A 72089-nucleotide genomic window follows, 5' to 3' on the forward strand; every position below is an offset into this window, starting at 1 on the left:
TTATTTTCATTTGTCAACATATTATTCAATAGAATTTCAGCTTCATCTGGTGTTCTTTCCCTGAAAATAGAACCATCACAACTATCCAGGTAATCTCTGGAGGCATCGGTTAGTCCATTATAAAAGATATCAAGTATTTCATTTTTCTTAAGAGGATGATGAGGCAAAGCATTAAGTAATTGGAGAAGCCTCCCCAAAGCTTGTGGGAGACTCTCTTCTTCAATTTGCACAAAATTATATATCCCTTAAAGTAGCTTGTTTCTTATGAGCAGGGAACTATTTAGCAGAGAAGTAATAAATCATATCCTGGGGACTACGCACACAACCAGGATCAAGAGAATTAAACCATATCTTAGCATCACCCTTTAATGAGAACGGAAATATTTTAAGGATATAAAAGTAACGAGTTCTCTCATCAGTAGTGAACAGGGTGGCTATATCATTTAATTTAGTAAGATGTGCCACAACAGTTTCAGATTCATAGCCATGAAAAGGATCAGATTCAACTAAATTAATTATATCAGGATCAATAGAGAACCCATAATCCTTATCAGTAACACATATAGGTGAAGTAGCAAAAGTAGGGTCAGGTTTCATTCTAGCATTTAGAGATTGCTTATTCCATTTAGCTAATAACCTCTTGAGTTCATATCTATCTTTGCATGCTAAAATATCTAAAGAAGCTTCTTTATCAAAAACATAAAACTTAGGAATAACAGGCAAGTCTTCATCATCAATTTCATCAGTATTATCAGATTCAATATTTTCAATCTGTCTAGACCTAGCAAGTTGTTCGTCAAGAAATTCACCAAGTGGTACAGTAGTATCAAGCATAGAAGTAGTTTCATCATAAGTATCATGTATAGCAGAAGTGGCATCATCAATAACATGCGACATATCAGAACGAATAGCAGAAGCAGGTTTAGGTGTCGCAACCTTACTCAAAACAGAAGGTGAATCAAGTGCAGAGCTAGATGACAGTTCCTTACCTCCCCTCATAATTGAGGGATAAATCTTGGTTCTTGGACCTTTCAAGTTCTTCATAATGATAAGCAGATATAAATCCCAAGTGACTCAAAGAATAGAGCTATGCTCCCCGGCAACGGCGCCAGAAAATAGTCTTGATAACCCACAAGTATAGGGGATCACAACAATTTTCGAGGGTAGAGTATTCAACCCAAATTTATTGATTCGACACAAGGGGAGCCAAAGAATATTCTCAAGTATTAGCAGCTGAGTTGTCAGTTCAACCACACCTGGAAACTTAATATCTGCAACAAAGTATTTAGTAGCAAAGTAATATGATAGTAGTGGTAACGGTAGCAAAAGGTAACAATAGTAAAAGTGATGTTTTTGGTATTTTGTAGTGATGATAGCAATAGCAACATGAAAGTAAATAAGCGAAGAACAATATATGGAAAGCTCGTAGGCAATGGATCGGTGATGGAGAATTATGCCGGATGTGGTTCATCATGTAAAAGTCATAACCTAGGGTGACACGGAACTAGCTCCAGTTCATCAATGTAATGTAGGCATGTATTCCGAATATAGTCATACGTGCTTATGGAAAAGAACTTGCATGACATCTTTTGTCCTACCCTCCCATGGCAGCGGGGTCCTTACGGAGACTAAGGGATATTAAGGCCTCCTTTTAATAGAGTACCGGAACAAAGCATTAACACATAGTGAATACATTTACTCCTCAAACTACGGTATCACCGGTAAGTATCCCGATTATTGTCACTTCGGGGTTAACGGATCATAACACATAATAGGTGACTATAGACTTGCAAGATAGGATCAAGAACACTCATATATTGATGAAAACATAATAGGTTCAGATCTGAAATCATGGCACTCGGGCCCTACTGACAAGCATTAAGCATAGCAAAGTCATAGCAACATCAAAATCTCAGAACATAGTGAATACTAGGGATCAAAACCTAACAAAACTAACTCGATTACATGATAGATCTCATCCAACCCATCACCGTCCAGCAGGCCTACGATGGAACTACTCACGCACGGCGGTGAGCATCATGAAATTGGTGATGGAGGATGGTTGATGATGATGATGGCGACGGATTCCCCTCTCCGGAGCCCCGAACAGACTCTAGATCAGCCCTCCCGAGAGGTTTTAGGGCTTGGCGGCGGCTCCGTATCGTAAGACGCAATGAATTCTTCTCTCTGGTTTTTTTCTCGCCTAAACACAATATATAGAGTTGGAGTTGGAGAGGCACCAGGGGGCCCACGAGGTAGCGGGGCGCGCCCCACCCTCGTGGACTGGTGGTGGGCCCCCTGGCCTTCATCTTTTGCATGTATTTTTTATTTTTTCCAAAAAGTTGCTCCGTGAAGTTTCAGGTCATTCCGAGAACGTTTGTTTCTGCACATAAATAACACCATGGCAATTCAGCTGAAAACAACATCAGTCCGGGTTAGTTCCATTCAAATCATGCAAGTTAGAGTCCAAAACAAGGGCAAAAGTGTTTGGAAAAGTAGATACGACGGAGACGTATCAGTCGCCAAGCCATGTTCTTCTTCGGAAGAGCAGATCTGGAGTCCGTTTGGGGCTCCGGAGAGGGGGATCTTCGTTCTTCGTCATCACCAACCCTTCTCCATCGCTAATTCCATGATGCTCCCCACCGGGAGTGAGTAATTCCTTCGTAGGCTCGCTGGTCAGTGAGGAGTTGGATGAGATTCATCATGTAATCGAGTTAGTTTTGTTAGGGCTTGATCCCTAGTATCCACTATGTTCTTAGATTGATGTTTCTATGACTTTGCCATGCTTAATGCTTGTCACTTTGGGCCCGGGTGCCATGATTTTAGATCTGAACCGTTTATGTTATCACCATTATATCCATGTTCTAGATCCGATCTTGCAAGTTATAGTCACCTACTATGTGTTATGATCCGGTAACCCCGGAGTGACAATAACCGAGACTTCTTTCGGTGATTACCGTAGTTTGAGGAGTTCATGTATTCACTATGTGTTAATGCTTTGTTCCAGTTCTCTATTAAAAGGAGGCCTTAATATCCCTTAGTTTCCAATATGGACCCCGCTGCCACGGGAGGGTAGGACAAAAGATGTCATGCAAGTTCTTTTAATAAATCACGTATGACTATTTACGGAATACATGCCTACATTACATCGATGAACTGGAGCTAGTGCCGTATCGCCCTAGGTTATGACCGTCACATGATGAATATCATCCAACAAGTCACTAATCTAATGCCTACGAATTTATCTTATATTGTTTCTGCTAAGTTACTACTGCTATCATCACTGTTACACTTGCTACAAAATTGCTGCTATCACCGTTACTGTTACTATTGCTGCTGTCACTACTATCAAAACTGTCAAACTACTTTGCGACTGATCACTTTGCTACAGATAATTAATCTCCAGGTGTGGTTGAATTGATAACTCAGCTGCTAATACCTTCAAATATTCTTTCGCTCCCCTTGTGTCGAATCTATAAATTTCGGTTGAATACTCTACCCTCGAAAACTGTTGCGATCCCCTATACTTGTGGGTTATCAAGAACTTTTTCTGGCGTCGTTGCCGGGGAGCATAGCTATATTTGTTGAGTCACTTGGGATTATTATCATATTATCACTATGAAGAATCTAAAGGATCCTAAGACTAAGATAGTTCCCTCAAGGATGTGGGGAGGTAAGGAACTGCCATCCAGTTCTACTTTAGATTCACCTTCTGTTATAAATAAACTTGCAACCCAACCACATGCTATTAATTCTGATATGTCGCAAGTTATTGATAATGCTACTTCTACTATGAATGATGCTAGTACCTTGCTTGATAATGACGATGTGCCACTTGGTGAATTTCTTGATAAACAAATTGCTAGAGTTATACAACATGATGTTGTTGAATCTGATGACGAGCTTGAAACTAAAACTCCTGAAACACCCACTAGAACTAGCCTTACTAGATATGAATTGCCTAAGGTACCAGAAGGTTATGTTATGAGTGAAGAAACAACTAGATATATTCTTGCTTGCAATGATAGAGATGATCTAGAGAAATTATTACACAAGTATAATGAAAAATCTCTGAATGCTAGAATGAAGTGTGACCCTAAGTTTGCTACTTCACCTATCTTTATTGATGATAAGGATTATGAATTCTTTGTCGACCCAGAGTTACTTTGGTTGAATCTGATCCTTTCCATGGTTATGAAATTGAAACTGTTGTGGCACATCTTACTAAGTTGAATGATATAGCCACCCTTCTTACTCATGATGAGAAAACTCGCTATTACTTTATTCTTTCCTTTCTCATTAATGGGTGATGCTAAAGCTTGGTACAATACTCTTGCTCCTGGTTGTGTGCGTAGCCCCTACGATATGATTTATTACTTCTCTGGAAAATATTTTCCTGCTCATAAGAAACAAGCTGCCTTACAGGAAATATTTAACTTTGTGCAAACTAAAGAAGAGAGTCTCCCACAAGCTTGGGGGAGGCTTTGCCAGTTACTTAATGCTTTGCCTGATCATCCTCTTAAGAAAAATGAAATACTTGATATCTTCTATAATGGACTAACCGATGCTTCTAGGGACTTCCTAGATAGTTGTGCTGGTTGTATTTTCAGGGAACGAACTGTTGGACAAGCTGAAGAATTATTGAATAGCATATTGAATAATTATGATGATTGGACTATTCCTGAACCACCGGCTAAACCCACTCCGAAGAAGAGGGGTATAATGTATCTCAGTCCTGAAGATATGCAAGAGGCAAAGAAATCTATGATCGAAAAAGGTATTAAAGCTAAGGATGTTAAAAATTTACCTCCTATTGAAGAAATACATGGGCTTAATACACCACCATTGCCTAAGATGATAGAGGTAAATTCTCTAATGAAGTTCAATGATAATGATAATCCTCACAATATGCATCCTAGTCAATGCCTTTATGAGTTTGAAAACTACATTAGAAAACAAGATCACTTCAATGCAAATGTTAGGAAACAACTGAAATATAATTCTGATATGATTGCTCGCTTTAGTGACTTGTTATTTAGAATATCAAATGATGTTAGAGGTGTTGGAAAACATGCTTCTATGGTTCAAACTCAGTTAGAAGAAGTTGCTAAATCACAAAGAGAATTGCTTGATGAAATGAATCATAATATGCATGACTTTACTGTTAGAGTTGCAACTAGAGGAGGTAAAATGACTCAGGAACCACTTTATCCCGAGGGACACCCAAAAATAATTGAACAAGATTCACAAAGAAATAACACTAGTGCACCTAGTCCTTCTAGAAAGAAAAAGAAAAATGATAGGACTTTGCATACTTCTAGTGAACCTGAAGTAGAAAAACCTCCTGATAATGATAATGAAACTTCTATCTCTGATGTCGAAAATCGGTTTGGTAATGAACACTAACCTAGTGATAATGAAAAAGATAATGCTGATGTTCAAGAAGACACTCAACCAAATAATAAAGAACCAGACAATGATGTTGAGATAGAACCACCAGTTGATCTTGATAACCCACAACCTAAGAATAAAAGATATGACAAAAGAGACTTTGTTGCTAGAAAACACGGTAGAGAAAGAGAACCGTGGGTTCAAAAACCTATGCCTTTTCCACCCAAGTCAACTAAAAAGAAAGATGATGAAGAATTTGAATGCTTTGCTGAAATGCTGAGGCCAGTCTTTTTGCGTACTCGCTTGACTGATATCTTTAAAATGCCTCCTTATGCAAAGTACATGAAAGACATCATCACAAATAAGAGAAAAACACCAGAAGCTGAAATCTCCACTATGATTGCTAAATATACTTTCAAAGATGGAGTACCTAAAAAACTTGGAGATCCAAGAATACCAACTATACCTCGCTCTATCAAAAATAATTATGTGAAAACTGCTTTGTGTGATTTAGGAGCTGGTGTTAGTGTTATGCCTTTCTCTTTATATAAAAGACTTGACTTGAATAAACTCACACCTACTGAAATATCTTTGTAAATGGCTGACAAATCAACTGCCATACCTATCGGTATTTTTTAGGATGTGCCCGTTGTTGTTGCTAATGTTACTATTTTGACTGACTTTGTTGTACTTGAGATGCCCGAGGACAACAACATGTCAATTATCTTTGGTAGACCCTTCTTGAACACTGCAGGGGCTGTTATTGATTGCAATAAAAGCAAGGTCACTTTTCATATCAATGGTAATGAGCATATGGTGCACTTTCCGAAGAAACAATTCCAAGTGAATGGTATTAATGTAATTGAAAAATCTCCAACAATCACTATTGGAAGTTTTCAAATACCTCTAACTACTGTCAAAAAGAAATACGAAATGCTTATTATTGGGGAAATGCATATCCCCATTGAGGTAACTTAGTGATTTACGAAAGTTCTTCGGTTTCATGCTAATCGGAAGTGGTTGTTAATAAGACCTGATCAACCTTATTAATGGATCATTTTTGAGCGGTATGAAGTTGATGAATTTAGTAAACACTACCTTTTGCCCTACCTTTTGTTTTCTGTTTTTATTAGTTAAATAAAATAAAATGCCATGTTTTGTCTGTTTTCTGAATTTCCCGTGCAATAAAAAATGACCCAAAAATAAAAGTTCTCAGAATGCCCTGAAATTTTTACACGATTTTTTTCTGAATATTTCTGAATTTCTGGTGCAAATAATATAAGAGGGAGGTGCACTAGGTGGGCACAACCCACCTGGGCGCGCCAGGACCCCCAGGCGTGCCCTGGTGGGTTGTGGTCCCCACATGGGCCCCCTCACTTACCTCTTCATCCCACATCATCTCTTACCTCCAGAAAAAAAAATGTCCATTGCTCTCCCGTGTTCTTGAGCTCAAACCCGCGGATTTCGGTCTCTTTGCTCGAAGCTCCGTTTCCGAAACTGTTTCGGGGGATTGTTGCTTGGTATGTGACTCTTTGTCCAATTAATTTTTGTTTTAGTGGTTTATATCTTGAATAATTAGTTACTCTTGGTGCTACTGTAGATGTGTTTGCATGTTAAATTCTTAGGGTTCTAAGTAGTTTGAATGCTTGTTATGGCCTCTATGTATCCCTGTGAGTAGTTGCTATCAATCTTATAAAGTTTTGTTGACAAATTTTTGTCACCCAATTTTTTTTATTTTTATAAAATTGTACGCGGACATGAATATCTTCAGGAAGTTTGGCTCGAAGAAGAACTCCAAGGGTGTTATTGGGGAGTCTTCTGATAGTGATCTCCACCCTCGGAGGTTGGTGGAGGTACGGCGTGTGAATGGCCGCACACCCCGTTCCTGGAAGAGGCGGGAGTCCTTCAAGAGTTCACACAATATGTTGTGAATGCCGGCCTCACCGACTTCATCACAGATGAGTGTGACCAGCACCAAATCCTCACAAACATCTTTGTTCAGAGTTTTACTTTCCTGCCTAGAAATAATCCTCCTGAAGTGAGCTTCCATTTATATGCTGGAAACCATTAGATACCACTTACTGAATTTTGTGATATATGCTTGATCCCCTCTAATGGGAGCTTATCCGAGCCTAGGCCGACTGGGTTTGAGGACTTTTATCGCACTTTGACAGTGGGAGATGAGAGAGGGGTCTCAGCCACCACTGCTACTAGCATACACTTTCCTGTCGTACATTATTTTGCTTTATTTGTCGCTAAGTGCTTGCTTGCTAGAAAGAAAGTGGGTGCGCTTAGCGCCCCAGACTTTGCTGTTTTACGCCGAGCACTAGAGAGCGACAACACTCATAGCTTGCGAGCTATTGTGGCTTGTCGCCTCCATCTTAATAAATCACAGGGTGAAATACATGGTGGGATTTTTTCTATTCGTTTGGCGGCTCACTTCAAGGTTAAGATACGACATCATGATTAGCCTCTGACCAAGGTTTACCTAGACCGGGCAGCCATGAAACACCATCATTTTCATGCACGAGATTATCCTGATATCCCCATTCCTTATAAACTGGTTTTTAGCGTTAAAACTCATGATATTACTCCACTGCCTGCACCTTCTTTGTTTGATTCTGCTGCCAGGGGCGGATATAGGATCATGCCTGCGGACATCATCACCTACCGGAATGCTCAGGCTGCTGGGGAAGCGGCACAGGAGGAGCCTTCGCAGTTGGATGAGTGTATGCTTGGTTCTTAGCACCCCTACTACCCTCCAGGCTACTGATCGACTGCCAAGTTAGGCCAAAAGCCTAAGCTTGGGGGAGTACGTGTTTCCACCAACTTTACATTCATATTCACTTATTTTATTTGTCGGTGTCCACACTTTTTCATTGTATCATCCATGCTTAGATTTATTTTCTTGCTTTCTTCTTGTGTGTTTGAAAAACTTTAGAAAAAAATTAAAAAAATTAGTTGTAGTCAATTTACTTTCTATGCATACTTAGTAGTATTATTAAATAGAAAACCCAAAAGATTTGCTCGTTCTTCTCTTGCTTGTTGGGAGATTTCCCGTGTAAATAGTTTTTCTAGTTTTTGCTTTTCCCTTTATTTGCTTGTTCAAGAAGACCAAAAACTCCAAAAATATTTTAGTGTGTTTCTATGAATTTCTTTTCTTTTTATTCGAGTTGTACCAAGGAGAAGACCACGATGAAAATGTTGAGTGGCTCTCATATGAATAATTGTTGAACTAATAAAGAGAGCATTTTACCTTGTCTTCTCCTGTTGAATAAAATGTTTGCAGATTCCGGCTTAGTCCATGGCACTCTGCACTATTATTATTTTCATATCGTTCGGTCGTGCAAGTGAAAGGCAATAATGACGACATTCGATGAATTGGCTATGACAGAGAGAAATTGGTATGAACTCGACTTGTTCTATCTGTGTAAATATGTTTATCCTAGTATCCATGCTTCAGCTCGTTATGATTAAACATATTTGCAATGACAATTAGAGATTATAGTTTCTCATGCCATGCATAAGTAGCTGGGAGTTAATAATTATTTATCTTGGATATCAACATGGCATTAAAATGATTGTGACGTAGTATGATGATATGGTATCCTCCTCTGAATGTTCGAGTGGCTTGACTTGGCACATGTTTATGCATGTAGTTGAATCAAAACCAACATAGCTCTATGATATTTATGTTCATGGTGTTCATATCCTACTCATGCTAGTGTCAAATGTTACCTATGCATAATGCATGGTTATGATCGTTGTTGCTCTCTAGCTGGCCGCTTCTCAATCTAATTGGTAGTCTTCGCCTGTACTAAGTGGGAATTCTGCTTGTACATCAAAAACCTTGAACCCAAAGTTATTCCAGATGAGTCCACTATACCTACCTATATACGGTATTACCCTGCCGTCCTAAGTAAATTTGCATGTGCCACCTCTAAAAACTTCTAAAAATTATCCGTTTTGTGTGCCTGGATCATTCATGGAACGATAGGAGGTGGTCGGTATCTTCCATGCTAAGCGGGTTATTCTCAGGTCGAGTGTTTATTCACTCGCCAGCGCACGAGAAAAGGGCGGTAATAGGGATGCCCAGTCCCAAATTGCAAACATGAAAAAGTGTTCACTCTGAAATAATCAAACAAAAACTCCCAATGGAGTCAAAACCTTTACTTTTATCGCTTGGGAACCGCCACTAGCGTGTTTAGCATGGAAGATGTTGATAAGTGACGGTCATGAAGTAAATGAGAAGGGTGCATGTCTCAAAATTTCATTTAACTTTGTTTTAGAAAACTGAGCTCTGGCACCTCTGCAAATCACTGCTTCCCTCTGCGGAGGGACTACCTATTTACTTTTATGTTGTGTCATCACCTTCTAAAACAAGCACCGGAAACTGAGAAGAGCACAGTTGTCACGATTTATGTATTGTGTGTAGCTAATGTTGGGTGCATCATGACTAGATCTTTTCTACCATGGATTACAATGTTTAGTCGCTGCTTGAACTTTGGAGGTGCTCTGCATTTATGTTTTGCGGTCTCAGAAAGGGCTAGCGAGATACCACTATTGTCATATTATATCATGGTGTTTTGACAATGTGTTGCCGTTTGAGATACCTTATTATTGCTCGCTAGCTGATTATCTCATTGACATGAGTCATTATAATCTTTAAGATTTATTGTCGGCATGGTTAGTTATAATGTTGGTTGAAAACCTGGGTGCTATTTAAGCTTATTTATGCAAACAAGAGCAAAAGAGTTCGTAAAAGTTTTTCTTTTTCACTTTCAATTTATCAACTGAATTGCTTGAGGACAAGCAAAGGTTTAAGCTTGGGGGATTTGATACGTCTCCAATGTATCTAGTTTTCCTAACGCTTCTCCTCTTGTTTTGGACTCTAATTTGCATGATTTGAATGAAACTAACCCAGGACTGATGTTGTTTTCAGTAGAACTACCATGGTGTTGTTTTTGTGCAGAAATAAAATTTCTCGGAATGGAACGAAACTTTGCGAGGGTTTTCTATATCAATAATAAGAATTTCTGGAGCCAAGACCTGCCGGAGAGGGGCACCTGGGTGGGCACAACCCACCAGGGCGCGCCCCCTCTCCTGGCGTTCCCAGGTCGGTTGTCCCCACCTGGTGGCCCCGCAGACCCTGAAACCGACGCTATAAAATCCTATTTTTCCAAAAAAAATCAGGGAGAAAGAATTATCATGAACCATGAGACGGAGCTGCCACCAAGCCCTGTTCTTCCTCGGGAGGGCAGATCTAGAGTTCGTTTGGGGCTCCGGAGAGGGGGATCTTCGTTCTTCCTCATCACTAACCATTCTCCATTGCCAATTCCATGATGCTCCCCATCGGGAGTGAGTAATTCATTCGTAGGCTCGCTGGTCGGTGAGGAGTTGGATGAGATTCATCATGTAATCGAGTTAGTTTTGTTAGGGCTTGATCCCTAGTATCCACTATGTTCTTAGATTGATGTTGCTATGACTCTGCCATGCTTAATGCTTGTCACTTTGGGCCCGGGTGCCATGATTTCAGATATGAACTATTTATGTTATCACCATTATATCCATGTTCTAGATCCGATCTTGCAATTTATAGTGACCTACTAGGTGTTATGATCTGATAACCCCTGAGTGACATTAACTGGGACCTCTTCCGGTGATTACCATAGTTTGAGGAGTTCATGTATTCACTATGTGTTAATGCTTTGTTCTAGTTTCTCTATTAAAAGGAGGCCTTAATATCCCTTAGTTTCCAATATGGACCCCGCTACCATGGGAGGGTAGGACAAAAGATGTCATGCAAGTTCTTTTAATAAAGCACGTATGACTATTTATGGAATACATGCCTACATTATGTCGATGAACTGGAGCTTGTGCCGTATCGCCGTAGGTTATAATTGTCACATGATGAATATCATCCAACAAGTCACCGATCCAATGCCTATGAATTTATCTTATATTGTTTCTGCTAAGTTACTACTGCTATCATCACTGTTACACTTGCTACAAAATTACTACTATCACTGTTACTGTTACTATTGCTGCTGTCACTACTATGAAATCTATCAAACTACTTTGCTACTGATCACTTTGCTGCAGATAATTAATCTCCATGTGTGGTTGAATTGATAACTCAGCTGCTAATACCTTCAAATATTCTTTGGCTCCCCTTGTGTCGAATCTATAAATTTCGGTTGAATACTCTACCCTCGAAAACTGTTGCGATCCCCTATACTTGTGGGTTATCAAGAACTTTTTCTGGCGTCGTTGCCGGGGAGCATAGCTATATTTGTTGAGTCACTTGGGATTATTATCATATTATCACTATGAAGAATCTGAAGGATCCTAAGACTAAGATAGTTCCCTCAAGGACGAGGGGAGGTAAGGAACTGCCATCCAGTTCTACTTTAGATTCACCTTCTGTTATGAATAAACTTGCAACCCAACCACATGCTATTAATTCTGATATGTCGCAAGTTATTGATAATGCTACTTCTACTATGAATGATGCTAGTACCTTGCTTGATAATGACGATGTGCCACTTGGTGAATTTCTTGATAAACAAATTGCTAGAGTTATACAACATGATGTTGTTGAATCTGATGACAAGCTTGAAACTGAAACTCCTGAAACACCCACTAGAACTAGCCTTACTAGATATGAATTGCCTAAGGTACCAGAAGGTTATATTATGAGTGAAGAAACAACTAGATATATTCTTTGCTGCCGTTACCACTACTATCATATTACTTTGCTACTAAATACTTTGCTGCATATATTAAGTTTCTAGGTGTGGTTGAATTGACAACTCAGGTGCTAATACCTACAAATATTCTTTGGCTCCCCTAGTGTTGAATCTATAAATTTGGTTTGAATACTCTACCTTCAAAAACTGTTGCGACCCCCTATACATGTGGGTTATCAGTCCGGCATCTTCGTAAGAAGAGGAATGGCTGGGTCTTCAGGCAGCGGAGGTGGACATCGGATCCGCTCTGCCTTCTTTGTCCAACCCCGAAGAAAGAATGGAAGGCTCAGCATACCCCTTGGATTTACAAGTTGAAGTTATGATTCAGAAATCTGAAAACTTACTGGAGTGGCCGGATGAGCACAGTCGAGGCCGACGTCTTCGGTCGGCTCCGGCCACGACTTCTGGGCCTTGAAAAGCAGCTTCCATATCTCTTCGTGCGTCGTGCTGAAGAATCGCTGCAGCGTTCATGTTGGGGAACACAGTAATTTCAAAAATTTCCTACGCACATGCAAGATCATGGTGATGCATAGCAACGAGAGGGGAGAGTATCGTCTACATACCCTCGTAGACCATAAGCAGAAGCGTTATGACAATGCGGTTGATGTAGTCGTACGTCTTCACAATCGACCGATCCTACTACCGAACGTACGGCACCTCCGCGATCTGCACACGTTCAGCTGGTGACGTCCCGCGAACTCATGATCTAGTAGAGCTTCGTCAGCACGAGAGCATGATGACGGTGATGATGATGCTACCGAAACAGGGCTTCGCCTAAGCACCACTACGATATAACCGAGGTGGATTATGGTGGAGGGGGCACCGCACACGGCTAAAAGATCAATGATCAACTTGTGTGTCTATGGGGTGCCCCCTCCCCGTATATAAAGGAGTGAAGGAGGGGGAGAGGCCGACCCTCCTAGGTGCGCCCCAAGGGGAGTCCTACTCCCACTGGGAGTAGGACTCCAACCCTTCCAAGAGTAGGAGTAGGAGAGAGGGAAGGAGGAGAGAGTGGGAAGGAAAGGGGGGCGCCGTCCCCCCTCCTTGTCCAATTCGGACTAGAGGGAGAGGGGGCATGCGGCCTGCCCTGGCCGCTCCTCCTCGTCTCCACTAAGGCCCAATAGGCCCATTACACTCCCCGGGGGGTTCTGGTAACCCCTTGGTACTCCGGTATTTATCCGAACTTGCCCGGAACCCTTACGAAGTCCAAATATAGTCATCCAATATATCGATCTTTATGTCTTGACCATTTCGAGACTCCTCATCATGTCCGTGATCAAATCCGGGACTCCGAACTACCTTTGGTACCTCAAAACACATAAACTCATATTACCGATCGTCACCGAACGTTAAGCGTGCGGACCCTATGGGTTCGAGAACTATGTAGACATGACCGAGACTCATCTCCGGTCAATAACCAATAGCGGATCCTGGATGCTCATATTGGCTCCTACATATTCTACGAAGATCTTTATCGATCAAACCGCATAACGGTATACATTGTTCCCTTTGTCATCGATATGTTACTTGCCTGAGATTTGATCATTGGTATCTCAATACCTAGTTCAATCTTGTGGCCGACAAGTCTCTTTACTCGTTCTGTAATGATACATCCCGTAACTAACTCATTAGCTACATTGCTTGCAAGGCTTATTGTGATGTACATTACCGAGAGGGCCCAGAGATACCTCTCCGACAATCGGAGTGACAAATCCTAATCTTGATCCATGCCAACTCAACAAACACCATCGGAGACACCTGTAGAGCACCTTTATGATCACCCAGTTACGTTGTGATGTTTGGTAGCACACAAAGTGTTCCTTCGGTATTCGGGAGTTGCATGATCTCATAGTCATAGGAACATGTATAGTTATGGAGAAAGCAATAGAAACAAACTAAATGATCATCGTGCTAAGCTAACACATGGGTCAAGTCAATCACATCATTCTCTAATGATGTGATCCCGTTAATCAACTGATAACTCATGTCCATGGTTGGGAAACTTAACCATCATTGATTCAACGAGCTAGTCAAGTAGAGGCAAACTAGTGACACTATGTTTGTCTATGTATTCACACATGTACTAAGTTTCTGGTTAATACAATTCTAGCATGAATAATAAACATTTATCATGATATAAGGAAATATAAATAACAACTTTATTATTGCCTCTAGGGCACATTTCCTTCAGTCTCCCTTTTGCACTAGAGTCAATAATCTAGATTACATTGTAATGATTCTAACACCCATGGAGTCTTGGTGGTGATCATGTTTTGCTCGTGAGAGAGGCTTAGTTAATGGGTATGCAACATTCAGATTCGTATGTATCATGCAAATCTCCATGTCTCCCTCCTTGACTTGATCACAGATGGAATTGAAGTGTCTCTTGATGTGCCTGGTTCTTTTGTGAAATCTGGATTCCTTTGCCAAGGCAATTGCACCAGTATTGTCGTCAAAGATTTTCATTGGACCCGATGCACTAGGTATGACACCAAGATCGGATATGAACTCCTTCATCCAGACTCCTTCATTTGTTGCTTCCGAAGCAGCTATGTATTCCGCTTCACATGTAGATCCCGCCACAACGCTTTGCTTGGAACTGCACCAACCGACAGCTCCTCCATTTAATAAAAACACGTATCCGGTCTGTGACTTAGAGTCATCCGGATTAGTGTTAAAGCTTGCATCGATGTAAACGTTTACGACGAGCTCTTTGTCACCTCCATATACGAGAAACATATCCTTAGTCCTTTTCAGGTATTTCAGGATGTTCTTGACCGCTGTCCAGTGATCCACTCCTGGATTACTTTAGTACCTCCCTACTAAACTTATAGCAAGGCACACATCAGGTCTGGTACACAGCATTGCATACATGATAGAGCCTATGGCTGAAGCATAGGGAACACCTTTCATTTTCTCTCTATCTTCTGCAGTGGTCGGGCATTGAGTCTGACTCAACTTCACACCTTGTAATACAGGCAAGAACCCTTTCTTTGCCTGATGCATTTTGAACTTCTTCAAAACTTTATCAAGGTATGTGCTTTGTGAAAGTCCAATTAAGCGTCTTGATCTATCTCTATAGATCTTGATGCCCAATATATAAGCAGCTTCACCGAGGTCTTTCATTGAAAAATTCTTATTCAAGTATCCTTTTATGCTATCCAGAAATTCTATATTATTTCCAATCAACAATATGTCATCCAGATATAATATTAGAAATGCTACAGAGCTCCCACTCACTTTCTTGTAAATACAGGCTTCTCCAAAAGTCTGTACTAAACCATATGCTTTGATCACATTATCAAAATGTTTATTCCAACTCTGAGATGCTTGCACCAGTCCATAGATGGATCGCTGGAGCTTGCACACTTTGTTAGCACCCTTTGGATCGGTAAAACCTTCAGGTTGCATCATACACAACTCTTCTTCCAGAAATCCATTCAGGAATGCAGTCTTTACATCCATTTGCCAAATTTCATAATCATAAAATGCAGCAATTGCTAACATGATTCGGACGGACTTAAGCATTGCTACGGGTGAGAAGGTCTCATCGTAGCCAACTCCTTGAACTTGTCGAAAACCTTTTGCAACAAGTCGAGCTTTGTAGACAGTAACATTACCGTCAGCGTCAGACTTCTTCTTGAAGATCTCGATGGCTTGCCGATCATCGGGCAAGTCAACCAAAGTCCATACTTTGTTCTCATACATGGATCCCATCTCAGATTTCATGGCCTCAAGACATTTTGCAGAATCTGGGCTCATCATCGCTTCCTCGTAGTTCGTAGGTTCGTCATGGTCAAGTGACATGACCTCCAGAATAGGATTACCGTACCACTCTATTGCGGATCTTACTCTAGTTGACCTACGAGGTTCGGTAGTAACTTGATCAGAAGTTTCATGATCATCATCATTAGCTTCCTCACTTACTGTTGTAGGAATCACTGGAACTGATTTTAGTGATGAACTACTTTCCAATAAGGGAGAAGATACAATTACCTCGTCAAGTTCTACTTTCCTCCCACTCACTTCTTTCGAGAGAAACTCCTTCTCTAGAAAGGATCCATTCTTAGCAATGAATGTCTTGCCTTCGGATCTGTGATAGAAGGTGTACCCAACAGTCTCCTTTGGGTATCCTATGAAGACACATTTCTCCGATTTGGGTTTGAGCTTATCAGGTTGAAGCTTTTTCACATAAGCATCCCAGCCCCAAACTTTAAGAAACGACAACTTTGGTTTCTTGCCAAACCATAGTTCATAAGGTGTCATCTAAACGGATTTAGATGGTGCCCTATTTAACGTGAATGCAACCGTCTCTAAAGCATAACCCCAAAACGATAGCGGTAAATCAATAAGAGACATCATAGATTGCACCATGTCTAGTAAAGTACGATTACGACATTCAGACACACCATTACGTTGTGGTATTCCGGGTGGCTTGAGTTGCAAAACTATTCCGCATTGTATCAAATGAAGACCAAACTCTTAACACAAATATTCTCCTCCACGGTCAGATCATAGAAACTTTATTTTCTTGTTACGATGATTTTCCACTTCACTCTAAAATTCTTTGAACTTTTCAAATGTTTCAGACTTATGTTTCATCAAGTAGATATACCCATATCTACTCAAATCATCTGTGAAGGTGAGAAAATAACGATACCCGCCGCGAGCCTCTATATTCATCGGACCACATACATCAGTATGTATGATTTCCAACAAATTTGTTGCTCACTCCATTGTTCTGGAGAATGGCGTTTTAGTCATCTTGCCCATGAGGCATGGTTCGCAAGTACCAAGTGATTCATAATCAAGTGATTCCAAGAGTCCATCAGAATGGAGTTTCTTCATGCGCTTTACACCAATATGACCTAAACGGCAGTGCCACAAATAAGTTGCACTATCATTATCAACTCTGCATCTTTTGGCTTCAATATTATGAATATGTGTATCACTACTATCGAGATTCATCAAGAATAGACCACTCTTCAAGGGTGCATGATCATAAAAGATATTACTCATATAAATAGAACAACCATTATTCTCAGATTTAAATGAATAACCGTCTCGCATCAAACAAGATCCAGATATAATGTTCATGATCAACGCTGGCACCAAATAACAATTATTTATGTCTAAAACTAATCCTGAAGGTAGATGTAGAGGTAGCGTGCCGACCGCGATCACATCGACTTTGGAACCATTTCCCACGCGCATCATCACCTCGTCCTTAGCCAATTTTCGCTTAATCTGTAGTCCCTGTTTCGAGCTGCAAATGTTAGCAACTGAACCAGTATCAAATACCCAGGCACTACTGTGAGCATTAGTAAGGTACACATCACTAACATGTATATCACATATACCTTTGTTCACCTTCCCATCCTTCTTATCCGCAAATACTTGGGGCAGTTCCGCTTCTAGTGACCAGTCCCTTTGTAGTAGAAGCACTCAGTCTCAGGCTTAGGTCCATACTTGGGCTTCTTCACTTGAGCAGCAACTTGCTTGCCGTTCTTCTTGAAGTTCCCCTTCTTCCCTTTACCCTTTTTCTTGAAACTGGTGGTCATGTTGACCATCAACACTTGATGCTCCTTCTTGATTTCTACCTCCACAGCCTTTAGCATTGAGAAGAGCTCGGGAATCGTCTTATCCATCCCTTGCATATTATAGTTCATCACGAAGCTCTTGTAGCTTGGTGGCAGTGATTGAAGAACTCTGTCAATGACACTATCATCAGGAAGATTAACTCCCAGTTGAGTCAAGTGGTTGTGGTACCCAGACATTCTGAGTATATGTTCACTGTCAGAACTATTCTCCTCCATCTTGCAGCTGTAGAACTTATTGGAGACTTCATATCTCTCAATCTGGGCATATCTCTCAACTTATTGGAGACTTCATATCTCTCAATCCGGGCATATCTCTCATCCTGCTGCATGACGTTCAAAACGTCGTTGAAGTCTCGGTTCTAAGCCGTAAAGCATGGCACACTGAACTATCGAGTAGTCATCAGCTTTGCTCTGCCAGGTGTTCATAACATCTGGCGTTGCTCTTGCAGCGGGTTTTTCACCTAGCGGTGCTTCCAGGACGTAATTCTGTTGTGCAACAATGAGGATAATCCTCAAGTTACGGACCCAGTCTGTGTTGTTGCACTACACCACAACACTGATGCAACAGCATGTAAACTGCCGTGAGAAAACACTTTAAGCGACACTCTATCTGCCGGGACAGTATTTCTCCCGGCAGGTAGAACTGCCACGAGAACGGCTGCCGGGGATTACTTGTCCTGGCAGATAAAATATTCCCGGCAGTCCATCTGCCCTAGTGCATTTATTTGCCGGCAGTTTCTTTTCTCCCGGCAGATTCGGCAAGACACGTGGAACATCAATTATTGGCAGTCAAACTGCCGGCAGAAGAGTTTTGACCCGGCAGTTGTTTTGCCAGTATGCAAATTTCACTACCTAATTGGTCTAGGCGTCCCCTATGTAATATCCATTTAATATGTTCAACCAATCAGGACGTATCACACGTACAATTTATACATATTTCAATCAAAGTCACATATATGTCTCATCCATACACTTCATTCAAAATAACTTCAGGCCTCATCCAGAACCTTAAAACATCATTGGATGAACATAATTAACAACCATAATATATATATGTTTTAAAATGTGCCACACAACCGACAAAATGAAATAGTGCAACAAGTGGGCAAGTACATGTTTGTGGGTGTGCCACACAACCAAAATGAGCACAGTGACTTAACAACCAGCAAAAGGAGTGGAGCAAGTGTCCAGGTTTCACAAACTAAACAAGCATATTACATAATCACTCCACCAACTGTTGTAGGTATTCCAAATCTTCAGGAGTTTGAAAATCTTCCAAACCTTCATCGACTTGTGTACCTTTGGGAAACCTGCAATAGATAGGATACTCAATACGGAGCTCTTGTTTCAGAATTTAAATTAACATTCAATTTGACATGCTATAGTTTAACTCAAGTTAAATTTACAAAGACCTGGAGAGTAGTCATTTTTTGCATCTCAAGGAGTATATGACACATGTACAAAAGAATACACCATAGTACAAAGTGGCAACTTTTTGACAAACAAAACTATGCGCCTATGCCTCGTCTAGTATACAGGCAGTGGTGGAGCGTGACAAGCTATCAAGGGGGGGATTTTTAAATTGGCAGAATGTCAAAAGTTTTATCACTCCAACCTCCAAGAGATTTTGCATGGAGTAACCTAACAACGAAACGTAGCTTTGAGAAGGTTGTGCACCCTGGATAAAGCTCCTCCCTATCATCAACTATGAATTGTCGGAAAGCATCTTCATCTTTCTTCTTTTTCTTCTCTAGAAAAGGGTCGACGCCCTCAGGCTCAGCATCCTGGTGACTTGGATCCTCCCCACTACTATCACTAAAATCCCCATTTTGATGTGCTATATCTTGAATCATTTCAAGCATTTCATCATAGTCATCTAGGTCAATCTCCTCTTGAAAATTATCAGGTTGAACCTCATCATGGTCACTCTCGGATGCAAGAGGTGATGATGCCTCCCCATGATATATCCATCTTTTGTACCCACTAATAAACCCATCGCATAACAAGTGCTCATAGACAACACTAGCTTCAAACCAACAACAGTTCAAGGAAATTCTACAAGGACATAGTATAGTGTTCCCTCTTGCTGAATGAGTAAAAGCAAAATCTATGAATTTCTCTACCCCGTCTATATATGCTTGCGTATTTCTAGCTTTATCCATCCAACTCTTGTCCATTCTTGACCAGTTTCACTAAAATTGCCTAACATGTGAAAGCAATTTACTTCTATTAATGAAAAAAATCTAGTAACAAATTGCATATCATCAATATCTAGTACAGGCGACAAGAAATACAATACGAAGAAGAAATGTCATCACACAACAGAATATAATTAACCAAAACATGTAATTTCAGAAAATACAAAAAACAAAATAGCAGCAAGAATGTCATATATGTCATAAAAGCATAGCACCTGTTCTGTCCACATGTCCTATTTCGCAAAGCACAAACAAATATGGTACTACTTTGGGGCATCAACTAAACAAACATACTTAAATAACTAGCTTTATTTCATCTCAAATTAAATGAACTCCAAAGCTCAATGAAACAACTTAGTCAGGTGTCAACGAATCTAATTAAGCTATGCACTTGTTAATCACCAATGGTCCCTGTTCTTTGATCTGAAGGGCTAATAACAGTAGCAGTTTTTGTTTGTAGACAAGCAAAAAGTTCAGTAATAACATTCAACTTGCAGCAATAGTGTTCTGAAGGGCTACAAATGAACTCCAAAACATCAGTAATAACTTGTTTGTTCAGTAATAATAGTAGCAGTGTTCCGAAGGGCTACAAATGAACTCCAAAACTAGCTTTCTTTCACCCCAAATTAAATGAATCTATTTTTTTGTTGTTATTACACCAAAGCAATTAAAAATTGATGTTTTGTTCTAACTGACGGAATAGTTCAGTGCTGCACATTCAGAACAAAAGAAGGCACAGAAATTGCTACCAAACCTCACCTGTCCAATGAAGTACAGGAGGCAGCGATGTCCAGGGAAAGGATGTTCAGCACGCAAAGCTGCTTGCTGGAGAGAAGGGCCAACACGTGGTCTGCTGGTTCGGGGGCTTGTGGAGGAGGCGGACCCGTCACTTGATGCTTGGTGAAGCCTGCTCGGGGAGGAAGTGCACGAGCGTAGTACGTACTTTCTGCGACGAAGCCCTTCCACGGAGGATGGTGTCCGCCGGTGGTGTGGCTTGGCGATGACGATGGTGGCCGACGGGGTGCTCGGAGGTGCCGCTCTAGAGTGGGGTGACCACGGCAGCAGGATGTAGTGGCTCTTGGGGCGGTGGAGGGGCGGAGTGTCTGCCACGCATGATGGGGGGCGACGGTGGTAGCGGTTTGCTGGTTGGAGGGCCTTTGCCGGTGGTGGATAGTTGGGGGCGGCGGCTTGCGGTCCAGTGGAGGGCGGATTGGCGTGCACGGCGGCAGAGGAGCTGCGGTGGTGAGGGGCTACGCCAGCGGTGGGGGCAGGGGAGCTATGCTGGCGCGCGGTGGTCAAGTGCAGAGGCGGCTGCGCGGTGCACGAAGTAGCTAGGTTTCGGGGCGGCGGCGGCGGGGGATCTGCTGGATGCAGGGGATTTGGGTGTGGCGTGTTGTGGATCTGGTCGTGGGAGGGCCGGCGCTAGTATTTCTCAATGGGCGAAAATATTCGTCAAGCCGCGCGCTTTTTTTCCTCTCTGGCACGCGCTTATTAGGGCCGTTTTCCCGTTTCGCGCCAAAGACGGTCTCCGGCATGGGCCGACAGATTATGGGCCGAGATTTTGTTCTCCCGGCAGATTTTGTGTCGTAAAGTGTACCGGCAGTGCAGATGCCATTGTTATTAAAGTTCTCCCGGCAGTTTTACCGCCCTAGCACGTTTCTAGCGGCAGTAACACATGTCCCGACAGTTAGTTTGCCCTTAAATTGGTTTTTCTCCCGGCAGTTAACTGCCCCCAATCAAGTGTTGTGGTGTAGTGTTGCTACCATCATGTTTCAACTTAGCTTTCTATAGGAACACATTAGAATTCAATGGAACAACAACATGGGCCATCTATCTACAACAACATAGACATGCAAAATACTATCAGGTACTAAGTTCATGATAAATTAAAGTTCAATTAATCAAATTACTTAAGAACTCCCACTTAGATAGACATCTCTCTAATCATCTAAGTGATCATGTGATACATATCAACTAAACCATGTCCGATCATCACGTGAGATGGAGTAGTTTTCAATGGTGAACATCACTATGTTGATCATATCTACTATATGATTCGCACTCGACCTTTCGGTCTCCAGTGTTCCGAGGCCATATCTGGATATGCTAGGCTCGTCAAGTTTAACCCGAGTATTCCACGTGTGCAAAACTGGCTTGCACCCGTTGTATGTGAACGTAGAGCTTATCACACCTGATCATCACGTGGTGTTTCAGCACGACGAACTGTAGCAACGGTGCATACTCTGGGAGAACACTTATACCTTGAAATTTAGTGAGAGATCATCTTATAATGCTACCGCCGAACTAAGCAAAATAATATGCATAAAGGATAAACATCACATGCAATCAATATAAGTGATATGATATGGCCATCATCATCTTGTGCCTTTGATCTCCATCTCCAAAGCATCATCATGATCACCATCGTCACTGGCATGACACGTTGATCTCCATCGAAGCATTGTTGTCCTCTCGCCAACCATTGCCTCTACGACTATCGCTACCACTTAGTGATAAAGTAAAGCAATTACATGGCGATTGCATTTCATACAATAAAGCGACAACCATATGGCTCCTGCCAGTTGCCGATAACTGTGTTACAAAACATCATCATCTCATATAATAAAATTTAGCATCATGTCTTGACCATATCACATCACAACATTCCCTGCAAAAACAAGTTAGACGTCCTCTACTTTGTTGTTGCAAGTTTTACGTGGCTGCTATGGGCTGAGCAAGAACCGTTCTTACCTACGCATCAAAAACCACAAGGCGGTATAGTGATTGCTTTTTGATCTTCAGAAAGAAACCTGTTCATTGAATCCGATTCAACTAAAGCTGGAGAAACAGACACCCACTAGCCACCTGTGTGCGAAGCACGTCAGTAGAACCAGTCTAGCGTAAGCGTATGCGTAATGTTGATTTGGGCCACTTCATCCAACAATCCCGCTGAATCAAGAATCAACTAGTGATGGCAATCAATATGTATATACCCATGTCCACAACTCCTTTGTGTTCTACTCGTGCATATAACATCTATGCATAAACCTGGCTCTGATGCCACTATTGGGGAACACAGTAATTTCAAAAATTTCCTACGCACACGCAAGATCATGGTGATGCATAGCAATGAGAGGGGAGAGTATCGTCTACGTACCCTTGTAGACCGTAAGCAGAAGCGTTATGACAACGCGGTTGATGTAGTAGTATGTCTTCACGATCGACCGATCCTAGTACCGAACGTACGACACCTCCGCGATCTGCACACGTTCAGCTAGGTGACGTCCCGCGAACTCACGATCCAGTAGAGCTTCGAGGGAGAGTTTCGTCAGCACGACGGCGTGATGACGGTGATGATGATGCTACCGGAACAGGGCTTCGCCTAAGCACCGCTACAACATAAGGAGGTGGATTATGGTGGAGGGGGCACCGCACACGGCTAAAAGATCAATGATCAACTTGTGTGTCTATGGGGTGCCCCCCTCCCCGTATATAAAGGAGTGGAGGAGGGGGAGAGGCCGGCCCTCCTAGGCGCGCCCCAAGGGGAGTCCTACTCCCACCGGGAGTAGGACTCCAACCCTTCCAAGAGTAGGAGTAGGAGAGAGGGAAGGAGGAGAGAGGCGGAAGGAAAGGGGGGCACCGCCCCCCTCCTTGTCCAATTCGGACTAGAGGGAGAGGAGGCGCGTGGCCTGCCCTGGCCGCTCCTCCTCTTCTCCACTAAGGCCCAATAGGCCGATCACACTCCCCGGGGGTTCCGGTAACCCCCCGATACTATGGTATTTATCCGAACTTGCCCGAAACCCTTCCGAAGTCCAAATATAGTCATCCAATATACCGATCTTTATGTCTCAACCATTTTGAGATTCCTCGTCATGTCTGTGATCAAATCCGGGACTCCGAACTACCTTCGGGACATCAAAACACATAAACTCATATTACCGATCGTCACCGAATGTTAAGCGTGCGGATAATATGTCTCCAACATATCTATAATTTTTTATTGCTCCATGCTATATTATCTTTTGTTTTGGACATTATTGGGCTTTATTATCCACTTTTATATTATTTTTGGGACTAACCTATTAACCGGAGGCCCAACCCAGAATTGTTGTTTTTTGCCTATTTTAGGGTTTCAAAGAAAAGGAATATCAAACGGAGTCCAAACGGAATGAAACCTTCGGGAACGTGATTTTTGGAACGAACAAGACCCAGGAGACTTGGACCCTACGTCAAGCAACCAACAGGGAGGCCATGAGGTAGGGGGGCGCGCCTCCCCCCAGGCGCGCCCTCCACCCTCGTGGGGCCCCTGTTGCTCCACTGACGTACTTCTTCCTCCTATATACACCTACGTACCATCAAACGATCAGATACAGAGCCAAAACCCTAATTCCACCACCGTAACTTTCTGTATCCACGAGATCCCATCTTGGGGCCTGTTCCGGAGCTCCGCCGGAGGGGGCATTGATCACGGAGGGCTTCTACATCAATACCATATCCTCTCCGATGAAGTGTGAGTAGTTTACCTCAGACCTTCGGGTGGATAGTTATTAGCTAGAGCTTCTTCTCTCTTTTTGGATCTCAATACAAAGTTCTCCCCCTCTCTTGTGGAGATCTATTCGATGTAATCTTCTTTTACGGTGTGTTTGTTTAGACCGATGAATTGTGGGTTTATGATCAAGTTTATCTATGAACAATATTTGAATATTCTCTGAATTCTTTTATGTATGATTGGTTATCTTTACAAGTCTCTTCGAATTATCAGTTTGGTTTGGCCTACTAGATTGATCTTTCTTGCAATAGGAGAAGTGTTTAGCTTTGGGTTCAATCTTGCGGTGTCCTTTCCCAGTGACAATAGGGGCAGCAAGGCACGTATTGTATTGTTGCCATCGAGGATAACAAGATGGGGTTTTCATCATATTGCATGAGTTTATCCCTCTACATCATGTCATCTTGCTTAAGGCATTACTCTGTTCTTATGAACTTAATACTCTAGATGTATGATGGATAGCGGTTGATGTGTGGAGTAATAGTAGTAGATGCAGGCAGGAGTCGGTCTACTTGTCTCGGACGTGATGCCTATATACATGATCATACATAGATATTCTCATAACTATGCTCAATTCTGTCAATTGCTCAATAGTAATTTGTTCACCCACCGTAAAATACTTATGATGTTGAGAGAAGCCACTAGTGAAACCTATGGCCCCTGGGTCTATCTTCATCATATTAAATCTTCCAGTACTTAATTATTTTCATTGCTTTTATTTTACTTTGCATCTTTATCATAAAAATACCAAAAATATTATCTTATCATATCTATCAGATCTCACTCTCGTAAGTGACCGTGTAGGGATTGAAAACCCCTTATCGCATTGGTTGCGAGGATTTATTTGTTTTGTGTAGGTGCGAGGGACTCGCGCGTAGCCTCCTACTGGATTGATACCTTGGTTCTCCAAAACTGAGGGAAATACTTACGCTACTTTGCTGCACCACCCTCTCCTCTTCAAGGGAAAACCAACGCAAGTGCTCAAGAGGTAGAAAGAAGGATTTCTGGCGCCGTTGCCGGGGAGGTCTACGCAAAAGTCAAACATACCAAGTACCCATCACTAACCCTTATCTCCCGCATTATATTATTTGCCATTTGCCTCTCATTTTCCTCTCCCCCACTTCACCCTTGCCGTTTTATTCGCCCTCTCTCTCTATCCTCCCTCTCTTTCTCTATTTGCCTCCTTTTTGCTTGCTCCATGTTTGCTTGTGTGTTGGATTTCTTGTTTGTCACGATGGCTCAAGATAACACTAAATTGTGTGACTTTACCAATACCAACAACAATGATTTTATTAGCACTCTGATTTCTCCTCTTACCGATGCTGAATCTTGTGAAGTTAATGCTGCCTTACTGAATCTTGTCATGAAAGATCTGTTTTCCGGCCTTCCTAGTGAAGATGCCGCTACCAATCTAAATAGCTTCATTGATTTGTGTGATATGCAAAAGAAGAAAGATGTTGATAATGATATTGTTAAATTGAAGCTATTTCCTTTTTCGCTTAGAGATCGTGCTAAAGCTTGGTTTTCGTCTTTCCCTAAAAATAGTATTGACTCTTGGAATAAGTGCAAAGATGCTTTTATCTCTAAGTATTTTCCTCCCGCTAAGATCATCTCTCTTAGAAACAATATTATGAATTTTAAGCAACTTGATCATGAACATGTTGCACAAGCTTGGGAGAGGATGAAATTAATGATACGTAATTGCCCAAGACATGGTTTAAATTTGTGGATGATTATACAATTTTTTTATGCCTGATTGAATTTGGTTCTAGAAATCTTTTAGATTCGGCCGCGAGAGGCACTTTTTTGGAAATCACTTTAGGAGAAGCTACTAAACTCCTAGATAATATTATGGTTAATTATTCTCAATGGCACACTGAAAGATCTACTAATAAGGAAGTACATGCGATAGAAGAAATTAATGTTTTGAGTGGAAAGATGGATGAACTTATGAAATTATTTGCTAATAAAAGTGTTTCTTCTGATCATAATGATATGCCCTTGTCTACTTTGATTGAGAATAATAATGAATCTATGTATGTGAATTTTGTTGGTAGGAACAATTTCGTTAACAAGGCGTATAGAGGAAACTTTAATCCTAGGCCTTATCCTAGCAATTCCTCTAATAATTATGGTAATTCCTACAACAATTCTTATGGAAATTATAATAAGATGCCCTCAGATTTTGAATCTAATATTAAAGAATTTATTACTTCGCAAAAGAATTTCAATGCTTTGATTGAAGAAAAATTGCTTAAGATTGATGAGTTGGCTAGGAACATTGATAGAATTTCTCTTGATGTTGATTCTTTGAAACTTATATCTATTCCACCCAAGCATGATATCAATGAGTCTCTCAAATCCATGAGAATTTCCATTGATGAGTGCAAAGAAAGAACCGCTAGGATGTGTGCTAGGAAAGATTCCTTTATATGAGCGTGTTCTTCTAGTTTCCATGATAATAAACATGAAGATCTAAAAGTTATTGATGTGTCCCCTATTAAATCTTTGTTTTGCAATATGAATCTTGATAATGACGAGACTGAATATGATCCACCTTTACCTAGAAGGCGTTCCAAAAATTCGGAGTTTTTAGATCTTGATGCTAAATTTGATAAAAGTGGGATTGAAGAGATCAAAACTCTTGATGTTAATGAACCTACTATTTTGGATTTCAAGAAATTTAATTATGATAATTGCTCTTTAATATATTGTATTTACTTGTTGCAATCCGTGCTAAATTCTCCTCATGCTTATAGTAAAAATAAAGCTTTTACCAAACATACCGTTGATGCTTTGATGCAATCTTATGAAGAAAAACTTGAGTTGGAAGTTTCTATCCCTAGAAAACTTTATGATGAGTGGGAACCAACTATTAAAATTAAAATTAAAGATCATGAATGCTATGCTTTGTGTGATTTGGGTGCTAGTGTTTCCACGATTCCAAAGACTTTGTGTGATTTGTTAGGTTTTCGTGATTTCGATGATTGCTCTTTAAACTTGCACCTTGCAGATTCCACTATTAAGAAACCTATTGGAAGAATTAATGATGTTCTTATTGTTGCAAATAGGAATTATGTGCCCGTAGATTTTATCGTTCTTGACATAGATTGCAATCCTTCATGTCCTATTATTCTTGGTAGACCTTTCCTTAGAACGATTGATGCAATTATTGATATGAAGGAAGGAAATATTAGATTCCAACTTCCGTTAAGAAAAGGCATGGAACACTTTCCTAGAAAGAAAATTAAATTACCTTATGAATCTATTATGAGAGCCACTTATGGATTGCCTACCAAAGATGGCAATACCTAGATCTATCCTTGCTTTTTATGCCTAGCTAGGGGCGTTAAACGATAGCGCTTGTTGGGAGGCAACCCAATTTTATTTTTATTCCTTCCTTTTTGCTCCTGTTTAGTAATAAATAATTTATCTATCCTCTGTTTTGGTTGTGTTTTTTGTGTTTAATTAGTGTTTGTGCCAAGCAGAACCGTTGGGAAGACTTGGGGAAAGTCTTGTTAATCTTGCTGTAAAAAACAGAAACTTTAGCGCTCACGAGAACTGCTGCCATATTTATTTGGAAAGTGTTATTTAGTTAATTCTTTTTGCAGATGATTAATAGATAAATTACTCACGTCCAGGAATTTAGTTTAGAACTTTTGGGGTTCCAGATATTGCGCTAGCTACAGATTACTACAGACTGTTCTGTTTTTGACAGATTCTGTTTTTCGTGTGTTGTTTGCTTATTTTCATGAATCTATGGCTAGTAAAATAGTTTATAAACCATAGATAAGTTGAAATACAGTAGGTTTAACACCAATATAAATAAATAATGAGTTCATTACAGTACCTTGAAGTGGTCTTTTGTTTTCTTTCACTAACGGAGCTCACGAGATTTTCTACTTTATGTTTTGTGTTGTGAAGTTTTCAAGTTTTGGGTAAAGATTTGTTGGATTATGGAACAAGGAGTGGAAAGAGCCTAAGCTTGGGGATGCCGAAGTCACCCCCAAGATAATCTAAGGACACCTAAAAGCCAAAGCTTGGGGATGCCCCGGAGGGCATCCCCTCTTTCGTCTACTTCCATCGGTAACTTTACTTGGAGCTATATTTTTATTCACCACATGATATGTGTTTTGCTTGGAGCGTCTTGTATGATTTGAGTCTTTATTTTTTAGTTTACCACAATCATCCTTGCTGTACACACCTTTTGAGAGAGACACACATGATTCAGAAATTGTTAGAATACTCTATGTGCTTCACTTATATCTTTTGAGTTATATAGTTTTGCTCTAGTGCTTCACTTATATCTTTTAGAGCACGGTGGTGGATTTGTTTTATGGAAACTATTGATCTCTCATGCTTCACTTAGATTATTTTGAGAGTCTTAAATAGCTTGGTAATTTGCTTAAATAATCCTAATATGTTAGGTATACAAGATTAATAATAAAATTCTCTTATGAGTGTGTTGAATACTATGAGAAGTTTGATACTTGATAATTGTTTTGAGATATGGAGATGGTGATATTTGAGTCATGCTAGTTGAGTAGTTGTGAATTTGGGAGATACTTGTGTTAACGTTTGTGATTCCCGTAGTAGGCACGTATGGTGAACCGTTATGTGATGAAGTAGGAGCATGATTTATTTATTGAGTGGCGGTCGGGGACGAGCGATGGTCTTTTCCTACCAATCTATCCCCCTAGGAGCATGCGCGTAATACTTTGCTTTGATAACTTGTATATTTTTGCAATAAGTATATGAGTTCTTTATGACTAATGTTGAGTCCATGGATCATACGCACTCTCACCCTTCCACCATTGCTAGCCTCTCTAATACCGCGCACCTTTCGTCGGTATTATACACCCACCATATACCTTCCTCAAAACAGCCACCATACCTACCTATCATTGCATTTCCATAGCCATTCCGAGATATATTGCCATGCAACTTTCCACCATTCCGTTTACTATGACACGCTCCATCATTGTCATATTGCTTTGCATGATCATGTAGTTGACATTGAATTTGTGGCAAAGCCACCGTTCATAATTCTTTCATACATGTCACTCATGAGTCATTCCATATCCCGGTACACCGCCGGAGGCATTCACATAGAGTCATATTTTGTTCTAAGTATCGAGTTGTAATTCTTGACTTGTAAGAAAATAAAAGTGTGATGATCATCATTATTAGAGCATTGTCCCAGTGAGGAAAGGATGATGGAGACTATGATTCCCCCACAAGTCGGGATGAGACTCCGGACGAAAAAAGAGGCCATAAAAAAAGAGAAGGCCCAAATAAAGAAAATGATAGAAAAAGAGAGAAGGGACAATGCTACTATCCTTTTACCACACTTGTGCTTCAAAGTAGCACCATGATCTTCATGATAGAGAGTCTCCTTCGTTATCACTTTCATATACTAGTGGGAATTTTTCATTATAGAACTTGGCTTGCATATTCCAATGATGGGCTTCCTCAAAATGCCCTAGGTCTTCGTGAGCAAGCAAGTTGGATGCACACCCACTTAGTTTCTTTTTGAGCTTTCATATACTTATAGCTCTAGTGCATCCGTTGCATGGCAATCCCTACTCACTCACATTGATATCTATTGATGGGCATCTCCATAGCCCGTTGATACGCCTAGTTGATGTGAAACTATCTTCCCTTTTTGTCTCCTCCACAACCACCATTCTATTCCACCTAAAGTGCTATGTCCATGGCTCACGCTCATGTATTGCGTGAAGATTGAAAAAGTTTAAGAACACCAAAAGTATGAAACAATTTCTTGGCTTGTCATCGAGGTTGTGCATGATTTAAATACTTTGTGTGGTGAAGATAGAGCATAGCCAGACTATATGATTTTGTAGGGATAACTTTCTTTGGCCATGTTATTTTGAGAAGACATAATTGCTTAGTTAGTATGCTTGAAGTATTATTATTTTTATGTCAATATTGAACTTTTGTCTTGAATCTTCCGGATCTGAATATTCATACCACAATTAAGAAGAATTACACTGAAAATATGCCAAGTAGCATTCCACATCAAAAATTCTGTTTTTATCATTTACCTATTCAAGGACGAGTAGGAATTAAGCTTGGGGATGCTTGATACGTCTCCAACGTATCTATAATTTTTGATTGCTCCATACTATATTATCTTCTGTTTTGGACATTATTGGGCTTTATTATCCACTTTTATATTATTTTTGGGACTAACCTATTAACCGGAGGCCCAGCCTAGAATTGTTGTTTTTTTTGCCTATTTTAGGGTTTCGAAGAAAAGGAATATCAAACGGAGTCCAAATGGAATGAAGCCTTCGGGAATGTGATTTTTAGAATGAACAAGACCTAGGAGACTTGGACCCTACGTCAAGCAACCAACAGGGAGGCCACGAGGTAGGGGGCGCGCCTACCCCCAGGTGCGCCGTCCACCCTCGTGGGCCCCCTGTTGCTCCACCGACTTTTTCCTCCTATATATACCTACGCACCCCCAAACGATCAAATACGGAGCCAAAACCCTAATTCCACCACCGTAACTTTCTGTATCCACGAGATCCCATCTTGGGGCCTGTTCCGGAGCTCCGCCGGAGGAGGCATCGATCACGGAGGGCTTCTACATCAACACCATAGCCTCTCCGATGAAGTGTGAGTAGTTTACCTCAGACCTTTGGGTCCATAGTTATTAGCTAGATGGCTTCTTCTCTCTTTTTGGATCTCAATACAAAGTTCTCCCCCTCTCTTGTGGAGATCTATTCGATGTAATCTTCTTTTATGGTGTGTTTGTTTAGACCGACGAATTGTGGGTTTATGATCAAGTTTATCTATGAACAATATTTGAATCTTCTCTGAATTCTTTTATGTATGATTGGTTATCTTTACAAGTCTCTTCGAATTATCAGTTTGGTTTGGCCTACTAGATTGATCTTTCTTGCAATGGGAGTAGTGTTTAGCTTTGGGTTCAATCTTGCGGTGTCCTTTCCCAGTGACAATAGGGGCAGCAAGCCACGTATTGTATTGTTTCCATGGAGGATAACAAGATGGGGGTTTCATCATATTGCATGAGTTTATCCCTCTACATCATGTCATCTTGCTTAAGGCATTACTCTGTTCTTATGAACTTAATACTCTAGATGTATGATGAATAGCGGTCGATGTGTGGAGTAATAGTAGTAGATGCAGGCAGGAGTCGGTCTACTTGTCTTGGATGTGATGCCTATATACATGATCATACATAGACATTCTCATAACTATGCTCAATTCTGTCAATTGCTCAACAGTAATTTGTTCACCCACCGTAAAATACTTATGATGTTGAGAGAAGCCACTAGTGAAACCTATGGCCCCTGGGTCTATCTTCATCATATTAAATCTTCCAGTACTTAGTTATTTTCATTGCTTTTATTTTACTTTGCATCTTTATCATAAAAATACCAAAATTATTATCTTATCATATCTATCAGATCTCACTCTCGTAAGTGATCGTGTAGGGGTTGACAACCCCTTATCGCGTTGGTTGCGAGGATTTATTTGTTTTTTGTAGGTGCGAGGGACTCGCACGTAGCCTCCTACTGGATTGATACCTTGGTTCTCAAAAACCGAGGGAAATACTTATGCTACTTTGCCGCACCACCCTTTCCTCTTCAAGGGAAAACCAACGCAAGTGCTCAAGAGGTAGCAGCGGACCCTATGGGTTCGAGAACTATGTAGACATGACCGAGACTCATCTCCGGTCAATAACCAATAGCGGAACCTGGATGCTCATATTGGCTCCTACATATTCTACGAAGATCTTTATCGGTCAAACCGCATAATGGTATACGTTGTTCCCTTTGTCATCGGTATGTTACTGGCCATATCTTGACAGTCTCGACGAAGGCCCATTTTGGCCAGGTGACGTTCAGAAGCTTGCTCACCATGGCGCCTCCACAGTCTGCGTGCTCCCCGTCAACCACCTTCGGCTTCATGTTGAAGACCTTAATCCATAGGCCGAAGTGGGGGGAATGCGGAGGAGCACCTCGCACATGATGATGAACGCCGAAATGTGGAGGAAGGAATTTGGGGTTAGATCGTGGAAATCTATCTCATAATAAACAATAAGGCCGCGGACGAAAGGGTGGAGAGGAAACCCTAGTCCGCTAAGAAAGTGAGGGATGAATGCTACCCTCTTGTTAGGCTCCGGAGTGGGGATGATCTGCTTTTTGGTAGGGAGCCAGTGGGTGATGTCCGCTGCTAAGTACCCCGCTTCCCGGAGTTCCTTGACGTTCCTCTCCATGATGGAGGAAGCCATCCACTTGCCCTGTGAGGCGGATCCGGACATGGCTGGAGTGTTTGGTGGCGCCGGAAAAGATCAAAACTTGGGCGCTGGAGCTCGAGGATGGAAGGGCTGAGGAAGAAGAAGGCGTGAGGTAAAAAGATGGATCCTTATCCTCTTATAAAGGCAGTGAATATCAAGCGCCTCCCCATGGGCCTTAAAACTTGCCTGTTCCCAAGGGATCTTGCGAACGACACAGTTGGATTACGCAAACCCGTATTGATGGGAATCCCGCAATAAGGGGACATGATCTCTGCTTTGACAAGACGTGTCTATGAAGACCGCGCCTCGAAACGCGAAGCAAGAGGCCACAAAATGGTTCAAATTAATAATAAGGCCAAACGTAATGTCTCACCGGAAAAAGCTATCAGTAGACATGACTTATTTTTTTTAAGTATTTTGCCCTTATGGCTCAAGGTTGTAACTGTTATGCAGAGCCGGATATAGTTCAATAGCTTTGGAGTATTCCGAGAAGGAACCCACCTTGCATTGCCGAAGACAATCTGCGCGTCGGACACATTGTCATTGAAGCCTGGTTCAGGGGCTACTGAGGGAGTCCTGGATTATGGGGTCCTCGGGGATCCGGCCTATCTGCCATGGGCCGGACTGATGGGGCGTGAAGATACAAGATAGAAGGCCTCCCCCCGTGTCTGGATGGGACTCTCCTTTGCGTGGATAGCAAGCTTGCCGTCCGGATGTGAAGTTTCCTTTCTCTATAAACCGACTTTGTACAACCCTAGGCCCCTCCGGTGTCTATATAAACTGAAGGGTTTGGTCTATAGAGGCTAGGACAAATCATACGGGCTAGACATCTAGGGTTTAGCCATTATGATCTCAAGGTAGATCAAATCTTGTAACCCCTATACTCATCAAAGTCAATCAAGCAGGAAGTAGGGTATTACCTCCATTAAGAGGTCCCGGACCAGGGTAAACATCGTGTCCCCTGCCTCCTGTTACCTTCGATCCTCAGACGCACAGTTTGGGACCACCTACCCGAGATCTGCCGGTTTTGACACCGACAACAGTGTCCTCACTGTTGCCGGGGACACCAAGGAAGCCTTGTCGGCCCTCAAACTTGCCTTCAGGGCCGCGGCTGCGGCGCGACCTGGTGAGGGAGGAGCCCTAGAGGCTCCGGGGGCTGCGCCAGCAAAGAAGAAGCAGCTGTTCTACAAAGATCGTGCCGAGACAAAGCAAGTACCAGTTGATGAGGATGGGGCGTCGAGCGCCACCTTCACCATAGGTGTCGGCCTCCCTTTAGATCAAGAGGAGGCGTTGGTCAGCTTCTTGCACAAGAACAAGGATGTGTTCGCATGGGAGCCTAAGGATCTGGTCGGGATCCCGAGGGGGATAATCGAGCATCACCTAAGGGTATGCCCTAACGTGCACCCTGGGAAGCAAAAGGCGCAGCGGCAGTCCATAGAAAAGCAGTCGTTCATCGTCCTGGAGACCAGCAAACTGCAAGAAGCCGGTGTCATTCGTGAGGTGCAGTACCCGAAATAGCTGGCTGTCGGTGTCAAAACCGGCGGATCTCGGGTAGGGGGTCCCGAACTGTGCGTCTAGGCCGGATGGTAACAGGAGGCAGGGGACACGATGTTTTACCCAGGTTCGAGCCCTCTTGATGGAGGTAAAACCCTACGTCCTACTTGATTAATATTGATGATATGGGTAGTACAAGAGTAGATCTACCATGAGATCAGAGAGGCTAAACCCTAGAAGCTAGCCTATGGTATGATTGTTGTTTGTCCTACGGACTAAAACTCCCGGGTTTATATAGACACCGGAGAGGGCTAGGGTTACACAGAGTCGGTTACAATGGTAGGAGATCTACATATCCGTATCGCCAAGCTTGCCTTCCACACCAAGGAAAGTCCCTTCCGGACACGGGACGAAGTCTTCAATCTTGTATCTTCATAGTCCAGGAGTCCGGCCGAAGGTATAGTCCGGCTATCCGGACACCCCCTAATCGAGGACTCCCTCAGTAGACCCTAAACCAGGCTTCAATGACGACGAGTCCGGTGCGCAGATTGTCTTCGGCATTGCAAGGCGGGTTCCTCCTCCAAATACTTAATAGAAGATTTTGAACACAAAGGTAGTGTCCGACTCTGCAAAATAAGTTTCCACATATTGCCATAGAGAGAATAATATTTACACAAATCAAATCTGCTGACGTATTCCGTAGCGTGACATCACACCACGCCCAAGTCTTTATTCGAATCATTTTACTGTCCCACCTCAGCGCGTTTAGCGAGGCGGTTTCCTTGGCACGTCTTGTTAAAGCAGAGATCGTGTCCCCTTATTCCGGGATTCTCATCAATATGGGTGTGGGTAACCCAACTGCGCCATTGACTACGGCGCTTGGGAGATAAGCGAGTTTTACCAGGCTGGTGGGGGCACATAGTCGCGTCCGCCCATATAAGGGGATAAGGATCCACCTTTTCATCCACACCTTCTTCCTCCTTTGCCTATCCATTTCCGCGCACTCGAGCTCCAGCGCCCAAGTCAGCACACCCCACCTCAACCTTCTCCAGCCATGTCCGGAGCGGGAGGCAAGTGGATGGTCTCCTCCGTCATGGAGGGACACATCAAAAGACTGAGGAAGGCCGGATACTTGTCTAACGACATTGCGCACCGGCTTCCCGAAGAGGGCAGCTCATCCCCACCCCTTGGCCCCATGAGAGGGTGGTGTTCCTCCCCCATTTCCTCCACGGACTGGGCTTCCCTCTCCACCCATTTGTCCGGGGGCTCATGTTCTACTATGGCCTGGATTTCCACGATCTGGCCCCAAACTTTGTCCTCAACATCTCGGCGTTTATCGTCGTGTGCGAGGCTTTCTTCCGCATCCGCCCCCATTTTGGCCTATGGCTCAAGACTTTAAATGTCAAGCCGAAGGTGGTGCACGGCACCCAAGCGTAGTGTGGAGGCGCCATGGTGGGCAAGATGCCCAACGTCCTATGGTTCGAGGGCTCCTTCGTGGAATCCCTAAAGGGGTGGCAGTCGGGGTGGTTTTACATCACCGAGCCGCGTGACCCTGAATGGGTCGCAACCCACGAGTTCCGATCTGGACCCCCTACGCGGCTCGCCTCGTGGAAAGAGACGGGCCTCGCATGGGGTAAAAAAGGAGAGCTGACCGGACTCCAAACATGCGTCCAAACCCTGGTGGACAGGAAGCTCAAACTTTTCAACGTAGTCCAGGTTATGCTCATCCGCCGGATCCTCTCGTGTCAACAACGGGCTTTCAACCTGTGGGACTTCGACCCGGCGCGGCACCGAACTCTGAGCAGGCTCTTCGACACGATGTACGAAGATGCTTGGATGGTACTTTTCATGGGCGCCAAGGCCCCCGCATCCGCTACCGAGGATCGCGGATTCAGCACGCAGCGTCACGCTTGTGCGGTAAGATGTTTTTTCCTTTTATAGGGTATTAGTTTTTCATAGTTTGACTCCATGCGGGATCTAAGCTCCCTTACCTTTGACAGGATTGATAGGAGACGTCCGGATAGATCAACTGTCCGGCTCCTTTGCCCGAAGGCCCAGTGGACGCTCGCTTGGCGAAGCTACTGGTTCCGGCGCCCTATGTGGTGCCGGAGAAGAAGGCCAAAATGAAGGCCATGGGGACTCGAAAGAGTGCCCGACGCCAGGAGGTGTCAGATTCATCATCCGACGACTCCAAGGTGCACTCCTCCCATGAAGACGAGGATGAGGAAGAAGAGACCTCTCCCCCTCCAGCGGGGGAGGGAAGAAAAGGAAGGCCGCCCCAACCGGGGAGGCCGAAGGGTCCAAGAGGGGGAAGACCCCTCCTCTGGACTACTCCACCAACACCGACGACGGCGAAGAGGAGTGGCCGCACAGGGCCAAGACCCTGGCGAGATCGTAAGTATCCGGATACCAGAGTGATTCATAGTATTCCACAATTGCACAACATTTCCTTATGTCGAACATGATTGTGCAGTCCACCCAAGGCCAGGCTCGACGAGTCGTCGAGCAGCTCCCTGGATTCGTCGGATATGAATTCGCTTCCGATGGCTTCCTCCCCCCACCCTACGGACGGCGCCAAGGTGGCGTCCCAACAGGTTCCAAGCCAGGAGGAGGTGGTCCTGGAGGCGCCGCAAGGCAACCTCCCGGACTCCAGGCGTAAAGGGGATAGAACCCCCAAGGGCTCCAAGTCCGGCCTTGAGCCGGACACCGCGCCGGAAACTTCAACGGTTCCGGACTCCGGTAGGAAGCCTCCTTCCAAGAGGAGCAAGCCTACCGAGCCAGTGACCTCCGTCCAACCGGAGGCACCGGACAATTTGCTGGAGATGCTTAACGGCGCCTCCATTGATGAGGATTACCACACTATTATGAGTGCGGTAATCCAGAAGGTTCAGTCCACCAAGAGCGGACTGACTGAAGCCTGTGCCAGCCTTCTAACAGGCTTTGAGGTAAGTAAAGAATATGTAAAAATATTACCGCATAGACAGTAGCCCCTGATGCTCTGTTCAGCGTTCGGAAAGAAAAGCCGAATAGAGGATCTAATAACAATCGGAGGAGTCTAACATAATCAAGTCAATATGCGTATGCAAGCTTCGGTGCTGGCCTCTGCCTCACTCACTGCGAAGGTGGATACGCTGAAGCAGAACCTCGAGCGGTCCGAGCAAGAGCTCGGCCTAGCCAAGCAGCAGCTCGAGGAGAAGGAAGGTAAGAAATACCTTATTGAAATATGTGAAAGGTGCAATTGCAAAAAGTGACAGGATTAACGCGGCTATTATAGGGGCCACAAATGAGGTGGCGACCCTTAAGCAAACTCCGTCCGAGGCTGAAAAGAGGGCGGCCACGAAGCGCACCGAGTGGGAGAAGCATGAGACGCAGGTTCGCGAGGTGCGGCAAGAGCTCCAGGCTCTCATGAAAAAACATGAGAGTTTGGAGCTTGACTCGAAGACGCGAGAGTCTGAGCTCGCGGCGGCCATTGAAGATGCCAAGTCTACCAAGGCCGAAGCCCAGAAGGCCCTCCAGGAGGTTGAGGCAATAAAAAAGATAGCGGCGGGTAAAGCATTCTTTATGCAAAGCAAGCCCGTAAAAGTGAATTACTTGTCACTTACCCGAATCCGAAGCTCTCCAGGAGCATTTGCAGAGTTGCCCTGTAGCGTGTCGGATGCCGCCGCCTTCTACCGAGCCGAGGAGGGAAGCTCTACGGAGAAGGTGTTCTGGTCTCAGTATGCTGAGGCCGAACACCCGGTGCCCTTGAGCGACCAGCTGAAACAGCTGGTCGAGCTCCATAAGGTGGTCGAACAGGCCATGAAGGGCCTCATAGTCCGGCTGTGGCCTGGAGAGGCCATGCCTGGGAGCTACTTCGGGCTAGTGAGGCGGCTGGTGGAGGCATGTCCAAGGCTCGAAGTCATCAAGCGCTCCGTATGCATCGAGGGTGCTAGTAGGGCGCTTGCCCGTGCGAAGGTGCACTGGGGCAAGCTGGATGCTGAGAAGCTTGTGAAGGACGGGCCACCACCGGGCAAGGAGCATCGCAAGCCCGAGATGTATTATGAGGGCATTCTGAAGGGTGCCCGCCTTGTGGCGGATGAATGTTCCATGAATGTAATTTTTCAGTAAACTCGCTCATTTTGTCCTGTGCACTGAAAACTTGTTCATGTGCGCTAACCAATGCTTTTTGAATTGAAAATATTACCTTCTGTGCGGCTGTTTACCAAATTTGAGAGATGGCGAGTCGTCGGCTTCTGCCCCCATGGCACGAGTGTTGGGGTGTTCTGGATAAACATGAGCGCTCTTTTTCCCATTCTTGGGTCCTTCGAGGGAGGCGCTCAACACAACAAACAAGGCAATCGAACTATAATGCTTGAACACTCTCACTTAGACATAGAATTCTATAATTTTAAATTTCGGCGAAGCCCCTAGTGTTCGGAAGACCGAGTTCGGGGCGCTATCCACGCCTAGGCCGGACAAAGCCAACTCCTCGCTCTAAGCGGCATAAGTCTTTAGGGACTCGAAAACCTCTCGAACAGTGACCAGCTCTCGCTTCATCATGACGGTCAGTTTTAGCTTTCTCTACTGAGGTGCTTAGCCCAGCTCAACTGGGGCACAATTTCGCAGTAGTTCTCCTAGTGCTACCTTAGCCGATATAACGGAACATAAGGTACCAAAACATAGGAGCCGGGCAAACCCAACTATTGACCCAAGACCTGATTCGGAGCCGATGCATATAATGCTATAAGTTCGGGGTGCCGCACTTGTGAAAGTGTTCAGACTTCTCACACCATGTTGTGGGGTACTTAAGCCCCTGGCGTATTGGCCGTACCAAAGTGTACGGGTGCAACATGTCATTAATGAACATATATTCGTAAAAAAGAGTAATGCAATAATAGACGGAAGCTATGCATTGTTTATTTAAAAAAGGCTGCGATCAAAGCAGGACGATACAAATAGTGCGATAAGTAAAAGATGGGACTATCAAATATGTCCTTTCCACGGGCGAGTTGCGGAATGTTATGCGAAACAGGTATACTGCTCGTTATAGAGACCACCTTAGAGTTCCGTAGTGCGGTGTAGCTTTCTGCTTCCCTGGTTGTATAGTTTGTGTGGCAATTGTACTGCCGGACAAGCCTTCCGAAGAATGGAGTCCTAAAAATAAGAGAAAATTAAGAAATCGGCAGCCCCTAGTGCGGTTTAAGCCGCGTTTCGGGCGTCCCGTGATGGTGCCCCTCCCCCTGTGCCCATGGTATTTCCAGAGCGTAGTTATGTATGCGCAGCACTGGTTTCGCAAGTTCGCGAGGGCTGGGGTTGGGGCCGCATTGTTACGCTTGCTCTGAACGTGTCGGGCAGTCTTGGTGTAGGTTACTCCGGGCGCGCTTGATGGTGTCCAGACATTTAATGGCCGGACTAGAGAATTGCCTTGAGAGGCTACTTTGTACTTCCGCTGCGATAGCCGCCGTATGCTCCTCCGTTCGGAGAGAGCGTTCGGTGTTTCCATTGACCGTGATGACACCTCGAGGGCCTGGCATCTTGAGCTTGAGGTATGCGTAGTGCGGCACCGCATTGAACTTGGCAAATGCGGTTCGCCTGAGAAGTGCGTGATAGCCACTGCGGAACGGGACTATGTCGAAGATTAACTCCTCGCTCCGGAAATTATCCGGAGATCCGAAGACCACTTCAAGTGTAACTGAGCCTGTACAGTTGGCTTCTACACCTAGTATGACGCCTTTAAAGGTCGTTCTGGTGGGTTTAATCCTCGAGGGATCGATGCCCATTTTCCACACTGTATCCTGATAAAGCAGGTTCAGGCTGCTGCCGCCGTCCATAAGGACTCTAGTGAGGTGAAATCCGTCAATAATTGGGTCTAGAACCAATGCGGCGAATCCGCCATGACGGATGCTAGTGGGGTGGCCCCTTCGATCAAAAGTGATCGGGCAGGAAGACCATGGGTTGAACTTTGGGGCGACTGGCTCCATCGCATATACGTCCCTTAGCATACACTTCCGCTCCCTCTTGGGGACGTGGGTTGCGTATATCATGTTCACCGTCGCACTTGTGGGGGAAAACCTTTCTGTCCACTGTTGTTCGGCGGCCGGGGCTCCTCCTCGTCATCGCTATGCAGCCCCTTGTCTCTGCTTTCGGCATTTAACTTGCTTGCCTGCTTGAACACCCAACAATCCCGGTTGGTGTGATTGGCTGGTTTTTCGGGGGTGCCATGTATCTGGCATGAGCGGTCGAGTATTCGGTCCAAACTGGACGGGCTCGGAGTATTTCTTTTGAATTGCTTTTTCCGCTGACCGGGTTTAGAGCCTCTGAATCCGGCATTAACTGCCGTATCCTCAGTGTTGTTGCCGTTAATGCTGCGCTTTTGCTTGTTGCGACGTGACCTGCCACTGCTGTCCTTGGTATCCGAATTACCAGGGCTCTTGCTCATGTTATTGCTGCGAGCTAGCCAGCTGTCTTCTCCCGCGCAAAAGCGGGTCATAAGTGTCGTGAGGGCTGCCATAGATTTCGGCTTTTCTTGTCCTAGGTGCCGTGCAAGCCACTCGTCGCGGATGTTATGCTTGAAGGCTGCTAGGGCCTATGCGTCCGGACAGTTGACAATTTGATTTTTGTTGGTTAGGAACCGTGTCCAGAATTGTCTGGCCGATTCCTCTGGCTGCTGAATTATGTGGCTTAGGTCATCGACGTCTGGTGGTCGCACATAAGTGCCCTGGAAATTGTCAAGGAATGCGGCTTCCAGGTCCTCCCAACAACCAATTGATTTTGTTGGCAAGCTGTTAAGCCAATGCCGAGCTGGTCCTTTAAGCTTGAGTGGGAGGTATTTGATGGCGTGTAGGTCATCACCGCGGGCCATGTGGATATGAAGGAGAAAGTCCTCGATCCATACCGCAGGATCTGTTGTGCCATCGTATGATTCGATGTTCACGGGTTTGAAACCCTCGGGGATTTGATGATCCATTTCTTGATCTGTGAAGCATAGTGGGTGTGCGGCGCCTCTGTATTGGGCTATATCACGACGCAACTCAAACGAGCTTTGTCTACTATGTTCGGCCCGGCCGGATTTACTGTATCCAGCGTGACGAGTACCATCTCGTGCCGTGGGGCTCCCACGTGATCCGTAGATCGATCTTGTTTGCCTTGCCTTGTCCTCCAATATGTCTCGTAGGTCTGGCGCATTTTCCCATGCTTTGGTAGTTTTTGAGCGGCACCGGGGTGCGGCTTGAGTGGAGGGCCGAGAGGCCTCTCTGTCGCGGCCACGGGGTGGCCGGTCGGCCGCATCATGCACTGGTGATGTAGGTTTAGGTGCTTCCTCCTCTAATTGGGGTAGCAACCTGCGCTTTGGGTAGTTCTTGGAGGGGCGTTCGAGTTCATACTCTTCGGCCGCAAGGACTTCAGTCCATCAGTTGGCTAGCAAATCTTGATCAGCTCTAAGCCGTTGCTATTTTTTCTTGATGCTGCTCGCCGTGGCCATAAGCCTGCGTTTGAAACGCTCTTGTTCGACGGGATCCTCTGGCACGACAAATTCGTCGTCGTCGAGGCTTGCCTCGTCTTCGGAGGGAGGCATATAATTATCGTCCTCGACCTCTCTGTCTGCCGCTCTCTCATGAGGGCTGGCTTCTCTATCCTCCTGTGCCGAATCTTGCTGGAGGTGGTTGTCTTCGGCACTGTCCGGGGTGTTATTATCTTCCGTGCCGGAATCACCATTTTTGTTTTGGCGGGATTTAGAGCGGCGCCGCTGACGCCGGCGCTTAGGCTGCTTCTTGGAGGGGTCATCCTCCGCTGTTCCATCGCCATTGCCTTCTTTTGGGGTGTCCACCATGTATATATCATATGACGAGGTGGCTTTCCAGTGCCCTATAGGCGCTGGTTCTTGATCGTCTCCTGCATCGGCGTCCATACCGTCGATGTCTTCGGAGTCGAAGTCGAGCATGTCGGTTAAATCATCGACAGTGGCTACGAAGTGGGTGGTGGGTGGGCTTTGAATTTCTTCATCATCCGCGTCCCAACCTTGCTGACCATAGTCCGGCCAGGGCTCTCCTGACAAAGAGAGAGACTTTAGTGAATTCAGAATATCGCCGAAGGGCGAGTGCTGAAAGATGTTCGCGGCGGTGAACTCCATGATAGGCGCCCAAATCGGGTTCGATCGGTCGGGGCGCGGAGGGCTCAGAGTCTGGAGAGGAGTCCGGCTCCTTGGAGTCACGGGCTTCGTAGAGAATAGGGCTGGTGTTCGGCTCGATCGCCGTAGAGATTACAGCCCCCGAGGCGGTGTCTAACCACCCATCCTCGATTGGTGTGATCGGCTCCAAGCTAGGGGTCAGAGCGGACATAGGTGCGGCTTCCAGGGCACTGTTCGGCGGCAGAGCTAAATCATGCCCATCGTGACAGGGCGGCGCGCTCGGCTGTGGCTCGAATCCGTCGAAGATCAAGTCTCCGCGGATGTCGGCCGTGTAGTTCAAACTTCCAAATCTGACCTGATGGCCAGGGGCGTAGCTTTCGATCTGCTCCAGATGACCAAGCGAATTGGCCCGCAATGCAAAGCCGCCGAATACGAAGATCTGTCCGGGGAGAATAGTCTCACCCTGGATCACATCGCTGTTGATGATCGGAGAAGCCATCAGGCCTAAAAGTGACGACATAGAGGAACTCTCAATGAAAGCACCAATGTCGGTGTCAAAACCGGCGGATCTCGGGTAGGGGGTCCCGAACTGTGCGTCTAGGCCGGATGATAACAGGAGGCAGGGGACACGATGTTTTACCCAGGTTCGGGCCCTCTTGATGGAGGTAAAACCCTCCATCCTGCTTGATTAATATTGATGATATGGGTAGTACAATAGTAGATCTACCACGAGATCAGAGAGGCTAAATCCTAGAAGCTAGCCTATGGTATGATTGTTGTTCGTCCTACGGACTAAAACTCCCCGGTTTATATAGACACCGGAGAGGGCTAGGGTTACACAGAGTCGGTTACAATGGTAGGAGATCTACATATCTGTATCGCCAAGCTTGCCTTCCACACCAAGGAAAGTCCCTTCCGGACACGGGACGAAGTCTTCAATCTTGTATCTTCATAGTCCAGGAGTCCGGCCGAAGGTATAGTCCGGCTATCCGGACACCCCCTAATCCAGGACTCCCTCATTGGCGAATCCGGTTGTCGTCCCCAAGAAGGGCGGGAAGGAGCGCATGTGGGTCGACTTCACCAACCTTGACAAGGCTTGCCCCCAAGACACCTTCCCGCTTCCGCTAATCGATCAGATCGTCGACTCCACCGCCGAGTGCAACCTGCAGTGTTTTCTGGACGCCTTCTCAGGCTATCACCAAATTAAGATGGCAGTACAAGATGTTGAGAAGACAGCTTTCCTGACCCCATGCGGGGTGTATTGCTACACTTGCATGCCGTTTGGGCTGCGTGACGGCGGAGCAACTTTCCAACGGCCGATGCACATCGCTCTGGGCCGGCAGCTCCGGAGGAAGCTGAGGCCTATGTTGAGGATATAGTGGTGAATTCTCGGGAGGTAAGGACTCCCATTGAAGACCTAGAGTAAACGTTCACCAGCCTGTGCAAGGTGGATCTACGGCTTAATCTGGAGAAATGCGTGTTTGGCGTCCCCTCCGGCAAGCTGTTGGGCTTTCTGGTGTCGCATAGGGGAATCGAGGCCAACCTCGAGAAGGTCAAGGCCATAGAAGGGATGAGCCCGCCATAGACCCTCAAGGAGATGCAGAAGCTGGCAGGTTGTGTGACCTCGCTAGGGCGCTTCATCTCCAAGCTGGGGGAGCGTGCCCTCCCATTCTTTAAGCTGATGAAAAAGAAGGGACCATTTGAGTGGACTCCAAAGGCCAACGCGGCGTTCCAAGACCTTAAGAACTACCTCACCAGCACGCCGGTGATGGTAGCGCCACGTCCCTCGAGCCGCCGGTGCTCTACCTAGCCGCCACCCATCACTCGGCCAGCGCGGCGCTGGTGGCGGTCCGGAAGGAACGCCCGGCCAAGGACTCTCAAAATAGCACCCCGCACTACAAAAAAATACACTTCCGTGATGATACATGTTTGTCATAGTAGGTCGCATTTTCTGTCATGCATGTACATCCATGACAAATTTATGACAGAATCAAGATAGTCATACCTGTGCTGTCATAGAAGTGTTCCATGACATTGCCAAAATTATCATCACGGAAGTGTCCACTTCCATGACGATAAATCGCGCGTCACAGAAGTGCTTTCGTCAAGGGTGGCCGACACGTGGCATCTACCGTAACGGAACGCCAGTAAGCTATCGGGTCGGATTTTGGATCCGATAACCCGTTAACAGCCACGACCAATGCCGATTTTCCATGTGTAAAATTCTCATTGGCTGACGGATCCACGCGTCAGCTCCGCGTTGGCACATGTGTCACTCATCCAATGGTCGAGATGGGCCTATGATATGTTGACACGTGGACCGGCCCAAAAGTGGCCCACAAAGTATAAATGGGCCGACCCAACCGAAGGCCCATAAGATTTAGCGGACCATAATGGGCCGGCCCAGCTAAAGGCCCACAAAATTTAGCGGACCATAATGGGCCGGCCCAACTAAAGGCCCACACGATTTTGCAGACCATAATGGGTCGGCCCAGCTAATGGCCCACAAGATTTTGTGGACCACAATGGGCCGGCCCAGCTAAAGGCCCACAAGATTCTACAGACCATAATGGGCCGGCCCGGCTAAAGGCCCAACATTCTCTGTCAAATCGGCCCGTCAACGGCCTGTCCTAAACTTGTCATCAACGCGGCCCATGGTCACTTCTGGCCCGTAACAGTCCGCTAAGTAATTGGGCCGAATTACGGCCCGGTGTATTTCTGACCTGTTAAAGGTCCAGCTTCATTTGGGCACATTTACAGGCCATCAAAACTTTCAGCCCATAAACGACCGTGAAGGATTTGAGTCATATTCGGCCATGTCTGACATTCAGCCTGTTAGAGTCCCACTATAGCTTTGGGCCACTTTTGGCCTGTTGTCATTTTCGGCCTGTTAACGCCGGATGTAAACCATGGGCCATATAAGGCCCAACTTCATATTGGCCCCATTAACGGCCCATATAAAAATGACGATAATCTAGCCCGACCGTTCCGGCCTGTTAAAGGCCCGTGTATTAGGTCGGCGCATTTACGGCCCGTCCGAATTTCGGCCTGTCAAAGATCCGCATCGTAAATGGGCCACCATTCCAGCCTGCTAAGTCCAGTGGGTTATTTGGCACAATCAGGGCCCAATCTCACTTTCGGTCTATTAAAGGCCCATGTTTTTTATGGGCTCGAGATATTTACACCTATAAACGACCTATTTTTACTAAGGGCCCAAATTATGTTTCGGCCTGTTAAAGGCCCACTATGGGCACAGGCCTACCAGAAAATATGAAAGCTTATGCTGATTTAGACCCAGATATTTTTAGTGGGCTACATGCCAATTTCGGCCCGTAATCTCTTTTAGCCCAATTGGAATGGGCCCGACGAATGTTGGCATGTTGGGCTCCTACGAAGCTTTCGGCCGAATACATTACTAAGATAAACCTAAACTATACAAAAATAGCGTCGTAATTACTGCAGCCTGAGGCAGCATCATGAATGTTGTGTCACAACAAAATAAATTCCAACCATACAACAAAAGGTCTGTTGGCATAAAGTTTACAGTCCTTCCAGATAAAAGCACCATCAGATGTATAGAAGCACAGATCATTTGACCTGAGTGGTAATGTTTCAGGCTATAGAATCTGATGGAGCAACACAATCTCCACCTTTTTTCCGCCATTGCTCTTGGACAACGAAGCGAATGTCTGATAGTCTGGTTTCAAAACCATTCATATCTTGACGACATTTCTCAACCACTATTCTTGTTTCCGAAACAATGTCCATCAGTGTTTGGACTTGTGTCTGGAGCACAGATATATCACTCTGTCTAGCAGGAAGATTTTGTTCAGTAGGCGATTTGGACGAGGTTACCTTGACAACCAACCCAGAATTACGCAGGAAGGTGCTTTTTGCACTGTTAGTGGAGAGATACTGACGCACTACAGCAAGAGGTGACATTGTGCCTGTAGTAGCCTCATCACCTTCAGGTGGTTGTGGTTGTTCAATCATTTGTTCCATAGCTTCCTGAAAGTTTGAACTTGTAGATTAGTGTACCAGATAAGTTACTAATGAGACAAAAACAAACAAAGTAGGTTAAACGTTTATACATAACTTATTTTGGTGAACTACTGTAATACATTAGCATGTATTGTAGTGCCAACTACATAATAAAATCACTTTCGAAACATATGTTCATGTAGCATGCCTACTGTATTGTCTATTTCCTCACATTCGTTGACATCTAAGGATAAAGAGACATGGTTTAAAGTAGGATGAACATAGTATGACATTATTCATATCATGGGCAAACCGATATAAAACAAACAGGCTATTTTATCATTGTGTGCGCACGTGAACATAACAACTAGATTATAGATCAAGACCAAAAGAATATCCTTCATCTCTTTTAAAGCACGTAAGGTGAAATGATACGTTAAGACAACTATGAATAAAAGTGAACAGAGTAACTAACATTGGCTGCAAACCAAGTAGTTAAATGAACACATCACATTACCAATCAGTTCAAGGCAGGAGGAGTAAGGACTTACAACAACGGCTTAAACTGGTGTGCTCATGCCCTTCATCTTGCTGGTGTGGCAATCCTTGAAGATTTGCACTGCATTCGGTTTAGGTTCTTTTTGGTCTGCACGGGCTTTCCTCTGTATTTGGAACAAGTCAATATAGATACGATAATATGGCACAAAAAAAAGAAGGAAGTAGCAGCTATTTACAAGAGCCTCGTAGTGTGCAATATAGCTACGAGATCTTGTTGTCTGTTGGAATTTCACTTTAGAACGGTTGGTTTTTATCTTCAAACAGTTAGCCTAGAAGAAGATACACTTGTAAGGAATATACATAAATACAAGTTCAATATGTGGTCTGATCAAATACATATAGCCTACCTGATACTTTGGATCAGACCAGTGTTTAGCGAGGGCTGTCCAGTCTTCATCTGTAATATATTCCACTGGAGATGTGTGGGCGATTTCATTGTTAGCCTTGCCTTCAAAGTGAGATTTTCTAAGGTGGTACCGATACTGTCGCAGAGTAGACTGAAAAAATGAGTGTATGCTTGTTTAGTTGCATCATCTTTCAGATCCAACTTGAACCTCATCTGTTGAAAAAAGAATGTGAGTCTTATTAGGAGGAAGCTACAAAGTATGGGATAGAGCAAGACAATATTACTAATTACGATGAATAACATTACTTATGGATAAATGGTCAAGGAAGGTGTTAAACTTGGTATTGTCTTTCTCATTCCTGTACTGGATCCACGTTGGGAGGATACGTGCATGACACCTAACGGCAACAGCAGCCTCTGATACTAACTTGGCTGACTCTGTAGCATCATGTGGCCTTTTTAAACCTGCCTCAAAATGGACCTCCATTCTTCCTCCTTTAGATTTTGTTAATCTGTCAAGCATTATCCCTGATGTCTGTTTCCGCTTGCGCCATGGTGCTAGTTCAACAACAAATATGGAAAGTGTTAGTGTACATCAAACTGTGAGAGTACATATAAAGGAGCATGCAACTGCAACTTGACTCGGTCAGGTAGCATCTTGGTGTTGATGCTCATGAGGTTCATCTGATCTTGCCAAGTCCTGTTGTGTCAGCAGTGCTTCGAAAGTAGTGTTAGGTGTGAAGGCAGCTTGGGAACTGACCAGTTCCAGAGCAAACAAACAAGTAACTGGTTGAGATGCTGGTACAGTTGAAGCGGATGCTGCAGCTGGTGGAGCAGGTGAGACTATGTAGATTTAGCCGGTGGACTTGGACCTTCTACTGCACTATAAGTACCAGTAGAATCTCGATGGCAGAACCTTTTCCGTTTCACCCGACGAGTAACATCACTCCCTACTATATCATTTTCCTTGCTCTTTTTTGACTTTGCCATGTCAAGCTGTACCCACAACACAAAAGAATAAAATCACTCTTCAGAACTCATTGATGCATGATACGTACAAGCAATACTTTGATGTAAGACAACCATATGAGGATGGAATATGTAAGAAAAATAGGACGGCATGACATATTCACAGCTACGATGTGCAAACTAAGCAGAAGGATTTTCAAGAAAATAGAATTAATGCAAGCTAGACACCATATGAAAGATGCAACCAATATTACTCTGCCAAGTTAAAAGTGTCTTGTCATAAGTGGCAATTCGAAAAATTAGAAGAAGTACAACGTCGAAATCAATGCAAGATGCAACCACTATCAAACTGCCATGTTAAAAGCGTCCAATCATGAGTGACTGATGCGGGATACACAACAGTAGTACTTTGATGTAAGAACATGGTATGATAGATAGATGCAGTGTATTCTAGACACAGAAAGCCATGTCATATGCACATGTATAACATATAAACTCAGCAGGTGAAATTTAATAAAAATAGAAGAAATACAGGCTAGACAACATATGCAACATGAAACCAATTATCACACTGTCAACTTAGAGCAAGCACCTGCAATGGTGGAGTACGGGAGATGAACTAATCATGTAGACTTGGGACATCAACTTCATTAGCAGTAGCAATGGCAAATCTAGAGAGTCTCTGTTTGCGTTGGTGCGGAGGACCACCAACATCCCCTAACTTACTCTTTTCCTTCCTATTTTCTGATATTGCCTTATGAAGTCAAAACCACAAGAAGATGAATAAAATTAGCTCCGCATAACCGGTTGATGCATGATACAGACGAACACTACTTTGATGTAAGGCAAGCGCAGGATAGGAGGATGGAATATATACAAAAAAACACAGCGTTTCATATTCACACGTATGATAGGAGGATGTAATATGTATGAAAAACAGTAAGCGGAAGGCATTTCAACAAAATTAGAAGAAATGAAAGCTAGCACCATATGAACATGCAACCAATATCACTCTATCAGGTAAAAAGTGTCTCGTCGTAAGTGCCATCTCAAGAAATTAGAAGCAGTACAAGCTAGAAGACAATGCAAGATGCAACCTACATCACAGTCCCAAGTTAAATGTGTCTTATGGGTAAGTGATCGTTGCAGGTATAAGTTGTAAGCTACGCAGATTCAATTCAACATAATCCGAAGCAATACAAACTAGACATCATACGGAAAACGCAACCACGTATAACAGTTCCAAGTAAGAGCAAGCACATGTGATGGTGGAGTAGGGGAGATGTGCTCATCATGTGCACGTATGTTCTAGAAACATGAACACGTGTCATATTCACATGCATTATGTGTAAAGTAAGCAGATGCAATTCAAGTTAGAAGCAATACAAGCTAGACATCATACGCAACATGCAACCACATATAATAGTGTCAAATTAGAGCAAGCACCTGTGATGGTGGAGTAGGGGAGATGTGCTCATCATCTACACAGCTACGTTGACTGTCCAGCCTTGTGTTGTCTTGTGAATCTTGTTGGGAGGATGGAGGAGTAGAATCTGTAGAGACCCCCTATTTGAGTTGCTCCGGAGGACCACCATCATCCACTGCCAGAATAATTTCCTTCAGATGTAATGATTTTGCATTGTGAAGTCAAACCGATAAGAAAAAGGAATAAAATTCGCTCTTCAGAACTCATTCATGCATGATACTGATGAACACTACTCGGATGAAAGGCAAACACATGATGCGAGGATGGAATATGTACGAAAAACAGGATGGTGTGACATATTCACACCTATGATGTGGTAACTAAGCAGAATGCATTTCAACAAACTAGAAGCACTGCAAGCTAGACACCATATGAAAGATGCAACCAATATCACTCTGCCAAGTTCAAACTGTATGGCGTTTCAACAAATTAGAAGTAGTACATGCTAGAAATTATATGCAAGACACAAGCAATATCACAGTGGCGACTTAAAGGTGCCTTATCATAAGTGACTGATGCGGGATATGCAAGAATAGTAGTCTGATGTAGAAACAGGAACACATGTCATATTCACAGGCATTATGTGTAAAGTAAGCAGATGCAATTCAACAAAGTTAGAAGCAATACAAGCTAGACATCATAAGCAACATGCAACCACATATAATAGTGCCAAGTTAGAGCAAGCACCTGTGATGGTGGAGTAGGGGAGATGTGCTCATCATCTACACAGCTACGTTGACTGTCTAGCCTTGCGTTGTCTTGCGAATCTTGTTGGGAGGATGGCGGAGTAGAATCTGTAGAGAACCTTCGTTTCAGTTGCTCGAAAGGACCACCATCATCCAATGCCTTGCCAATTTCCTTCAGCTTTATTGATTTTGCATTGTGAGGTCATACTGACAAGAAAAAGGAATACCATTCGCTCTACAGAACTCATTCATGCATGATACTGACGAACACTACTCTGATGAAAGTCAAAGTCATGATACGAGGATGTAATATGTACGAAAAAATGGATGGCTTGACATATTCACACCTATGATGTGGTAACTAAGCAGAAGGCACTTCAACAAATTAGAAACACTGCAAGACACCATATGGAAGGTGCAATCAATATCACTCTGCCAGGTTAAAACTGTCTCATCATAGGTGGCGTTCATCAAACTAGAAGCAATACATGCTAGAAATCATATTCAAGACGCAAACCAATATCACACTGGCAACTTAAAGGTGTCCCATCATAAGTGACTGATGCAGGATACACAAGAAGAGTAGTTTCATGTAAGAACATGGTGTGATAGACAGATATAGTATGTACCAAAAACAGGAAATCGTGTCATATTCACATGCATCATGTGTAAGCTAAGCAGATGCAGTTTACACTAATTAGGAGCAATACGAGCTAGACACCATATGCAACATGCAACCAGATATCACACTGCCAAGTTAGAGAAAGCACCTTGGATGGTGGAGTAGGGGAGCGGAGACTTGGACCTTGTAATGCACTATCAGTACAAGGAGAATCGGTATAGATGCTCCGTTTACGTTGCTGCAGAGGACCACCATCATCGCCTTCCTTACTCTTTTCCTTCCTCTTTCTTGATTTTGCTTTGTAAAGTCAAACCCACAAGAAAAAGGAATAAAATTTGCTCTTCAGAACTCATTGATGCATGATACTGACGAACACTACTTTCATGTAAGGCAGCCGCATGACAGGAGGATGGAATATGTATGAAAAACAGGACGGCGTGACATATTGACATGTATGATGTATAAAGTGTAAACTAAGCACAAGGTGCTTGAACTTGTTAGAATCGATGCAAGCTAGAAACCATATGAAAGATGAAACCAATATCACTCTGCCAAATTAAAAGGGTGCCCTAACAAATGTATTTGACAAAATTAGAAGCAATACATGGTAACAGACTAGAAGTAATATGCAATATGCAACGAATAAAGGTGAACTTGTTAGAATTGATGCAGGATACAGAACAGAGGTAGTTTCATGTAAGAACAAGGTTAACACATAGATGTAGTGTGTACCAAAAATAGGAAGGCATGTCATATTCACAGGTATAGTGTGTAAACTAACCAGATGTAATTTACTCTAATTAGAAGCATTACAAGCTAGACACCGTATGCAACATGCAACCACATAGCACACTGCGAAGTTAGAGCAAGCACCTGTGATGGTGGTGTAGGGGAAGTGCGGTCTTCAGGTATAGAGCTACGTTCAATATCTTCATTTAGGCTTGCTGTTTCTTGAGAATCATGTGGAGAGGATGAAATTGCATTCTTTATAAGAGTATTGCGTCTCATATTAACCCACGCGCGAGACTGTCTCATGATAAGCGATAGACGCAGGATACACAAGAACAGTAGTTTGATGTAATAACATGGTGTGATAGGCAGATGTAGTATGTACCAAAAACAGGAAGGTGTGTCATATTCACATGTATAATGTGTAAGCTAAGGAGATGCAATTTAACAAATTAGGAGCATTGATGAGGGATACACAAGAAAAGTAGTTTGATGTAAGAACATGGTTAATAGAAAGACATAGTATGTACCGAAAACAGGAAGGCATGTCATATTCACAGGTGTAATGTGTTAACTAAGCATATGCAATTTACCCTAATTATAAGCATTACAAGGTAGACACCATATGAAACATGCAACCACATATCGCACTGCCAAGTAAGAGCAAGCACCTGCGATGGTGGTGTGGGGGAATTGCGGTGATCAACTAGAGAGCTACGCTGACTATCTTCATTTAGCCTTGCTATTTCTTGAGAATCATGTGGGGAGGATGACACTGCACTCTTTAAACGAGTAGGGCATCTCACAATAACCCACTCGGGTGACTATCTCATCATAAGTGATTGACGAGGGATACAAAAGAGCATTAGTTTGATGTACGAACATGGTTAATAGATATATGTAGTATGTATCAAAAACAGGAAGGGATGTCATTATCAAAGGTATAATGTGTAAAGTAAGAAGATGCAATTGAACCAAATTGGAAGCAATACAAGTTAGACACCATATGCAACATGCAACCACATTTGACAGTGCGAAGTTAAAGCAAGCACCTGGGATGGTTGTGTGTGGCAATTGAGATCATCAACTATAGAGCTATGTTTACTGTCTCCAACTGCTGACACTGCACCCATTAGAGAGCTAAAACGCTTAGTGCTTATCTTCGAATTACACTAGAGCGACTTCTGTCTTTTCTTTTCTGCATTCATCAACACTACATCAGAGTCTGAAATACCCATGCATAAAAAAACAATAGTGTGAGTGTGGGTGAAGTGTGTGCACAATTAGTACAGTGTAAAGGTAGCAGATAGTAGGTCGGTGAGAAATAAATGACGGGAGACATATGATAGCTCTACAACATGCATGGCACACTAAATTACTACAGGATTCTATGAAAATAACAGTCGACTGAAAGCAAATAGGCCAGTCCATTTTTTCTGCACCGTCCAGTGTACAAAGAACGGGTAGATCGCCTTCATCTACCTCCAGCCAGTCAGTGTTGACGATCTTCCTTGAAAAGCCAGCGACCATTGGCCAAGTATTCCTCCCCTGCCTGCGCCCTCCCCTTGACCTCACCACACTGCCGTGCTTGGCACCGCCCCCCCGGCCATCCATTCAAGCCCCGCCGACCTCCTGATCGGGCGCAAGCAGCTCCTGCGCCCCACACCCCTATGATAGACACCGATGCGCCACTTCCCCAGGAAACAGGCGGACTAGGTGCTCCGCGCGCCTAAGCAGGTGCTGCTTCTTTTAGTTGCGGTTCGACTGACCCTGAATTGAAATCCAGGCGGGCTACTGACCTCTAGCAAAGGTGAAATAGTAAAAGGGAGGAAACCTTGTGCATTTAGTATCACGAAGAAGATGCAGTAAGAAGCGCTCAACTAGTTTCTTTCGTGGGATGAATACGGTGTGAGCGGAGACGTAAGATTTGCACGAATAAGGGAGGAGGAGTACCTCTTTCTGTTGGCAGTGTTGTGTCCTCCTTCTGTTTTTCCGGCGATCTTCTTGTTGTTCGCCGGAAACCAGAAGTTGTGGAGGACAGTGCAGCCTTGGACGAACCCATGACCAAGTTGTTGAGTGTGGTGCGGTGGCCGTCTGTCAGCAGCGGGGAAGCCGATCCGAGGCGGCGAACGACGGCGCAGCGGGAACAGCTCCAGTGTGGTGGACGGTTGTGACAGTGGAGCCGCAATAGTGAGGCGTAGGACGACGTGGTTGGAGTGGTTCTGGTACGGCGCACGTCGGCATCGGTGTCGTGAGGCAGCTCTGCCTCGGCTTCAGCTGCTAAGTCCTTGAGGGCGTTGCGGCTGCGGTTGCGTTGGACGACGACGTCGGGGTACTGGCTCCGGCGTGATGGAGGAGGGCGGCGGTGGATTGGCTGCTATGGGGTGGAGGACGGAGGAGGCTGGGGTTTCGTGGCTGGTGGAGAGGGCATTTTCGCGCCCACGGAGTATGAATGGGGAAACGGTGGGAGGCGGGGAACTAAGGGGGAACAATGTTTCGGTTTCAGACGCGCTTGTTTGAAATTTGGTGAAAGTTACAAACTTTGCCCCCATCTAAAATTTCGGACATATTGCGGGTTGGGGGTAGGACAGTCATGTCAGGTGTCCCAAATGTGGGCGGGATAGATTTCAGCCGAGCGCATGGGTAGGCGCCCACGACGTATGAATGCTTCTCACAGGAGGTTGAGACTAGCGTCTTGGTGAAGTTACAAACCTACCCCGGTTTAGACCTTTGGACATCGGGCCGATAGGCTACACGAGCCAGAGTCAGGACAGTAATTTTCTACCACCAAAACATTAGTCTCGCGCGGTTTCGGGTGACTAGAGGCCTATTTGGCGCTTCGTTCAATATTTGGGAGCAGAAGCATTAACGTTTTAGGTTCTCTTAAATTGAACTTTCAGGATTTGTCAAACTTCACAAATCTTTACTCTTGAAAATCCTAAAGCTACGATTATTTTGGAATGGAGGGGGTACATTTGAATATACATTGTACACGAGTATATATTAAAAAATATGCAACTTACCTCAGTTCATGCATGGTTCCAGATATAATCTCCTTGGTTGCAAAAAAGAAGTTAGATATGCGTATGAATATATATATAGCATGTTCAAACTCACAACAAAGATTGATGCCCCCTTTTACATCTGATTTACAAATGCCATTATCTCGGGTTCAAATAGATGAATGCACTTCCTATGAATTCGAATCTTCGAAACCCCCTTTATGTTGAATTCGACATGTATTCTATTTCGTAGCTAGCAATTTGGAATGTATCCATGCAAGTGACAAATGTATAAAGTGCTTCACACTAACAACATGGAGTGCACTAATTAATGTTTATATATGAATTGCAAAAGCATCCATTGCCTGTATTTCAAACCGCTCTCACTCTATGGATCGATAATATGAAATAAACACATGCACATGCTAGAATTCAATTACAGTTGAAGAAAGAGCCTACTCCTGATACTGTATACTAGTGATAGGGGTGTGTACAAAGTACACGTGAATACCAGGCATTGTGCGTGTGTGTATACTATCGACGAACTAGCCCCCAAGCTTGTATAATATACTAAGGGCCTAGGGTTACAAATCATATATAGTCGGCTTATCACCAGTGGGGATACAGTCCTGCGCGACTCTGGTAGCTTTGTGTTGTACGCCGAGTCCTCCACATGGGTCTTCGTATAACACGTCTCAGTCCAACCTATATGTAGCGCGGGATGGAACCGACCCATGAGTCTTCATGTTGACCCACCACAACTAGAAATGATGTGCCCACCACACCACACACGCAATCGGCCACTAAGAAAATAAGCATATACAATAGTACAACGGTATCTAGCTCACGATACGTCTCCATATTTTGTTGATGACACTGACGGACTTTGCATTTGATGCGTGCTCCGTATTTTGTTGATGACACTTACGGTCATTGTATTTGAAGCAAAAGCACGATATGGTCACTGGACTTCAGAATAACCTCATCACGGTCACCACATACATTTTGTTGTGCTAACCAACATGTGGTTGGATGGTTAGAGGACAGTGGTTTCTTGAGCCCACCAAGGTTAAAGTCCCGGTGCTCGCATTTATCTTGTGTTAATTTCAGTATTTTCCGGCGACGTACGTTCAGTGGGAGGAGACGTTTCACTCGACTACGAGGCACCTATGGTGACTTCGTAAAATCTCAAGATCATATATGCTGGCCCACTCTCTCGAAGGTGCTCATAGGGGTAGGGTTCGCGTGTGTGAGCTTATAGCGGTGAGTGCATGCGCGTATATATGAGCCCTTGCGCCTGTACCGTGTTAAACAAATACATATCATGATTATACGGTCACTGACTCACCCGTACAACTCCGTATTTTGTTGATGACACAATCAATTGACCAGTCAAACGTTCCACGCGGCGCAACTAGTGTTGCACCATCAGGGCGTGTAACCGTGGGGCCCACATGTTAGCCCGTATATGAAAGAAAGAAATGGTAGTTTGAGTCTGTACTATGTTAATAAAATAGGAGTACATTTTAGGGTGATCATACGGTCACGGGCTCACCATACAGCTCCGTAATTTTTTGATAACACGATCAATTGACCAGTCAAATGGTTCACATTCAGCAATGCACATTACCATAGGGCCCACCCGTCAGCGCATATATGAAGGACATAAATGGTAATAAATTAGTGGTCGGTGGGTATTCGAAGTCGTGAGACCTCTGGTTGGCAGTCACCGGCGGTTGGGGGCGTTCATTGGGCGGTGGGGTGGGGATCCCCGGAGAAAAAGCTCAGCCGGGGGGGCTAGAGGGATGGCCGGTGCGGCGGCGGACCAGCGGTGGGGAGTGCTTTCGGGGAGTGCGGGCCGGCCGCGGGCGGCGGGGGCTGGTGGTTCGGCCAGTGGTGGCTGGCGGCTCAGGGGGGGGTGGAGTTTGATGATAAACTGGAGGCCCTTGATTTCGTATCCAACGGCTAGAAAATCTAATGACCAGAGATAAAAAAGTCAGTCGACTGACATGTAGCCTCACCCCGCACATACACATGCATGCACGCAAGACACGCACGCATGTAGGCGTGCAACACTGACACATACACACACACACTCATGCTGGCGTGCAACACTGACACGTACACATGCAATCGCGAACACACGCACGTACGCACCCATGCATGCAACACTGAAATGTACCCTTGCACGCACGCAACACTCGCACACCTGCATGCACACATCACACGACGCAAGACACACGCTCAACCTATACGTGCATGCACCCTTTGTTATGGACATGGATTATTATGGGTATTAATCAATCTTATCTGTGATAAGCAGAACATTGATGTTTGCAGCGGTCTTTATGAATCACAACATATCGAACGGGCTATCAACATAACAGGCTTATCTACATGAAAAAGACGACGTCACACTCAATGAACAATCACCGGTTTATGAAATGCCCGCTTTTGACCGCCCTGGCCCACCAAAGGTTCCTCTGCTGTGCGCTGCCTGCGTTGGGTCACTGACATGCAGGCCATGTACCCAAAGAGCCCACACGTCAGTGGAAGAACGGCGTGGAGTCCTAGGTCAGAGTCGAGGGCGCCAATCGCGGCACGCCCGGCTGAACACGCCTTCGTGCCGCATTCAAACGCCTCCATGAAAACCGCCCGTGTGGAAGCCGAGAAACCCACTCTGGACACACGTCCGTTCATGACCGGGCCGTGTTAAACACAACGCCGATCGAGCTCCTCCCGTCCTCCGTCTATTTAATCTCCTATTTAAACGAGGCCAAAAGCCAGCCAAGAATCGCACACCTCCGTCGCTCCCCTATCTCCTCCACCATTTTGTCCACTCTTATAATGGCTTATGAAGAGTAGTTATTCCGCATCCAAGCCGGCTAGGTAGCCCGCCGGATACGAGCTATGCATCCTGTTGATCCACCTCCCTCCCCTCGCCCGACGGAGCCAGTTGCCGCCCCAAGCCGGCGCGCAGTTCAGCAACTCGCCGCTCCAGGCCAGCTCAACGAGGAGCGGCGCACGGGCGTCGTTGCTTCCGTCCACGCCGCCACCTCGTACCGCGTCTCCCGTTTCTGTGGCCGAGACTCCCATGCCGGCGGCCGCGCCATGCACGAAGCGTCAGAAGCCGGGTGCGCGGAGAGCGATGAGTCGGTGGCCAGCGCCTCTACGTCCACCGCCATCATCAAGGAGAAGTAGAACACGGGAGGCCGCCGCCGCTTGGGTCCCATGAAGGCCACCGCGGAGGCAACGCCGACATACACATCAGGTGTCTTACCGGATCCTTTTGTTGCGAGGACCTTGATCGACCCCGCATGGGCTCCACGAAAGAGGGGAATGTTAGGATGAACTTGAGCCTATGCCGTCCATGGCAAAGTAGTGGCCGGTGATGAACTCGAACCGGTGCCGGCTACCATCATCTTTGGCACCAGCCAATGATATCAGTTGGGCAGTGGGGAAGCGAGCCGTCCCTTTGTGCTGAAGCATATACCTCCGGGGCTCTCGGCAGTCCAGTGATCGTGCTGCCGGACATGAGGAACACAAATCGATCGGCGGGCGACCATTTAGGCCAGGTATTATATACCTGTGCTGTCCAGAACTAGCACCGCGTAGTTCATTTGAATGTAATGAAATCCGTCATGTTTGTATGAAAATCCGGTATTTTATATGATTTCCGTTGTTGTTTATATGAAATATCAGTTTGTCTATGTGTTTGCGTGAATTTCGTCCGGTTGGTTGAGTTGCTATCATAATGTGTGCGGCTACGGTTGGATGGCGTAATTTGCGGGTCGCCGGTCGGTCTGCGAGCTCGTCCCCAATGTGCGCACTGGAGGATGCATGACAGCATGAGCACCCGAGCCATTCCTCGTTCATCGGTGGCAAGGGCACCGGTGGACAAAAGGGTCGCCAATATTTTGGCTACCTTGGGCAAGATCCAAACAGCCCCTCCCAACAGATTCAAATCCCTCGCTCGATGTGGAATTTTGCCATGTGTTGTTTTCATGGACTAGCAAGATGCCCGTGCATTGCACGGAACATCAAGATGCATTTTTTTACAAACTCCCGCATGCATACAAGTGATAGTTAATGTCCTCCTTTGCTAGTACCATGAGGCAAACACCATTAATATTGCATCGATTAGTGTTAGTGGCCTTGTATATCTGCAAATTGTAATTTTGATAGTGGCCCCTTGTATATAAAAATGGAGGGAGAAAGATGAGAGATAAGGTGAGGAGGAGTGGGGCGTGGTGGTGACTGGTGATCGAACTGGGCGGAGGCATGGGGATGGACGGTGCATTATGTCTAGGTTTGTATCTCTCTCACACACACACCCACGTAGGTGGGGTACATGCACGAAGAGAAGAGGTGCACGCGCGGTGCACGTACTCCCATCTCTTTCCCAACCACACCCGCGCGGGTACACGGTGGAGCTCATCTCTGTATGAAAAAGGCAGCCCACATGGTAATTTGGCACGTGTACTGGTTGTCCACTTGGTGGAGGGAGGATCGTCTACCACGGGTGAACAAACAAATTGCGACTTGATGCATTATGTTAAATTAAAAAAAGAGGCAAACCATGTGGGACCTACCTTAGAGGCAAGGCTCTATACACTGGAGTACTTTTGATGTGTCCCGTCAACTCGCAGAACAAGGAAAAGCTTGCTTAGTACGCCGTCTCCCCCGCCCATGGGCGCGGTGGCTCATAGGATGAGGTGAAGCTTGGTTACGAGTAGTAGTAGTAGTACTACTACTGTACGCCTTTACGCCCGCTCCCTCGCCCACGTGCGCGTGGCTCGCAGCACGAGGAGAAAATTTTACTACTCCCTCCGTTTACTCCTCGTCCCTACTATGTACTTTGGTTAGTACTCCCTCCATTTACTTATACAAGGCCACTATAAAAAAATACATTTTGCATCTATACAAGGCCACAAATAGTAATCGAGATAAAAGTTACTCCTCCCTCCTTTCCAGTTTATGGCTTAGTTTCAAAATCTCTCCAAGCAAGGTAGACGGTGAGTGGTCGAATTAATTTCGTAGTTTGCACAAGTAATTAGTACGCTCGCTTTCTCAAGAATTTATGTTTACCAAGGCATTAATTAGAACGAATGCATGAATGACCACTAAATTTCCATGAACTTGTACATGCATTGGTTAGTTTCCTCTTGACACTGCTTGCGTCGGGTGATCTAACGCACCTCGAAATCCAACATGTAATGGTACTACTACTAGTATAGTAGAATTGAGACTTATCAAATGGAAAAACGAATGTTTTTTAGATGAGCCCTATAAACCCTAGTGGGTACGTACACCGTAAAAACAGATTTTTTCCAAAACTAAGTCGCTCCCTTTCATGAATTCTGTAGTATACTGCTCCGTCGACGCTCCCTTTCATGAATTCTGTACTTCCTGTCGCCGACATGTGGGACATATGGCAACCGGGTCGACGTGTCAAGCACCAAATAACAGTGCAGAACAGCAGGGGGGACACACCCCACTCGTACCGGCCCAGTAGTAGTAATGAGCAATGAGACATCAAATCACAGTGCCGCACCTTCCCAGACGGATGAAGCAACCATTATTTCACACTTCGGTTCGCCATCATCTCAAACCACGTAGTATTGCTTCTGCCTCAAGAGGGACACGCGCATCACCTTGGTACATCATGACACGTGGGACCGCATGACAGGCCATGCTCCTGTTGGGGATCGTAGCAGAAATTTAAAATTTTCTACGCATCACCAAGATCAATCTATGGAGTAATCTAGCAACGAGGGGAAGGAGAGTGCATCTACATACCCTTGTAGATCGCTAAGCGGAAGCATTGCAAGAACGCGGATGAAGGAGTCGTACTCACAGCGATTCAGATCGCGGTTGATTCCGATCTAAGCGCCGAACCACAGCGCCTCCGCGTTCAACACACGTGCAGCCCGGTGACGTCTCCCACGCCTTGATCCAGCAAGGGGAGAAGGAGAGGTTGGGAAGACTCCGTCCAGCAACAGCACGACGGCGTGGTGGTGGTGGAGGAGCGCGGAACTCCAGCAGGGCTTCGCCAAGCACTACGAGAGATGAGGAGGGAGAGAGGTTGGGCTGCGCCAAGAGAAAGAGATCAAATCGTATGTTGGGCAGCCCCCATACCTCAAGTATATATAGGGGGGAGGGGAGGGGGCTGCGCCCCCTCTAGGGTTCCCACACCAAGGGGTGCGGCAGCCCCAGGTCCCATCTAGGGTGGTGGCCACAAGGGGGAGAGGGGGAGGCGCACCTGGGGTGGGCCTTAGGGCCCATCTGCCCTAGGGTTTGCCCCTCCCCTCTTGGAGGCGCCTTGGGCCTTGGTGGGAGGCGCCCCAGCCCACCTAGGGGCTGGTCCCTTCCCACTATTGGCCCATGTAGGCCTCCGGGGCTGGTGGCCCCTCCCGGTGGACCCCCGGGACCCTCCTAGTGGACCCCCGGGACCCTCCCGGTGGTCCCGTTACGTTACCGATAGCACCCGAAACTTTTCCGGTGACCAAAATGGGACTTCCCATATATAAATCTTTACCTCCAGACCATTCTGGAACTCCTCGTGACGTCCGAGATCTCATCTGGGACTCCGAACAACATTTGGTAACCGCGTATATACTTTCCCTATAACCCTAGCGTCATCGAACCTTAAGTGTGTAGACCCTACGGGCTCGGGAGTCATGCAGACATGGCCGAGACAACTCTCCGGTCAATAACCAACAACAGGATCTGGATACCCATGTTGGCTCCCACATGCTCCACGATGAGCTCATCAGATGAACCACGATGTCAAGGATTCAATCAATCCCGTATACAATTCCCTTTGTCTAGCGGTATAGTACTTGCCCGAGATTCGATCGTCGGTATCCCGATACCTTGTTCAATCTCGTTACCGGCAAGTCTCTTTACTCGTTCTGTGACACATCATCCCGTGATCAACTCCTTGGTCACATTGTGCACATTATGATGATGTCCTACCGAGTGGGCCCAGAGATACCTCTCCGTTACACAGAGTGACAAATCCCAGTCTCGATTCGTGCCAACCCAACAAACACTTTCGGAGATACCCATAGTGCACCTTTATAGCCACCCAGTTATGTTGTGATGTTTGGCACACCCAAAGCACTCCTACGGTATCCAGGAGTTGCACAATCTCATGGTCTAAGGAAATGATACTTGACATTAGAAAAGCTTTAGCATACGAACTACACGATCTTGTGCTAGGCTTAGGATTGGGTCTTGTCCATCACATCATTCTCCTAGTGATGTGATCCCGTTATCAACGACATCCAATGTCCATGGTCAGGAAACCGTAACCATCTATTGATCAACGAGCTAGTCAACTAGAGGCTTACTAGGGACATGGTGTTGTCTATGTATCCACACATGTATCTGAGTTTCCTATCAATGCAATTCTAGCATGGATAATAAATGATTATCATGAACAAGGAAATATAATAATAACCAATTTATTATTGCCTCTAGGACATATTTCCAACAGTCTCCCACTTGCACTAGAGTCAATAATCTAGTTCACATCGCCATGTGATTAACACCCACAGGTCACATCGCCATGTGACCAACATCCAAAGAGTTTACTAGACTCAATAATCTAGTTCACATCACTATGTGATTAACACTCAATGAGCTCTGGGTTTGATCATGTTATGCTTGTGAGAGAGGTTGTAGTCAACGGGTCTGCAATATTCAGATCCCTATGTATTTCGCAAAACTTTATGTCATATCGTAGATGCTGCTACCACGTTCCACTTGGAGCTATTCCAAATTGTTGCTCCATTATATGTATCCGGTATCTCTACTCAGAGCTATCCGGATAGGTGTTAAGCTTGCATCGACGTAACTCTTTACGTCGAACTCTTTATCACCTCCATAACCGAGAAACATTTCCTTATTCCTCTAAGGATAATTTTGACCGCTATTTGGTGATCCACTCCTAGATCACCTTTGTACCCTCTTGCCAAACATGTGGCAAGGCAAACATCTGGTGCGGTACTCAGCATGGAATACCGTATGGAGCCTATGACAAAAGCATAGGGGACGACCTTCGTCCTTCCTCTTTCTTCTGCCGTGGTTAATCTTTGAGTCTTACTCAACTTCACACCTTACAACTCAGGTAAGAATCCCTTCTTTGACTGATCTATTTTGAACTCCTTCAAAAACATGTCAAGGTGTGCGTTCTTTGAAAGTATCATCAGGCGTCTTGATCTATCTCTATAGATCTTGATGCCCAATATGCAAGCAACTTTATCCAGGTCTTCCTTTGAAAATCACTCTTCAAACAATAGTTTATGCTTTCCAGAAATTCTACATTACTTCGGATCAACAATATGTCATCCACATGTACTTATCAGAAATGTTGTAGTGCTCCCACTCACTTTCTTGTAAATACAAGTTTCTAGCAAACATTGTATAAACCTAAAAGCTTTGATCACTCCATCAAAGCATATATTCTGACTCCGAGATGCTTGCTCTAGTCCATAGAAGGATCACTGGAGCCAGCATACCTTTTATTATCCTTAGGATCGACAAAACTTTGATTGTATCACATACAACTCTTTCTTACAAAAACTGGTAAGAAAACTTGTTTTTGACATCCATCTGTCAGATTTCATAATCGAAAAATACAGCTAATGCTAACATGATTCCGATGGACTTAAGCATTGCTACGGGTGAGAAATTCTCATCGTAGTCAACTCCTTGAACTTGTGAAAAGACTCTTTCCCACAAGTCGAGCTTCATAGACGGTAACATTACCGCCCACGTCCGTCTTCTTCTTAAAGATCCATTTATCTCAATGGCTTTCCGATCATCGGGCAAGTCCACCAAAGTCCATACTTTGTTCTGATACATGGATACTATCTCAGATTTCATGGCTTCTAACCATTTGTCGGAATACGGGCCCACCATCGCTTCTCCATATCTTGTAGGTTCATTGTTGTCTAACAAGATGATATCTAAGATAGGATTACCATACCACTCTGGAGTAGTACATATACTTGTCGACCTATGAGGTTCGGTAGCAACTTGATCCGAAGCTTCATGATCACTATCATTAACTTCCTATTCAACAGACGGTAGGCTCCACAGAAAACATCTTTCTGTGTTGCATCACTCTCTGGTTGAAGTAAAGGTTTGACAACCTCATCAAGTTCTATCTTCCTCCCACTCAATTCTTTCGAGAGAAACTCCTTCTCGAGAAAGGACCCGTTCTTAGCAACAAACAATTTGCCCTCGGATCTGAGACAGAAGGTGTACCCAACTATCACCTTTGGGTATCCTATGAAATGTGTTTGTCTGCTTTGGGTTCGAGCTTCTCCGGCTGAAGCCTTAAGCATCGCAGCCCCAAACATTAAGAAACGACAACTTTGGTTTCTTGCCAAACCAATGTTCATACGACATCGTCTCAACGGACTTATATGGTGTCCTATCTAAAGTGAATGCAGCTGTCTCTAATGCATAACCTCAAAACAATAGCGGTAGATCGGTAAGAGACATCATAGATCGTACCATATCTCATAAGGTTCGATTATGACGTCCGGACACACCATTACGCTATGGTGTTCCAGGTGGCTTCAAATGCGAAACAATTCCACAATGTCTTAAGTGATTGCCAAACTCATAACTCATAAAATCCCCCTTTGATCAGATTGTAGGAACATGATCTTCTTGTTATGATGATTCTTAACTTCACTCTGAAATCGCTTGAACTTTTCAAACGTTTCAGACTTGTGCTTCATTAAGTAAACATACCTATATCTACTCAAATCGTTAGTGAAGATGAGAAAATAGCGATATCCACCGCACGCTTCAATTCTCATTGGATCACATGCATCAGCATGTATGATTTCCAACAAGTCACTTGCCCATTTCATTGTACCTGAAAACGGGGTCTTAGTCATCCCGCCCATGAGGCATGGCTCGCATGTGTCAAGTGATTCAAAATCAAGTGACTCCAAACATCCATCGACATGGAGTTTCTTCATGCATCTTACGCCAATATGACCTAAGCGGCAGTGCCACAAGAAAGTGGTACTATCATTACTAACTCTACATCTTTTGGCGTGAACATGCGTATTACCACGACCGAGATTCAATGAACCATTCACATAGGGTGCATGACCATGAAAGGTATTATTCATGTAAACAGAATAACCATTATTCTCTAACTTAAATGAATAACCATATTGTAATGAACATGATCTAATCATAATCATGCTCAACGTAGACACCTGATAACATTTATCTAGGTTCAATACTAATCCCGAAGGCAGATGGAGCGTGCGATGGTGATCTTACCAACTTTGAAACACTTCCAACACACATCGTCACCTTGCCCTTAGCCAGTCTCCGTTTAGTCCGTAGCTTTTGCTTCAAGTCACCAATAATAGCAACTGAACCGGTATCCAATACCCAGGTGCTACCAGGAGTACTAGTGAGGTACACATTAATAGCACGTATATACTTTGTTGAAGTTGCCAGCCTTCTTATCTACCATGCATTTGGGGTAATTCCGCTACCAGTGACCGTTCCCCTTACAATAGAAGCACTTAGTCTCGGGTTTGGGTTCAACCTTGGGTTCCTTCACTGGAGCGGCAACTGGTTTGCCATCCATGAAGTTTCCCTTCTAGCCCTTGCCCTTCTTGAAACCAGTGGTATTGTTAAACCATCAACACTTGATGCTCCTTCTTGATTTCTACCTTTTGCAGTCTTAAGTTCCACGAACAGCTCCAGGATCAACTCCATCCCTTGCATGTCATAGTTCATCACAAAGATCCAGTAGCTTAGTGATAGTGTCTAGAGAACTCTATCAATCACTATCTTATCTGGAAGTTTAACTCCCACTTGATTTAAGTGATTGTAGCACCCAGACATTCTGAGCACATGCTCACTAGCTGAGCTATTCTCCTCCATCTTGTTGGCAAAAAAACTTGTCAAAGGTCTCATACCTCTCAACACGGGCATGAGCCTGAAATCCCAATTTCAGCTCTTGGAACATCTCATATGTCTTATGGCGTTCAAAATGTCTTTGGAATCCCGATTCTAAGCCGTAAAGTATGGTGCACTAAACTATCAAGTAGTCATCAAGATGTGTCTGTCAGGTGTTCACAACATCCACAGACGACGCTGGAGGGGTTGGCACACCGAGCGGTGCATCAAAGACATAAGCCTTTTGTGTAGCAGTGAGGACACTCCTCATGCAACGGACCTAGTACACATCAATGCTTACAATATCTTTCAACTTAGTCTTTTCTCTAGGAACGTATTAAAACAGGGAGCTAAAGCATGAGCTATTTATCCACAACATATTTGCAAAGACAATTTAGACTATGTTCATGATAATTAAGTTCATCTAATCAAATTATTTAATGAACTCCCACTCAGATAGACATCCCTCTAGTCATCTAAGTGAAACATGATCCGAGTCAACTAGGCCGTGTCCGATCATCACGTGAGACGGACTAGTCAACATCGGTGAACATCTTCATGTTGATCGTATCTTCTATATGACTCATGCTCGACCTTTCGGTCTTCCGTGTTCCGAGGCCATGTCTGTACATGCTAGGCTTGTCAAGTTAACCTAAGTGTATTGTGTGTGTAAATCTGGCTTACACCCGTTGTATTCGAACATTAGAATCTATCACACCCGATCATCACGTGGTGCTTCGAAACAAGGAACCTTCGCAACGGTGCATAGTTAGGGGGAACACTTTCTTGAAATTATTGCGAGGGATCATCTTATTTAAGCTACCGTCGTTCTTAGCAAATAAGATGTAAAACATGATAAACATCACATGCAATCAAATAGTGACATGATATGGCCAATATCATTTTGCTCCTTATGATCTCCATCTTTGGGGCTCCATGATCATCGTTGTCACCGGCATGACACCATGATCTCCATCATCATGATCTCCATCATCGTGTATTCTTGAAGTTGTCTCGTCATCTATTACTTCTACTACTATGTCTAATGCTTTAGAAATAAAATAAAGTAATTACATGACGTTTATGTTGACACGCGGGTCATAAATAAATTAAGACAACTTCTATGGCTCCTGCCAGTTGTCATACTCATCAACATGCAAGTCGTGATTCCTATTACAAGAACATGATCAATCTCATACATCACATATATCATTCATCACATCGTTTGGGCCATATCACATCACACGGCACATGCTGCAAAAACAAGTTAGACGTCCTCTAATTGTTGTTGCAAGTTTTTACATGGCTGCTATAGGTTTCTAGCAAGAACATCTCTTACCTACGCCAAAACCACAACATGATATGCCAATTTCTATTTACCCTTCATAAGTACCCTTTTCATCGAATCCGATCCGACTAAAGTGGGAGAGACAGACACCCGCTAGCCACCTTATGCAACTAGTGCATGTTAGTCGGTGGAACCAGTCTCACGTAAGCGTACGTGTAAGGTCGGTCCGGGCCGCTTCATCCCATGATGCCGCCGAATCAAGATAAGACTAGTAACGGGAAGTAAATTGACAATATCGACGCCCACAACTGCTTTGTGTTCTACTCGTGCATAGAAACTACGCATAGACCTCGCTCATGATGCCACTATTGGGGATCGTAGCAGAAATTTAAAATTTTCTACGCATCACCAAGATCAATCTATGGAGTAATTTAGCAACGAGGGGAAGGAGAGTGCATCTACATACCCTTGTATATCACTAAGCGGAAGCGTTGCAACAATACGGATGAAGGAGTCGTACTCACAGCGATTCAGATCGCGGTTGATTCCGATCTAAGCGCCGAACCATGGGGCCTTCGCGTTCAACACACGTGCAGCCCGGTGACGTCTCCCACGCCTTGATCCAGAAAGGGGAGAAGGAGAGGTTGGGAAGACTCTGTCCAGCAGCAGCACGGCGGCGTGGTGGTGGTGGAGGAGCGCGGAACTCCAGCAGGGCTTCGCCAAGCACTAAGAGAGACGAGGAGAGAGAGAGGTAGGGCTGCGCCAAGAGAGAGATCAAATCGTATGTTGGGCAGCCCCCATACCTCAAGTATATATAGGGGGAGGGGAGGGGCTGTGACCCCTCTAGGGTTCCCACCCCAAGGGGTGCGGCAGCCCCAGATCCCATCTAGGGTGGCGGCCACAAGGGGGAGAGGGGGAGGCGCACCTGGGGTGGGCCTTAGGACCCATCTGCCCTAGGGTTTGCCCCCTCCCCTCTTGGAGGCGCCTTGGGCCTTGGTGGGAGGCACCCCAGCCCACCTAGGGGCTGGTCCCTTCCCACTATTGGCCCATGTAGGCCTCCGGGGATGGTGGCCCCTCCCGGTGGACCCTCGGGACCCTCCCGGTGGTCCCGGTACGTTACCGATAGCACCTGAAACTTTTCTGGTGACCAAAACGGGACTTCCCATATATAAATCTTTACCTCCGGACCATTCCGGAACTCCTCGTGACGTCCGAGATCTCATCTGGGACTCCGAACAACATTCGGTAACCGCGTACATACTTTCCCTATAACCCTAGCGTCATCGAACCTTAAGTGTGTAGACCCTACGGGCTCGGGAGTCATGCAGACATGGCCGAGACAACTCTCTGGTCAATAACCAACAGCGGGATTTGGATACCCATGTTGGCTCCCACATGCTCCACGATGATCTCATCGGATGAACCACGATGTCAAGGATTCAATCAATCCCGTATACAATTCCCTTTGTCTAGCGGTATAGTACTTGCTCGAGATTCGATCGTTGGTATCCCGATACCTTGTTGAATCTCGTTACCGGCAAGTCTCTTTACTCGTTCCGTAACACATCATCCCGTGATCAACTCCTTGGTCACATTGTGCACATTATGATGATGTCCTACCGAGTGGGCCCAGAGATACCTCTCCGTTACACGGAGTGACAAATCCCAGTCTCGATTCGTGCCAACCCAACAGACACTTTCGGAGGTACCCGTAGTGCACCTTTATAGCCACCCAGTTACGTTGTGACGTTTGGCACACCCAAAGCACTCCTACGGTATTCGGGAGTTGCACAATCTCATGGTCTAAGGAAATGATACTTGACATTAGAAAAGCTTTAGCATATGAACTACACAATCTTGTGCTAGGCTTAGGATTGGGTCTTGTCCATCACATCATTCTCCTAATGATGTGATCCCGTTATCAACGACATCCAATGTCCATGGTTAGGAAACCGTAACCATCTATTGATCAACGAGCTAGTCAATTAGAGGCTTACTAGGGACATGGTGTTGTCTATGTATCCACACATGTATCTGAGTTTCCTATCAATACAATTCTAGCATGGATAATAAACGATTATCATGAACAAGGAAATATAATAATAACAAATTTATTATTGCCTCTAGGACATATTTCCAATAGCTCCCCGCTGATTGCTCGGTAAAATCACCTCATTTTTACTATACTTCCTCTGTATCGGTTTACTACATGGCATGCACGTCATTCTAGGTTGTGAATTTAACTGGATATATATGTAATGAACAGTACTCTAGCCTTTTAAAAAATGTATACTTTTGTACAGTAGTACTATTGACGGATTGCGCCATGGAGAAAAAATTGAAATAAAAAAAAGGTGGTACATATAGAGAGCGCTCGTCGCCAAATTATGCATATAGTACTATTAAAAAAGCTAGTACGTGCTTAATTGGGGTGGTAAATTCTATTAAAGAAATACTAGTAGTATGTACATACTGAAGAACTAAAGTAACGAGAAGAAACATAACATAGTTCTTCTGGGGGCTCAGCACAACACACCCCTCAAATTAAACTAAGCACACCTGAAATTAAACTATGCAACTAATCCGGTAGACACTGCATTAGAAGTTTAGAACCACCATGAGGAATGACACTGCCACCTTACTCGGAGTCCTCGTCCACGTCCTCAACTTCGTCCTTGTCCCTCTTCCTCTTGGCCGATACTTCTTTGCTTGAACCGCACACTTGGCTATTGCTCTTCATCCAACCCTTGTAGATATTGAAACAAAGGTAGCCATCCATTGCAGCGTAGTGGATGTGGTCTATATCTAGTACATTCTGCTGCCATGCATGACGATGAAACATGTAATGAGGTTTCTCTAGTTTACGGTACGAAGGATGAACCATGGCTCCTGCCAGGGTCAGCATTGAAGGCTGACGAGAGGGCACTAGCCGATTCTTCTGGAGGTCGAAGGGGTTGCCTACAACGAGGCCTATCCGACCCAGGACTTCTTTGTCGTTCTTAAAGTCTATAGTAACGAATTTCACTGTTTTGTCCTTGAGGAAGTTATTAAAATCCTGGCACTCAACGTCGGCATGGCATATGTGGTAGACCAAGCAAACATTATGTACACAAACCTGGATCACGGCGGGCTTCTTCCTCTCTTTGTACTTTAGATCCTTCTCTCGTCCCAGGACTGTGGTGTACTCAACATCAAGCCCAGCGACCCACTCATCATCTGAGTTTTCCAACATGTGTATTAAGCGAGAAAGGCATCCTTTCACCGTTGCGGAAGAACGGGTGTAGATGACGTCGAACTCATCGCCTGTGATGGTTCTAACCTTGTACTCACCGCCGACCATGGAGATTTGGGACGCCATGGATTTGGGAGGAGGGTTAGGATTAGTGGAACTGCCGTAATGTGAATGGACGAGACGACTAGGAGCGAATTGCCGTAGTATTGAAGGACGTGCGGGGACGAGTAGGAGCGAACTGCCAGCGTGCGAACGGTAGGGTAGTGGCTTTCCATTCTCCCATGATACGGGCTTCCGAGAGCCCTTGGATCTGATATCGAACGGTTGCATGGCGTGATTCTAGATCTATGGGTGAATATCCTATCCTGGAGGGTTATTATGCAAATTTTCAGCAACTTAGCATGCGACCGTTTGATCTCAGATCCAAGGGCTGCCAGCAACCCGTATCATGGTCGCGCCTACCACGGCCATCGCGTTGCTCGCGCGGTCGTGCCCTTGGAGATTTAACACGGTGCATTAGGCTATCTGATGTTGGCATGTCATACATAGTCATCACTTAGTCACTCATACTACAACAAGGTTGGCTATAAGGTTGGCTATAAGTGTATTTTTTTACTCCTCTCTATCTCTTTCTTCGTACTCCCTCTGTCCCATAATATAAGAATGTTTTTGACACTAGTGTAGTGCCAAAAATGTTCTTATATTATGGGACACAGGGAGTACTAGTATTTATTGCATTTGCCAAGGAGTGACCTCTTCCAATGAAATGGTGTTGCTAAGTTTGCTTCATTTAATTAGCTATAGACTCAAAATTGTCTTTTCACCTAGGTACACGCGCTTAGCACCATTTCTTCCTTGGGTCACCAAACTAGTCTCTCTCTTCTTGATTAACTTGCCACATCAGACTTTATGTCTATGTGGCAAGCTTAAGCACATGTAGGAGCAAGTAAAAGTAAGTACAATAGTGCGCTTTACATGGCATTTTTGCATATGTGGAGGAAAGAGAGGCAAGGAAAAAGTGGAGAAGTGGGCTCTCATGCAAGAGCCAGCCTCTACCACATGGTGGAGCATTGGGAGAGGCACATGTATGGAGATGGTCAGGAATCGGGAGACTCACGCCGGTTGTAGCGCCGCAATTAAAATGATAATGGCAAGTCAAATCACGGGGCCCCACCTGTCCAGCAGTAACTCGCTATCAAATCACACAACCCTACGTTTGCAGCAGCCTACTCCCTCTTCTTCTCGCGTCTCTGTCGAACCAACTAGGCGGAACAGCCCCGCCTATCGCGTAGGAAAAGACGACTTTTAAATACAACTACATCCGCTTAAGAATCCAATGATATACTTTTTGTGACATAGTAACTCATATTTAGTTAGTCAAATGGATGACCTAGAACTACGTGCAGGCCCTATAAACCAATACACCTAAAAATAAAAAAACTAAGACGGAGAGGGTAGTTCAGCACGTATCTTTTTAGATCAATATAGTCGGGATTCACCAAGGAGCAAAACCAAGTAGTAGGCTGCTCCCATCGTGTTGGCGTAGCAACTCAAGCAGGGTTAGTCCGCACACGAAATGGCGACACACTTAACAGGACCCCTTTGGCCGACATGTGGCTCACCCACCGTCTTGTTCCACGTGCGATGCACCAAATTACAGTTCAGAGCAGTGGTTGGAATTGGAGGCACCCCGGTCATAGAGCCGCAGTAGTAGAAAATGAGCGATGAGGGGTCAAATCACAAAGCCCCACCTTTCCCGCATTAAGCTGGACGGACGAAGCAACCATCATTTCACTCTAGGGCGCAAGAGCATAAAGAAAAGAGAAAACAATGATGCGTGCGGCAGCTACCTAGGGCACCCTAGGGTAGGG

Source organism: Triticum dicoccoides, chromosome 3A (genome assembly GCF_002162155.2).
Source record: "Triticum dicoccoides isolate Atlit2015 ecotype Zavitan chromosome 3A, WEW_v2.0, whole genome shotgun sequence".
NCBI classification, from domain to species: Eukaryota; Viridiplantae; Streptophyta; class Magnoliopsida; order Poales; family Poaceae; genus Triticum; species Triticum dicoccoides.